Raw genomic sequence first — 72089 nt, forward strand, 5'->3', positions numbered from 1 at the left:
TCGGTTACTGAAGCTTGTGGATTTGTCACGTATTTCTCGTGTCATGGTTTTCATCTCTGTCATTTCATTTATGACCTTCTCTGCATTAATCATTCTAGCTATCAATTCTTCCACTCTTTTTTCTAGATTTTTAGTTTCTTTGCACTGGGTACGTAATTCCTCCTTTAGCTCTGAGAAGTTTGATGGACTGAAGCCTTCTTCTCTCATTTCGTCAAAGTCATTCTCTGACCAGCTTCGATCCATTGCTGGCGATGAGCTGCGCTCCTTTGCAGGGGGAGATGTGCTCTTATTTCTTGAATTTCCAGCTTTTCTGCCCTGCTTTTTCCCCATCTTCATGGTTTTATCTGCCTCTGGTCTTTGATGATGGTGACGTACTGATGGGGTTTTGGTATAGGTGTTTTTCCTGTTTGATAGTTTTCCTTCTAATAGTCAGGACCCTCAGCTGTAGGTCTGTTGGAGATTGCTTGAGGTCCACTCCAGACCCTGTTTGCCTGGGTATCAGCAGCAGAGGTTGCAGAAGATAGAATATTGCTGAACAGCGAGTGTACCTGTCTGATTCTTACTTTGGAAGCTTCCTCTCAGGGGTGTATTCCACCCTGTGAGGTGTGGGGTGTCAGACTGCCCCTAGTGGGGGATGTCTCCCAGTTAGGCTACTCAGGGGTCAGGGACCCACTTGAGCAGGCAGTCTGGCCGTTCTCAGATCTCAGCCTCCGTGTTGGGAGATCCAGTGCTCTCTTCAAAGCTGTCAGACAGAGTCGTTGGCATCTGCACAGGCCTCTGCTGCTTCCCCTTTTGTTGTTTAGCTGTGCCCTGTCCCCAGAGGTGGAGTCTACAGAGACAGGCAGGTTTCCTTGAGCTGCTGTGAGCTCCACCCAGTTCGAGCTTCCCAGTGGCTTTGTTTACCTACTTAAGTCTCAGCAATGGCGGGCACCCCTCTCCCAGCCTCGCTGCTGCCGTTCGGTTAGATCGCAGACTGCTGTGCTAGCAACGAGGGAGGCTCCGTGGCCGTGGGACCCTCCCGGCCAGGTGTCGGTATAATCTCCTGGTGTGCCCATTTGCTTAAAGTGCAGTATTGGGGTGGGAATTACCCGATTTTCCAGGTGTTGTGTGTCTCAGTTCCCCTGGCTAGGAAAAGGGATTCCCTTCCCCCTTGCGCTTCCCAGGTGAGGCGATGCCTCGCCCTGCTTCAGCTCTCGCTGGTCGGGCTGCAGCAGCTGACCAGCACCAATTGTCCGGCACTCCCCAGTGAGATGACCCCAGTACCTCAGTTGAAAATGCAGAAATCACCGGTCTTCTGTGTCGCTCGCGCTGGGAGTTGGAGACTGGAGCTGTTCCTATTCAGCCATCTTGCTCCGCCCTTGAGACTGATCCCGTGTTTGCTTTTTTTTAAAGCATGAGGTAGCGTTCTTATTTCATTTTTGCCCATGTGGATAACCACTTTTCCAAGAACCATTCATTGAATAATTTCCCTTTTCCCCACTGATCTCCCATGCCACCTCAGTAATGTATTGAAATTCCATGTCTATAAGGATTTAATTCTGAGCTTGGTTCCTGTAATGGACTGAATGTTTGTGCTCCCCCCAAATTCAGATGTTGAAATCCTAACCCCCAGTGTAATGGTATTAGGAGGTGGGGCCTTTGGGAGTTAGGTTGAGAGTGGCATCTTCATTAATGGTATTAGTTCCCTTATAAAAGGGGCCCCTGAGTACAATTTTTTTTTTTTAGAGTTTCACTCTTGTTGCCCAGGTTGGAGTGTAATGGTATGATCTCGGCTCACCACAACCTCCGCCTCCTAGGTTCAAGCGATTCTCCTGCTTTGGCCTCCTGAGTAGCTGAGATTATAGGCATGAGCCACCATGCCCAGCTAATATTTTGTATCTTTAGTAGAGACAGGGTTTCTCCATACTGGTCAGGCTGGTCTTGAACTCCCGAACTCAGGTGATCCGCCTGCCTTGGCCTCCCAAAGTGCTGGGATTACAGGCATGAGCCACCGCACCCGGCCCCTGAATACTCTTTTATTCTCCTTTTACTATGTGAAGTCACGGTGAGAAAATGGCAGTCTTCACCTCAGAAGAGAGCTCTCATCAGAACCTAACCATACTGGCACCCTGATCCCAGGCTTCCAGCCTCCAGAACTGTGAGAAATAAATGTCTGTTGTCTGTAAACCATCCAGTTTATGGTATTTTGTTATAGCAGCCTGACTGACTAAGACAATTGCATTCTCAGTCAATATTTTTTTGTCTCTGCATATGCACCACTGAGGTTTTAATTACTGTAGCATCATAATAGGATTTAGTATCTTATAGGGAAATTTTGTCTGCCTTATTCTTCTTGAACCATTACTCTTCCACATTAATTATAACTTTTAAAATAAATTTTTAGTGTGCATTTAAAAGCTATGTTGGGCAAAGAAATAGTAACAATAAAAATCAAATAAAAACCCTAGAGATAAAGAATATAATAACTGAACTAAAATGTTTGACAGAAAGCTACAACAGTAGACTTGATCAAGTAGAAGAAAGAATCAGTGAACTCAAAGATAGGAATTTTGAAATTATCCAGTCAGACGAGCAAAAGGAAAAGAAAAATAAAGGTCTATGGGAATTAGGGGACAACATCAAGAGACTAACCTATGCAAAATAGGAGTCCTTGAAGGAGAGACAAAAAGGCTCAGAAAGTACATTTAATGAACTAATGGCTGAAAAGTTTTCAAATCTGAGGAAAGATGACAACATCCAGGTACTGAAAGCTAAGAGGCTGTCAACTAAATCCAATCCAACAGTTCACCAAAATACATCATAATCAAATTATCAAAAATCAAAAACAGAGAAAGAATACTGAAAGCAGTAAGAGCTAAAAAATACATCACAGTCAAGAGAGTCCCAGTACAGCTGTCAGTGGATTTCTTGGCAGAAACCCTGCAGGCCAGGAGAGGGTAGAATGATATATTCAAAGTGCTAAAGGGAAAAAGACCCTGCTATCCAAGAATATTTTCCTTCAGAAGTAAGACAGAAATAAATTTCCCAGACAAACAAAGCTAAGGGATTTGATCACTACTAAGCTTGCACTAGGCTTGGAATTGCTAAAGGAAGTTATTTAACCTACAATGAAAGGCTACTACCTAATAACATAAAACATATGAAAGTAAAAACTCAATGGTATAAATAATACATAGTTATACTCAAAATACTGTAAGTGTGGTGTGAAAAGCAATTGTACCTCTATTATGAAGATTAAAAGACAGAACTATTGAAAACAACTGTAGCTGTAATAAATTGCTAAGCGACACAAATTAGAAAAAAAGGTAAATTTTAACATAAAAAATCATAAAAAGGTGTTGGGGGGAGTGAGAATGTAGAGTTTTCGTTTGCAATCAAAGTTGTTATCAGTGTAAAATAGCCTATTTTAATTATAAGATTTTTATGTAAATGCTAGGATTTGAATGTGCCACCCAAAAGTTCATGTGTTGGAAATGTAATCCCTCTGCCCTCATGAACGGAGTGATGTCACTATCATGAGACTGGCTTTATTACAAAAGCAGCTCTCTCTGGCTTTCTTGATTTTGGTGTCTTGCCATGCAATGCCCTCCATTATGTCATGACTCAGCAAGAAGGCTCTCATCAGATGCCAATACCATGCTCTTGGACTTCTTTTTTTTTTTTTTTTTTTTGAGACGGAGTCTCGCTCTGTCACCCAGGCTGGAGTGCTGTGGCCAGATCTCAGCTCACTGCAAGCTCCGCCTCCTGGGTTCATGCCATTCTCCTGCCTCAGCCTCCCAGGTAGCTGGGACTACAGGCGCCGCCACCTTGCCCAGCTAGTTTTTGTTGTAGTTTTTAGTAGAGACGGGGTTTCACCGTGTTAGCCAGGATGGTCTCGATCTCCTGACCTTGTGATCCACCTGGCTCGGCCTCCCAAAGTGCTGGGATTACAGGCTTGAGCCATCGCGCCCGGCGCTCTTGGACTTCTTAGCCACCAGAACTGTGAGATAAATAAACTTTTATTGTTTATAAATTACCCAGTTTGTGGTATTCTGGTATAAAAACAGAAAAGGGACTAAGCCAATAGGTCTCATGGTAACCACAAAGCATGAACCTACAGTAGATGCAAAAAAATATAAAAAGAAGGGATTAAAAGCAGACCAACACAGGAAACCACCATATCACAAAAGAAGACACCAAGAGAGGAAGAAACAAATAATCTATGAAACAACCAGAAAACAAATTACAAAATGGCAGCAGTAAGTCCTTATCTATAATATTTGACTGGAATGTAAATGAATCAAGTTATTCAATCAAAAGACATTGTGTGGGTGAATGGATTTTTTTAAAAAAACAAGAAACAGCTATATACTGCCTACAAGAGACTCACTTTACTAGTAAGGACACATAGAGTGAAAGTGAAGGGATGGAAAAAAATATTCAACACAGATGGAAACTAAAAGAGAGCAGGGGTAGTTATACTAATATAAGATAAAATCAACTTTAAGTCAAAAGCTATAAAAAGAGACAAAGAAGGTCATTATATAACAGTAAAGGGCTCAATTCATTAAGAGGAAATAATAATGGTAAATATACACACACCCGACATTGGGGCATCTAAATACACAACGTGATTATTAAGTGATCTGAAAGGAAAGATAGACTTGATACAATAATAGTATTTTACAATAATACACTACCCCACTTTCAACAATGAACAGATCATATAGATGGAACATTAATAAGGAAACAGAAACACTGGACTTGAATTACACTTTAGACCACTTGGACCTAGCAGACTCATGCAGTACATTTCACTCAACAGCAACAGAATACACTTTCTTCTCAAGTGCACACAAAACATTCTTCTGGATAGATCCTATGTTAGGTCTAGGCCACACAACAAGTCTTAACAAACTTAAGAACTGAAATTATATCAAGTATCTTTTTGGATCACAAAGGCATGAAACTAGAAATCATGAGAAATCTTGGAAAATTCACAAATATGTGGAAATTAAACATGTTCCTAAACAACCAATAAATCACAGAAGAAATTACAAAGGAAATAAAAGAGACATTGAGACAAAAAATGAAAACACAGCGTGCCAAAACTTATGGGATGTACCAAAAGCAGTCCTAAAAGGGAAATTTATAGCAAGAAATGCTTATGGCAAAAAAGAGAAAAGACCTTAAATAAATATTCTAATTGAAATGGTTTGCATATCTGTCCCTTCCAAATCTCATGTTGAAATGTGATCCTCAGTGTTGGAGGTGGGGATTGGTGGGAGGTGATTGGATCATGTGGGCAGATCCCTTATGAATGGTTTAGCAACATTCCCTTGATAATAAGTGAGTTGGTGCTCAGTTAGTTCACATGAGATCTGGTTTTTCAAAAGCCTGGGATTCCTTCTTCTCTCCCCTGCTCTCTCATGTGACATGCTTGGTCCCCTTCACCTTCCACCATGACTGGAAACTTCCTGAGGCCCTCACTAAAAGCAGATGCTGGTGCTATGCTTCCTATACAGCCTGAATAATAGTAAGCCAATTCAAAAAAACTTCTTTTCCTTATAAATTACCCAGCCTCCAGTATTTCTTTATAGTGATGCAAAAATGGCCTAACAAACTAATGCTACACATCAAGGAACTAGAAAAAGAACAAACTAAGCCCAAAGCTAGCAGAAGGAAGGATATAACAAATATTAGAGCAGAATAAATAAAATTGTGACTAGAAAAACAATAGAAAAAACAAATAAAACTAATAGCTAGTTTTTTGAAAAGATGAACAAAATTGACAAACCCTTACTAGACTAGAAAAAAAAGAAAAGACTCAACTATCAGCAAGGAAAGTGGTGGCATAACAACTGGTATTACAGAAGTAAAAGAGATCACAAGAAGCTACTATAAACAATTGTACACCAAAAATTGGATATCTAGAAGGAATGAATACATTCTCAGACACATAAAACCTTCCAAGACTGAATCATGAAGAAACAGAAAACCTGAACAAGCCAATAACAACTAAAGTTATTGAATCAATAATAAAAGTTCTTCCATCAAAGAACAGCCCAGGATTTAATGACTTCATGGCTAAGTTTTATCAAAAATTTAAAGAAAAACCAACATCAATCCCTGAAACTCTTCCAAAAAACTGAAGAAGAGGCAACACTTCCAAACTCATTTTATGAGGCCAGTATTACTATATTACTAAAGCCAGACAAAGGTATTACAAGAAAAGGAAATTACAGTTGAACAGATATAAATACAAATATCCCTGATGAACATAGATACAAAAGTCCTTAAAATTCTAGCAAACCAAATTCAACAGCACATTAAAAAGATCATTCACTATGATCAAGTAGGATTTATCTCTGGAATGCAAGGATGGTTCAATATATGCAAATCAATAAATGTGATTCATCACAGTAACAAAATGAAGGATAAAACCATATGATTATCTCAATAGATGCAGAAAAAGCATTTCAAAAAATTCAATACCTTTTTTATTTTTGAGATGGAGTTTCCCAGGCTGGAGTGCAGTGGTGTGACCTTGGCTCACTGTATCCTCTGCCTCCTGGACTCAAGAGGTTCTCCTGCCTCAGCCTCCCGAGTAGCTGGGATTACAGGAATGTTCCACCACACCTGGCTAATTTTTTGTATTTTTAGTAGAGATGGGGTTTCACCATGTTGGCCAGGCTGGTCTTGAACTCCTGACCTCAGGTGATCCACCCACCTCAGCCTCCCAAAGTGCTGGGATTACAGGTGTAAGCCACCATGCCCAGCCTAAAATTAAATACCTTTTATGATAAACATTCTTAACATAATAGGTATACATGCAATATACCTGAACACAATAAAAGTCATATACGACAAATGCATAGCTAACATTATACTCAACAGTGAAAGTTGAAAGCTTTTCCTGTAAAATCAGGGACAAGACAAGGATGCCCACTTCAATTATTTTTTTTCAACATAGTTCTGGAAATCCTAGCCAGAGCAATTAGGCAAGACAAGAAAATAAAATATATCCTAACTGGAAAGGAAAGTGAAATTGTCTCTGTTGATGACATGATATTATACAAAGAAAATCCTAAAGAATCCACCAAAAAGCTGTTAGAACTGATAAATTCAGTAAAGTTGTAGGAAACAAAATCAATAATAAAAATTAGTGGCATTTTTATACACTAATAGCAAGCTATCTGAAAAAGAAATTAAGAACACAATTCCATTGACAATAGCAACAACAATAACAAAATACTTATTTTATTGTCATTTATATTCATATTTTATTATCAAATACATCTTTATAAGACTTGTATACTAAAAACTATAAAACCCTTGTGAAAGAAATAGAAGAAAATACAAATAAATGTAAAGATACTCCATGTTAATGGAGTAAAATAATTAACATTGTTAAAATGTCTGTACTACCCAAAGCAATCTACAGATTCAATGCAATTCATATCAACATTCCAATGTCATTTTTCATAGAAAATGTCATAGAAAAAATAATCCTTAAATTCATATGGAACCACAGAAGACCTCAAATTGTCAAAGCAATCTTGAGCAAAAAGAACAAAGCTAGAGGCATCACACTACCTAACTTCAAAATATATTATGAAGCAATCAAAATAGAATGATCCTGGCCAAAACAAAACAAAATCAACCAAACAAACAAAAACAGACTCACTGACCAATGGAATCTCATAGAAAGCCAAGAAATAAACCTATACATTTATAGTCAATTGATTTTTGACAAAGACGCTTAGAACATACATTGGAGAAAGGACAGACTATTCAATAAATGATGCTGGGAAAACTGGTTATCCTCATGCAGAAGAATAAAATTAGACCCTCATCTTACACCCTGCACAAAACTCAACTAAAAATGGGTTAAAGACTTAGACCTGAAACTATAAAACTACCAGAAGAAAACACAGGGAAAAACTTCACAACATTGGCTTAGGCAAGGAAACTTTGGATATGACCCCAAAGGCTCAGGCAACAAAAGAAAAATAGACAAATGGAATTGCATTGTATTAGTCCATTTTTACGCTGCTGATAAAGACATACCTGGCCGGGCGCGGTGGCTCAAGCCTGTAATCCCAGCACTTTGGGAGGCCGAGATGGGCAGATCACGAGGTCAGGAGATCGAGATCATCCTGGCTAACATGGTGAAACCCCATCTCTACTAAAAAAATACAAAAAAACTAGCCGGACGATGTGGCAGGCGCCTGTAGTCCCAGCCACTTGGGAGGCTGAGGCAGGAGAATGGCGTAAACCCAGAAGTGGAGCTTGCAGTGAGCCGAGATCGCGCCACTGTACTCCAGCCTGGGCGACAGAGCAAGACTCCGTCTCAAAAAAAAAAAAAAAGACATACCTGAGACTGGGTAATTTATAAAGAAAAAGAGGTTTAATGGTCTCACAGTTCATGTGGCTGGGGAGGCCTCACAATCACAGAGAAAAGAAAGGGGGAGCAAGTCATATCTTACATGGTGTCAAGCAAGAGAGAATGAGAACCAAGTGAAAGGGGTTTCCCTTTATAAAACCATCAGATTTCATGAGACGTATTCACTACAATGAGAACAGTATGGGGGAAACTGCCCCCATGACTCAATTATCTCTCACTGGGGTCCCTCCCACAACATGTGGGAATTATAGGAGCTACAATTCGAGATGAAATTTGAGTGGGGACACAGCCAAACCATATCATTCCACCCCGGCCCCTCCCAAATCTCATGTTCTCACATTTCAAAGCCAATCATGCCTTCCCAACAGTCCCCTAAAGTCTCAACTCATTTCAGCATTAACTAAAAACTCCACAGCCCAAAATCTCATCCAAGACAAGGCAAGTCCCTTCTGCCTATGAATCTGTAAAATCAAAAGCAAGTTAGTTACTTCCTAGATACAATGGGGGTAGAGGCACTGAATAAACACACCCATTCCAAATGGGAGAAATGGGCCAAAACGAAGGGACTAAAGGCCCCATGCAAGTCAGAAATTCAGTGGGGCAGTCAAATCTTAAAACTCCAAAATAATCTCCTTTGACTCCATGTCTCATATTTAGGTCATGCTGATGCAAGAGGTAGGTTCCCATGGTCTTGGGCAGCTCTGCCCTGTGGATTTGCAGGGTACAGCCTCCCTCCTGGCTGCTTTCACAGGCTGAACTGGAGTGTCTGCAGCTTTTCCAGGTGAACAGTGCAAGGTGTCGGTGGATCTACCATTCTGGGGTCTGGAGGACAGTGGCCCTCTTCTCACAGCTCCACTAGGCAGTGCCCCAGTGGGGACTCTGTGTGGGGGTTTCAACCCCACATTTCCCTTCTGCACTGCCCTAGCAGAGGCTCTCAGTGAGGGCCCCACCCCTGCAGCAAACTTTGCCTGAACATCCAAGCATTTCCATACGTACTGTGAAATCTAGGCAGAAGTCCCCAAACCTCAATTCTTGACTTGTGTGCACCCACAGGCTCAACATCATGTAGAAGCTGCCAAGGCTTGGGGCTTGCACCCTCTGAAGCCATGGCCTGAGCTGTACATTGGTCCCTTTTAGCCATGACTAGAGCAGGTGGATGCAGGGCACCAAGTCTCTAGGCTGCACACAACATGGGGACCCTAGGACTGGCCCATGAAACCATTTTTTCCTCCTAGGCCTCCAGGCCTGTGATAAGAGGGGCTGTGAGAAAGCTCTTTGACATGCCCTGGAGAGACATTTTCCCTGTTGTCTTGGCCATTAAAATTTGGTTGCTCATTACTTATGCAAATTTCTGCAGCCGGCTTGAATTTCTCCTCAGAAAATGGGGTTTTCTTTTTCTATCACATCATCAGGCTACAAATTTTCCAAACTTTTATGCTCTGTTTCCCTTTTAAAACTGAATGCTTTTAACAGCACTCAAGTCACCTCTTGAATGCTTTGCTGCTTAGAAATTTTTTCCACCAGATACCCTAAATCATCTCCCTCAAGTTCAAAGTTCCACAAATCTCTAGGGCAAGGGCAAAATGCTGCCAGTCCCTTTGATAAAATACGGCAAGCATTACCTTTACTCCAATCCTCATCTCCACCTGAGACCACCTCAGCCTGGATTTCATTGTCCAAATCATTATCAGCATTTTGGTCAAAGCCATTCAACAAGTCTCTAGGAAGTTCCAGACTTTCCCACATTTTCCTCTCTTCTTCTGAGCCCTCCAAACTGTTGCAACCTCTGCCTGTTACCCAGTTCCAAAGTTGCCTCCTGGCAGAGAAATTGTTTTGAGATGATTCAAGCACATTACATTTATTGTCCACTTTATTTCTATTATTATTACATTGTAATATATCATGAAATAATTATACAACTCACCATAATGTAGAATCAATGGGATAAATTTTAGCAAGTATAAATGAAGGCTTAATGAATTTTTTTTTTTTGTTTTTTTTGAGATGGAGTCTTGCTCTGTCACCCAGGCTGGAGTGCAGAGGTGTGATCTTGGCTCACTGCAATCTCTGCCTCCCAGGTTCAAGCTATTCTCCTGTCTCAGCCTCCCAAGGAACCAGGATTTCAGTTGTGTGCCACCATGCCTAGCCAATTTTTGTATTTTTAGTAGAGACAGGGTTTTGCCATGTTGGCCAGGCTAGTCTCAAACTCCTGACCTCAAGTGATCCACCTGCCTCACCCTCCCAAAGTGCTGGCATTACAGGCGTGAGCCACCATGCCTGGCCTATTTCTTTTTCTTTTCTTTCCTTCCTTTTTTTTTTTCTCTCTCTCTTTTTTTTTTTTTTTTTGATAGCTGGGTGGCAGATGTATAAATTGTCATTGACCTAACAGAATTAAGTCGGGCCACAGAGAAAACTGAGAGCATCACGATTTAAAACACAGAATTCTCAAATGGACCACTGTGTTTAGACCTGATTGTGGAATGGAATGCCACACCTAGGCATATGAGGTATGGTTGGGGGCACTGTCACATGTCCAGCTTGGGAGCCATCATGTGTCCAGGTCGGGAGAGGTAAATGGACGAGACACAGACATGTGATGGGGGTGCAGTCACATGTCCAGATCAGGTGCCCTCACTTGCTGGAGTGCCATCTCCTGGTGGGAGCCAGTCACATGTTGGGGTGGAGCCACCTGGTGGGGGCGCAATCCTGTGCTGGAGACACAGTCACCTGTCGGGAGCTAGTCACCTGCTGGGGGCGCTGCCTCGAGCCTCATGGCGGCCTCTGTTTCCGGCATGGGCCCACTCGGGCCCTGTGCTCTGGGCCTTCTGCTGCTGTTCCTGGTGGTGCCACCTCCCCGGGTCGCAGCCTCGGTCCACAGACACCCAGAGAACCAGGGAATCTCCCTGACTGGCAGCGTGGGTAGGCCCTGCCCCAGGGGCGGGTGGGCGGCTGGAGACATTGTCCTTGGGGCCTCTCTCGGTGCCGGGCCTCCTCCTCTATGTCGCCTGCCCGCCCCTGCCCCTCTCCCATGTCCCCTGCCTTCCCTTCCTCCTGTGTCCCCTGCCCCTCCCCCGCATCCCCTGCCTGCCCTACCTCTCCTGTGGCTCCAGCGTGGCTCCACCGTGAGCTCCGTTCTCCCTGCAGCCTGTGGTCGGCCCAGCATGGAGGGGAAGATCCTGGGCGGTGTCCCTGCGCCGGAGAGGAAGTGGCCGTGGCAGGTCAGCGTGCACTACGCGGGCCTGCACATCTGCGGCGGCTCCATCCTCAATGAGTACTGGGTGCTGTCGGCTGCCCACTGCTTTCGCCGGTGAGGGGGCGCGGGCCTGGGATGGTGTGGGTAGGTGGGCCTGCATGGCGTGCCCACAGCAGCTTGGATGGACCCCACGCAAGCCTCCCCCTTCACCACTGTCGGCCCTCTTCACCACTGTCCGCCTGCGCAAAGCCAGGTCCCCACCAGTGAGGCTGGTCCCCAAACACACAGCTGGGTCCCCATCCGTGAGACGGGTCTCCCAAGTTCACGACCAGGTCCTCAAGAGTGACGCCGGTCCCGAAGATCACGGCCAGGTCCCCACATGCAAGGCTGATCCCATAAGTGTATGGTTAGGTTCCCATGAGCTAGGTTGGTCCTCAAATGCACAGCCTGGTCCATACGTGCAAGGCTGGTCCCCTAAGTGCACGACCAGGTCCCCACGAGTGAGGCTGGTTCTCAAGGGCACAGCCAGATTCCCACAAGTGAGGCTGGTCCTCAAGTGAACAGCCAGGTCCCCATGAGCAAGGCTGGTCTCTAAGCACCTGGCCTTCCCAATTGCTCCTCCAACAGCCCCATTCACCACAGCTGCCCCGCACAGCAGGCATGCCTCTCCTGTGGCCATCTGGCCTCCAGAAGGATGTGTGCAGCCAGGTTATCTAAGAGTGAGAGCAGGTCTCACATGCATGGGCTGCTGGCCTGTATAGCTGGTGGCTGTGTACAGACTTGGGTCCCCAGAGCCTCCATGGGCCAAGTCGACTCCTTAGGGGGCAACTCTGCCAGACAGCCAGATAGGTCCCTACTATGCTGCAGGAAGAAGCTGGCTTTTCAATCCCACTGAGTGAGCACAAGCCCCCTGTGCTTGGCATGCCCAGGCTTGTGGGCTGACCACACAGGAAGCTGCGGGCATTGTGCCTCTGTTCTCACCCCCACAGGGACAAGAATATCAAAATTTATGACATGTATGTAGGCCTTGTAAACCTCAGGGTGGCCGGCAACCATACCCAGTGGTATGAGGTGAACAGGGTGATCCTGCACCCCACATATGAGGTGTACCACCCCGTCGGAGGTGACGTGGCCCTGGTGCAGCTGAAGACCCGCATTGTGTTTTCTGACTCCGTGCTCCCGGTCTGCCTTGCAACTCCAGAAGTCAACCTTACCAGTGCCAATTGCTGGGCTACAGGATGGGGACTAGTCTCACAACAAGGTAGGAATACAGTGCAGGGCTTTGTGGGCAGGATGAAGGCTTCTATTCCACCACAGGGAAGAAAATGCTCTGCCAGCTAAGGGTGCCAGGTGTTTGGGGACAGGAATCCCCATCCATCAATCAACATTTATTTGTTTGTCAGTGTGGATATTTTGTTGTTTTGTTTTATTTCTGACTGGCTTTGTTGTGTGCAGAAAAATACAGCTACTTTGATGTGAAGTTGGTATGCAGTATATCAAGAACACAAATTTAAAAGCATAGTTTTCCTTAGGATTGTAAATGGAACTTAGAAATCTCTTTTAGCTTATCTAAAAACCATTTGTTATTAAACTTTTCTCCAGAAAGCCCTGTGCATTCTTTGTAGATTTATACCTGGGCACTTTTCCATATTTAGGTCTATTCAAAAGAGATTTTTAAAATTGCATTTGCTAATTAGTCACAGCTATTGATTTTTGCACATTGATCTTATATCCAGTCATCTTATAAAATTTATTTTTAGTAGTTTATCAACTATTTTGACAGTTCTAGATAAAAGATAATATTTCCTTCTAGTAAAGACTATTTTATCTCTCTCTTTCCATATTTTATCTTTTATTTATTTTTCTTGTCTTCTTACAATGGTTGGAATCTCCAGTAGAAACGATGCCAGATCTTTTCTTGGTTTTGGTTTGGTTGGAAATGCTTATAATGGTTCACTATAGCATTTGTGGCCTGGCCTGGAGATTTCAGGTTTATGAAAAATTATTTTTCATAATTTTTAAAAATTAAAATAATTTTTAAAAAAAATTATAGATAATTATTGATTTTATTAAAATGCTTGCAGCAACTCTTGATAGGATCATATAGTTTTGCTCTTTTAATCTATTGATGCCAAGAATAGGCATTTAAGCTGGGTGCAGTGGCTCACACCTGTAAATCCCAGCACTTTGGGAGGCTAAGGTGGGAGGATTGCTTGAGCCCAGGAGTTTGAGACCAGCCTGGGCAACATGGTGAGATCCTGTCTCTACAAAAAATGCTGACTTAGCTGGGCTTGATGGCATATGCCTGTAGTCCCAGCTACTCAGGAGGCTAACGTGGAAAGATCTCTTGATCCCAGAAGGTCAAGGCTTCAATGAGCCAAAACTGCATATCTGCACCAAAGCCTGGGCAACAGTGAGACCTTCTCCCAAAAAAAAAAAAAAAAAAAAAAAAAAAAAAAAAAAAAGATATTTAATGTGAGATGGGTCTAGAATTTTTTTCTTAGCTAATTTTAATCTTTGGCATCAGTGTACTGCTGACTTTGTAGAATGAAACTTTACCATTTATTTGTACTCTCTGCAATAGTTTCTATTAAAGTAAAGATTAGCTACTTCTTGAAGGTTTGATGTGGCTATAAAACACTCTGATCCTAGTACCTTTTGCGGGTATAAATGATTACTCTATCTTACTTTCTGTTATGGCTACTGGTTCATTCCAATTTTTAAATTTATTCTTAGGCCAATTTTGATGGATTATATTTTTCTAGAAAGTTGTTCATTTTATTCCAGATATTGAATATAATGATATTGTGTAAGATTGTAATTCATGTGCTATTATTTTTCTGACCTCTCTTCATTCCTTATCAGAGTTGCCGAAATTGTCTATTCTATTGCCTTTTTTATATAAAACTACCTGCTACAGATTTTGCATTGGTGTGCGTGGGGAGATGGGGGCGCATGGGGCTTTATATGTTGGGTGCTTTGCTATTCGTTCCTATAGCCATCTATTCATTCATTAAACTTTTTATATTCTTTAGGTTTGCTTAACCAAACTTTTCTAATTTTTTGAGCTGAAAATATAAAAGATATTCAACATTTCATACTTTTTCTATGAATAAATTAAAGATTATAACTAGTCCTTTAAAGTCTTCTTTGGTCATGTTACAGGTTTTGAATTCTTATATATTTGTAATTCATTTCTCAAAACTATGTGCACCCTATTTTGATTTTTTCTATATCCAATAGTATAGGACAAAATTTTTCATATCTACAAAAAAGGCCATTGGAATTTTATAGGAATTGCACTGAATGTTCAGACCATGTTGACTAATGTTGACATTTTAACAATATTAAATCTGCCTATCCATGAATATGGAATGTATTTCCATTTATTTGAGTCTTTAATTTCTTTCAGCAATGATTTGTAGATTCGAGTATACTAGTTTTTCACCACCTTTATTAAATTTATTATTTTAGAAGGCATGTTATTATTTTAGATGCTATTGTAAATGAAATTGCTTTTGTAACTATCTTTTTTGGATTGTTCATTGGGGGTGTATAGAAACACAACTGATTTTTGGCCATGTGCAGTGGCTCATGCCTGTACAATCCCAGCACTTTGGGAGGCCGAGGCAGAAGGTTCACAAGGTCAAGAGATTGAGACCATCCTGGCCAACATGGTGAAACCACATCTCTAAAAATATAAAAATTAGCTGGGTGTGGTGGCACATGCCTATAATCCCAGCTACTCAGGAGGCTGAGGTAAGAGAATCACTTCAACCCGGGAGGTGGAGGTTGCAGTGAACCGAGATCACGCCATTGCACTCCAGTCTGGGCGATAAGCGTGAAATTCCATCTCAAAAAAAAAGAAACTGATTTTTTTATGTGTTGACTTTATACCCTGCAACTTTGCTGAATTTGTTTATTATATGTAGTAGTTTTTTCTTTTTTTAAAGGATTAATTAGGATTTTCTATGTATAGGATCATATCATCTATGAATAGAGATTGTTTTACTTCTTTGTTTCCAATTTGAATGGCTGTCATTTCCTTTTCTTGTCTAAATTATCTGTCTAGAATTTCTAGTACAAAATAAATACCAGTGACCAAAGTGGAAATCCTTGTTTTGTTTCTGATCTTATGGGAAATGCTTTCAGTCTTTAACCATTGAATATGATGCTAGTTGTCAGTTTTTAAATAAATGCCCTTAATGTTGATGAAGTTTTTCTACATCAATTGAGATGATCCTATGTTGTCTTTTTTCTTTTATTCTATTAATGTATATTATATTGATTGATGTTCTTATGTTGAATTACACTTGTATTCCTTGGATAAATCTCCCTTTGTCATGATTTTATATGCTGTTGGATATAGTTTGCTAATATTTTGCTGAGGGTTTTCACATCACATTCTTAAAGGTATGATCTGTAGTTTTATTTTCTTATGGTGTCTTTGGCTTTGGCATCAGGATAATTCTGGTCTCATAGAATGAATTATGAAGTGTTGCTTCCTCTTCTGTTTTTTGGTGGAGTGTGATAAAGATTGATTAATTCTTCTTTAAATATTTGGTAGAATTTACCAGTGAAGTCATCTGGTCCTGTACTTTTCTTTTTTGGGAGATTCTTATTGTTGAATCAATCTCTTTACTTGCTATAGATCTATTCAGATTTCCTATTTCTTCTATGGGAGTTTAGATAATTTGTACGTTTGTAGAAACGTGTCTATTTCATCCAAGTTATCTCATTTGTGAGATATTATTTCACAAATTTATAATCATTTTTATGCATTTGTCTTTTGAATCCTGTAGCAAATAAAAAGTGGAATTAAAAAACAAATAAAAAGTGGAATTCAAAATCAAACTCACTTATGAGTGAGAACATGTGGTGTTTGGTTTTCTGTTCCTATGTTAGTTTGCTGAGGATAATGGCTTCCAACTCTATCCATGTCCCTGAAAAGGACATGATCTCATTTTTTTTTTTTTTTTGCACAGTATTTCATGGTATACATGTATCACATTTTTTAATCCAGTCTATCATTGATGGGCATTTAGGTTGATTCCATGTCTTTGCCATTGTGAATAGTGCTGCAATAAATATATGCATGCATGTATCTTTATAATAGAATGATTTATATCATGGTTTAATGGTTTCTATATTTGCCCATGCATTTACCGTTACCAAAGTCCTTTAATTTGTCATACGGCTTTGACTCACTGTTTTATGTCCTTTTGTTTCAATGTGAAGCACTCTGGTTAGCATTTCCTCTTAGGAAGATCTAGTGGTGCAGACTTCCATGGCTCTTGTTTATCTGTGAACGTCTTAATTTCTCCCTCATTTCTGAAGGATGATGTCTGATATAGGATTCTTGGTTGAAAGGTTATTTTTTTTTCCTTTTAGCACTTTAAGTACATCATAACACTGTCTTCTGATCTCCTTAGTTTTTTATGAGAAATTGGCTATTAATCTGATTGAGGATCCTTGTACATGACTAGATACTTCTCTCTTGCTCATTTCAAGATTGTCTCATTGCCTTTAGTTTTTGACAGTTTGATTATAATGTGTCTTGTTGGGGGTTATTTGAGTTTATAATACTTGGAGTTTGTTCAATCTGAATTTGTAGATTTAAATATTTCAGCAGATTGCAAAATTTTGAACTATTATTTCTTCAAATATTCTTTCTACCTCATTCTGTCTATCTTCTCCTTCTGAAAATACCATAACACATATCTGGTTCATTTGGTGGTGTCCCAGGAGTCTCTTAGGCTCTCTTTACTTTCCTTCTTCTTTTTTCCTTTCTAATCCTTAGATTTTATCATTTGAATTGTCCTGTCTTCAAGTTCACCTATGCTCTCTTGTGCTTGCTCAAATTGTCTGCTTTGCCCCTCTAGTGAAGTTTTCATTTCAATTATTTGGCATTTTAATGCCAAATATTCTGTTTGGTTCCTTTGATAATTTCTACTTACTAATAGTATCATTTTGTTCATATATCATTTTCCTGATTTTCTTTAATTCTTTATGCATTCCCTTAGCTCTTTGAGCATATTTAATATACTTGTTTAAAGTCTTTGTCTAGACTTCTTTAGGGACAGTTTCTGTCCATTTATTTTGTTTTCTTGAGTGTGCCATAGTTTTTTTCTGATTTTTGTTGTTATTATTACTATTATTGAAAACAGGAGTATTGAGTTTTATACTTATAATGAATGTTATATGTGGCTGAGTATTGATAATAATAATATATTAACTCTGGAAATAAGATGCTCTCCAACCCCAGGGTTTTCTGTGCTTTTTTTGGTTGTTGAAAGCTATAGTAGTCTGTTTAATGATTTTCCCAAACTATTTTTCAAAGACTGTATTCTTTCTCATGTGTGGTCACTGAAGTCTCTATTCCCTAGCTTCTGTTAGCTACTGTTTTGACAGTATTTTCTTGAATGCCAGGAACTAAAAACCAACAAAACCAAAAAACTCTTCTTATGATCTTTGCAGATTGACTCTGTGCCAAGACACTTTTTCAATACTTAGCCATGCGTGCACCAAGCCTAGGGATCAGCCTGAGATGAAAGTTTTGGTCTTCTCAGGTTCACTTATGAGCATGTGTCTACCCTGGGCATGTTCATGGCCTTCTAAATTCCCGCAAGTACAGGGGTGCTTTTTCTAAAAATCTTTTCTGATTTATTTACTTTTTAAATTATATATTTTTATTTTGATAGATTTAGGAGGTACAAGTGCAGGTTTGTTACATGAATATATTGCATAGGGGTGAAGTCTGGGCTTTTAGAGTAACCATCACCCAAATAGTGAACATTTTTTCCAATAGGTAATTTCTCATCCCTCATCACCTTCCCTTCCTCCTACCTTGCTGAGTCTCCAATGCATATTATTCCACTCTCTGTGTTGTGAACTTTATTTAGCTCCCACTCATAAGTGAGAAGAAGCATTATTTGACTTTCTGAATTATTTCACTTAAGATAATGGCCTCCAGTTCCAACCACATTACTGCAAAAGACATGATTTTATTCCTTTTTATGGTTGATTAGCATTCCATGGTGTGTGTGTATGATATATGTTATTTATTTATACATATAATATAAAATAATATATATACACAAACACACCACATTTTCTTTATCCAATCATTTGTTGATGGGCACTTAGTTTTGGTTCTATTTTTTTTTCTTTTTTGTTCATGCTGTCCCTGGGCTCGAAGGTTGGTTCTATATTGACATAGTTTGGATGTTTGTTTCCTCCAAATCTCACGTTAAAATGTGCACACCAGTGTTTGAAGTGGGGCCAGTAGGAGGTGTTTGAATCATAGGGGTGGATCCCTCATGAATGGCTTGGTGCCATCTTTGCAGTAATGAGTGAATTCTTGCTCCATTTGGTTTGTGCAAAAGCTGGACTAATGTTTAAGAGCCTACCATCTCTCTTGCTTCCTCTTGCATCATATGACATGCCTGCTTCCCTTTCACCTTCTACCCTGATTGTAAGCTTCCTGAGGTCCTCACCAGAGGCAGATGCTGACACTATACTTCTTGTACAGTCTGCAGAACAAATAAACCTCTTTTCCTTATAATTTCTCCAGCCTCAGTTATCCTTTATAGCTATGCAAAACAGACTAATAGCCATATTTTTGCTATTTCAAATAGTGCTGCAGTAAACATACGAGTGCAGGTATTTTTTTGTATAGTGACTGATTTTCTTTTGGATAAATACCCAGTGGTGGAACTGCTGGATTGAATGGTAGCTCTATTTTTAGTTCTTTGAGAGATCTCTATAAAGTTTTCAATAGAGGTTGTACTAATTTTCTTTTTTTTCCTTCAACTTTTAAGTTCAGGGGTACATATGCAAGAGGTGCAGGTTTGTTATGTAGGTAAATATGTGCCATGGTGGTTTACTGCACAAATTATCCCATCACCTAGGTATTAAGCCCAGCATCCATTAGCTATTCTTCCTAATGCTCTCCCTCCCTCCATTCCCCTAAACAGGCCCCAGTGTGTGTTGTTTCCCCACTCCCTGTGTCCATGTGTTCTCATAATTCAGCTCCCACTTACGAGTTAGAACATGTGATGTTTGCTTTTCTGTTCCTGCATTAGTTTGCTGAGGATAATGGCTTCCAACTCCATCCATGTCCCTGCAAAGGACATGATCTCATCTTTTTTCCATGGCTGCATAGTATTCCATGGTATACACGTACCACATTTTTTAAATCCAGTCTATCATTGATGGGTATTTAGGTTGATTCCATGTCTTTGCTATTGTGAATAGTGCTGCAATGGACATTTGCATGCATATATCTTTATAATAGGATGATTTATGTTACTTTGGAAATATACCCAGTAATGGGATTGCTGGGTCAGATGGTATTTCTGCCTCTAGGTTTTTGAGGAATCGCCACACTGTCTTCCACAATGGTTGAACTAATTTACAGTCCCAGCAACAGTGTAAAAAATGTTCCTTTGTTCCTACAACCTCACCAGCATCTGTTGTTTCTTGACTTTTTAGTAATAGCCATTCTGACTGGCATGAGATGGTATCTCATTGTGGTTTTGACTTGCATTTCTCTAATGATCAGTGATGTTGAGCTTTTTTCATGTTTGTTGGCTGCCTGTATGTCTTCTTTTGAGAAGTGTCTGTTTATGTCCTTTGCTACTTTTTGATGGTTTTTTTTTTTCTTGTAAATTTGCTTAAGTTCCTTGTAGACTCTGGATATTAGACCTTTGTCAGATGGATAGATTGAAAAATTTTCTCCCATTCTGTAGGTTGTCTGTTCACTCTGATGATAGTTTATTTTGCTGTGCAGAAGCTCTTTAGTTTACTTAGATCCCATTTGTCAATTTTCGCTTTTGTTGCAATTGCTTTTGGCATGTTTGTCATGAAATCTTTGCCTGTGCCTATGTCCTGAATGGTGGTATTGCCTCGATTTTCTTCTAGGTTTTTAAGTTTTTTTGTTTTTTTGATATGGAGTCTTGGTCTGTCACCAGGCTGGAGTGCAGTAGAGTGATCTCAGCTCACTGCAACCTCCAACTCCCTAGTTCAAGCAATTGTCCTGCCTCAGCCTCTTCAGTAGCTGGGATTACAGACACACGCCACCACACCCAGCTAATTTTTGTAGTTTTAGTAGAGACGGGGTTTCACCATGTTGGCTGGAATGGTCTCGATCTCCTGACCTCGTGATCCACCCACCTCGGCCTCCCAAAGTGCTGTGATTAGAGGCGTAAGCCACCATGTCTGACCTCCAGGTTTTTTTATAGTTGTGGGTTTTACGTTTAAGACTTTAATCCATCTTGAGTTAATTTTTGTACATGGTGTAAGGAAGGGGTCTAGTTTCAACTTTCAGAATATGGCTAGCCAATTCTCCCAGCACCATTTATTAAATAGGGAATCCTTTCCCCATTGCTTGTTTTTGTCAGGTTTGTTGAAGATCAGATGATTGTAGGTGTACAGCCTTATTTCTGAGTTTTCTATCCTGTTCCATTGGTCTATGTGTCTGTTCTTATTCCAGCACCATGCTGTTTTGGTTACTGTAGCCTTATAGTATGTTTGAAAGTGGGTAGCATGGTGCCTCCAACTTCGTTCCTCTTGCTTAGGATTGTCTTGGCTATTCAGGCTTTATTTTTTGTGCCATATGAATTTTAAAATAGTTTTCTTCTAATTCTGTGAAGAATGTCAATGGTAGTTTAATGGGAATAGTATTGAATCTATAAATTACTTTGGGCAATATGATCATTTTCACAATATTGATTCTTCCTGTCTATGAGCATGGAATGTTTCTCCGCTCGTTTGTGTCCCCTCTGATTTCTTTGAGCAGCAGTTTGTAGTTCCTTTTGAAGAGGTCCTTCACTTCCCTTGTTAGCTGTATTCCTAGGTATTTTATTCTTTTTGTAGCAATTACGAATGGGAATTCATTCATGATTTGGCTCTCTGCTTGCCTATTGTCAGTGTATAGGAATGCTAGCAAGTTTTGCATATTGATTTTGTATCCTGAGACTTTGCTGAAGTTGCTTACCAGCTTAAGAAGCTTTTGGGCTGAGACAATGGGGTTTTCTAGATATAGGATCGTGTCATCTGCAAGATAATTTGATTTCCTCTCTTCCTATTTGAACACCATTGGTTTCTTTCTCTTGCCTAATTGCCCTGGACAGAACGTCCAATATTATGTTTAATAGAAGTGGTAAGGCTGGGTACGGTTGCTCACGCCTGTAATCCCAACACTTTGGGAGGTCGAGGCGGGTGGATCACCTGAGGTCAGGAGTTTGAGACCAGCCTGGCCAACATGGCGAAACCCCGTCTCTATTGAAAATGCAAAAAAGTAGCTGCACGTGGTGGCACACATCTGTAGTCCCAGCTACTCAGCATGCTAAGGCAGGAGAATCACTTGAATCCGGGAGGCGGAGGTTGCAGTGAGCCGAGATAGCGCCTGAGTGACAGAGTGAAACTCTGTCTCAGAAAGAAAGAAAAAAAAAAAAAAGGTGGTGAAAAAGGGCATTCTCTTGTACCGGTTTTCAAGGGCAATGACTGCCTCCAGCTTTTGCCCATTCAGTATAATATTGGCTGTGAGTTTGTCATATATGGCTCTTATTATTTTGAGGTCTGTTCCTTCAACACCTCGTTTAGAGTTTTTAACATGAAAGGATGTTTAATTGTATCAAAGGCCTTTGATTATTGAGATTGTCACGTGGTTTGTGTCACTGGTTCTGTTTATGTGACGGATTACGTTTATTGACTTGCGTGTGTCGAATCACCCTTGCATCCCAGGGATGAAGCCAACCTGATTGTGATGGATAAGCTTTTTGATGTGCTGCTGGATTCAGTTTGCCAGTATATTGTTGAGGATTTCTGCATTGATATTCATCAAGTATATTGACCTGAAGTTTTGTTGTGGTCATTGTAGTATCTCTACCAGGTTTTGGTATCAGGATGATGCTGGCCTCATAGAACAAATTAGGGAGAAGTTCCTCCTTTTCAATTTTTTTGTAATGGTTTCAGTAGAAATGGAATCGGCTCTTCTTTGTACCTCTGGTAGAATTCAACTGCAAATCCATCAGGTTCTGGGCTTTTCTTGGTCGGTAGGCTATTTATTACTGCTTCAATTTCAGAACTTGTTATTGGTCTGTTCAGGGTTTCAATTTCTTCTTGGTTCAGTCTTGGGAGCATGTATGTGTCCAGGAATTTATTTTCTAGTTTTCTAGTTTCTTTTCTAGATTTTTTTAGTTTATGTGCATAGAAGTGTTTATAGTATTCTCTGATGGTTGTTTGTATTTCTGTGGGGTCAGTGGTGGTATCCGTCTCATCATTTCTGATTGTGTTTATTTGATTCTTCTCTCTTTTCTTCTTTATTAGCCTAGTTAGTGATCTATTTTATTAATTCTTTTTTTTTAGAAAACAGCTCCTGGGTTCATTGATTTTTTGAAGGATTTTTCATGTCTCTATCTCATTCAGTTCAGCTCTGATCTTGGTTATTTCTTGTCTTCTGCTAGCTTTGGGGTTTGTTTGCTCTTGGTTCTCTAGTTGTTTTAGTTGAGGTGTTAGGTTCTTCAGATCTTTCTAGCTTTTTGATGTGGGCATTTAGTGCTATAAATTTCTCTGTTAGCACTGCTTTAGCTGTATCCCAGAGATTCTGACATGTTGTCTCTTTGTTCTCATTAGTTTCAAAGAACTTCTTGATTTCTGCCTTAATTTCGTTATTTACCTAAGAGTCATTCAAGAGACGGTTATTCAATTTCCATGTAGTTGTGTGATTTTCAGTGAGTTTCTTAATCTTGACATCTAATTTGATTCCACTGTGGTCTAAGGGACTGTTTATTATGTTTTCAGTTATTTTGCATTCGCTCAGGAGTCTTTTACTTTTGCTATATGATCAATTCTAGAGTAAGTGCCATGTGGTGATGAGAAGAATGTATATTCTGTTGTTTTGGAGTGGAGAGTTCTGTAATTATCTATTAGGTCCACTTGATCCAGAACTGAGTTCAGATCCTGAATATCTTTGTTAATTTTCTGTCTCGATGATCTGTCTAATATTGTCAGTGGAGTGTTAAAGTATCCCACTATTACTGTGTGAGAGTCTGAGTCTCTTTGTAGGTCTCTAATAACTTGCTTTATGAATCTGGGTGCTCCTGTATTGGGTGCATATATATTTGGGATAGTCAGCTCTTCTTGTTGAACCCTTTACCATTACTTGGGTCCAGGGAGCTAAGCAGCATCATTCTGCGAGCCCGACTTCCATGGCACCCCACAAGTTAAGACCACTGACTTTGAATTCCAGCCTGCCGGTCACAATAGGTTGGAATCTGCTTAAGAAGGACCAGTTCCCCAGGAAGAGGAGCAGTGCCATCTCTGCAGTTCAGTCAACTCATCTCTTCCAGCCTGCTGGCTCTGGAGAGTCCAGACAATCTGGATGAAAAAGGGTCCTTGACAATGCAGCACAGCTGCACTACCAAGAAGCAGCCAGACTGCTTCTATAAGTGGGTCCCTGATTCTGTTCCTTCACACAAGGGACAACCCTCCCCAGGGTTATGTAGGGACAGATTTCCCACCTTGCTGGGAATCCTGGGGCCAGAGTATACAAAACTCCTGGGTCTCCGTATGTGCCTGAGTGGCTGCTCTGTGGAGACTCCACACAGCTCTGTGTAGAGACCCAAGGACCTGGTGACATTGGCTTATGAGAGGATCGCCTGATCTGGTTGCAAAGATTCATGGTAGAAGTGTGGTATCGCACAATCACTTCACCACTTCCTTTGGCTTGAGGGCGGGAATTCCTTTGGGTCATCACCCCACCCTGCTTTTCTTCATTCTCCGTGGGGGGAGCTGTCTGTCTAGTCAGTCCCAGTGTGAGAACCTGGATATTTCAGTTGAAATATCACCCCACCCTGCCTTTCTTCATCTCCCCACCCTGCCTTTCTTCATTCTCCGTGGGGGAGCTGTTTGTCTAGTCAGTCCCAGTGTGAGAACCTGGATATTTCAGTTGAAAATGCTGAATTCACTTGCCACTTTCACTTCTCTCTGTGAGTGCCACAGACCACAGCTGCTTCTAATTGGCCATTTTAGTCTTGTACTAATTTTCATTTCCACCAGGAGTGTATAAGCCTTCCCTTTTCTCTTCATCCTCACCAATTTCTGTTGTTTTTTGACTTTTTAATAATAACCATTCTGACTAGTGTGAGATGGCATCTCACTGTGGTTTTGAATTTCTCTGATGATTAGTGATAATAGCATTTGTTCATATGCTTATTGGCCATTTGTATGTCTTCTTTTCAAAAATGTCTATTCCTTTGTCCTAGAAGTGCTTTTGAGCATTCCCAAAGAAATTCTCACTAGCTCTTGCTCATGGGCCTTAGGCAGTATATTGTATATACTTATACTTTTATTGCACATACGTTTACTATATATAGTATATTGTATATAGTTTATGATTTTTGAATCTATTGTGAATGCAATTTTCTCAAATTTCATTTTAATTGTTCATTGTTAGCATATTGAAGCATACTTGATTTTTATTTATTTCATATTGAGAAACCTAGTTTAAATTTTTTGTAATTCACTGTGAGTTTTTTCATATATTATGTTGTTTGTGAGCAAAGACAGCTTCTTACTTTCCAGTATGGGTAGCATTTCTCTCTCTTGCCTCATTACACTGGCTACAGCCTCTAATCTAATGTTCAATACAACTGGGAATAGTGGGTATCCTTGCCTTGTTCTTCATCTTAGTGGGGGAAATGTTTAGTCTTTCAGCATCAAGAATGATGTGAGCTGTGGGGTTTTTTGTAGATATCTTTTAACAGATTGAGGAGGACTTCTTTTGTTCCTAGTTTGTTGAGTATCTTTGTTATGAATAGGAGTAAGAAATGCTTTTTCTGTATCTATCGATGTGTTCCTGTGGCTCCTGATTTTTATGTTATTGATATATTATATTCAATTTTGGATATTAAACCCACCTTGCATTCCTATGATTAATCCCTCTTGGTCATTGTGTATAATATACTTTCTAGGTTGCTGGAATCAATTTGTTAATACTTTGTTAAAGATTTTTGCAACTATATTTATGAGACATATTGGCTGAATTTTTCTTGTGATGTTTTTGTCTGGTTTTGGTATCAGAATAATATTCGTGTTTATAGTATTGGTATTGTTTTCTTCTTAAAGATTTGATAGAATTCATGAGCAAAGCCACCTGGGCCTGGGCTTTTCTTTACAGAAAGATATTTTATTTAATTTGTTATTTACTTTATGTATTTATTATTGTCCTATTATTTTTACATTTTCTTGTACAGGTGCATTCAGATTCCCATTTCTTCTTGAATTAGTTTAAGGTGTCTACTTTTTTTTTTTTTTTTTTTTGAGATAGAGTTTTGCTCTTGTCACCCAGGCAAGTGCAATAGTGTGATCTCAGCTAACTGCAACTCCCGCCTCCCAGGTTCAAGTGATTCTCCTGCCTGAGTAGCTGGGATTACAGGCACCCACCACCAAGCCCTGCTAATTTTTTTTTTTTTTTAAGTAGGGACAGGGTTTCACCGTGTTGGCCAGGCTGGTCTCGAACTCCTGACCTCAGGTGATCTGCCCACCTCAACCTCCTAAAGTGCTGGGATTACAGGCGTGAGCCACCACGCCCGGCCTTAAGGTGTCTAATTTGATAGCACACAGTTGTTTATAATAGTCTCATCATTTATTTTAATTTCTAAAGGGATAGTAGTAATATTTCATCTTTCCTGATTTTGGTAATTGGCATCTTTTCTATTTTTATCTTGGTCATTATAGCTAAAGGTTTATCAATTCTGGTTGTCTTCTTGAAGAACTGATTTTTGGTCACTGATTTTCCGTATTACTTTTCTGTTTTCTTTTTCATTGATTTCCATTCTCATCTTTCTTATTTTCTTTCTTCTGATTGCTTTGAATTTAATTGTTCTTTTTCTAGTTTCATAAGGTGGAAGCTTAGAGTGGTTTGTGACCTTTCTTCTTCTAATATAAGCATTTAAAGTTATAAATTTCCTTCTATGCACTGTTTTAAACGCTTCCCACAAATTTTGGTATACCATATTTTTGTTTTCATTTAGTTAAGGATATTATCTAATTTCCCTCATAATTTTTTCTTCAAAATTTCTTAATTATAAGTATTTGGTGAATTCCAAATAAAATTTCTATTTTAATTTTAACTTTAATTTCCTTGTGCTTAGAAAAAATACTTGCTATAATTTTATACTTTTTGAACTTACAGAGACATGTACTATGGCCTAGAGTATGGTCCGTCCTGGTAAATGATCCATGTGTGTTTGGAAAGAATATGTGTCTTGCTGTCATTGGTGTGGAAATTTTTATAAGTCACAGGTCCAGTTGGCTGATAACATTTTTAAGTCTGCCATATCCTTATTGGTGTTCTGTCTTTTAAAAGCAGTTATTGGGCCGGGCACAGTGGCTCACACCTGTAATCCCAGCACTCCACCAGGTCAGGAGATTGAGACCATTCTGGCTAACACAGTGAAACCCCATCTCTACTAAAAATATAAAAAATTAGCTAGGTGTGGTGGCATGCACCTGTAGTCCCAGCTACTTGGGAGGCTGAGACAGGAGAATCACTTGAAGCCAAGAGACAGAGGTTGCAGTGAGCCAAGATTACACCACTGCACTCCAGCCAGAGTGACAGAGCAAGACTCCGTCTAAAAAAAAAAAAAAAAAAAAAAAAAAAGCAGTTATTTAGAGTAGAGTATTAAAATCTCGATGACTGCTGAATTGTTTATTTCTCCTTTCAATTATGTCAGGTTTTGCTTCATATATTTTCAGGCTCTGATTGATTGGGTGCATATATATTTATAATTATGTCTACTTGGTGTGTTGATTCTGTTATCATTTAATCAACTGTCTTTCTTTGTCCCTAGTTACATTTGTTTTAAAGTTTGTTTTGTCTGATATTGATCTAGCCACTTAGGCTCTCTTACAATTACTGTTTGCATGGATATCTTTTTTCATCTTTTCACTTTCAATCTATATATGCCTCCGAATCCAAAGTGTATCTTTTGGTAGAAAGCATACAGTTGGGTCTTCCTTTTTTATGTAGCCTGGAAATCTCTGCCTTTTGGTTGAAGTATTTAGTCCTTCTTCACATATAATGTAATTATTGATTTTGTGGATTTAAATTTGCCATTTTGCTAAATGTTTTCTATGTATCTATATAATCTCTTTCCTCTATTCATTTTTCCATGCCTTTTTTTATGTTAACAAAGTGACTTTTGGTATGCCATTTTCATTCTTTCCTTGATTTTTTAGACTATATTTCAAAAGATGTTTTCTAAACAGTGGTTGTAGGGCTTGCTTTGTTTATCACAATCCAGTCAGATTCATACTGATTTAATTCTGGTGAAATATAACAATGGTTAAAGACCGAAAGCTTTCCCTCCAAGATCAGGAACAAAATTAAGATGCCTGCTTTCACCACTGGTATTCCATATTATACCAGAAGCTCTAGACAGACAAATTAGGTGAGAAAAATAAATAAAAGAAATCCAAATTGGAAATGCAGAAGTAAAACTATCTCTGTTTGCAGATGACATGATCCTGTATATAATCCCAATGAAAATCCCAATGAATCCTAAAAACAAACAGTAACAACAAAATAAAACTACAGATAATTTGTAAAATCCAGCCAAGTGACACGGTGCAAAATCAACACACAAAAAAATAAGTCGTGCTTCTATACAACCTCAATGAACAATTCAAAAAGGAAAATAAGAAAATTGTTCCATCTGCAGTGGCACCCAAACCAAAACATATCTATGATAAAAATGTATCTAAGAAAATGGAAACTACAAAATGACATTGAAAACTACAGAACGTTGCAGAAAGAAATTTTTGAAAACATAAATAAATGCAAAGACAGCTGATGTTCATGGATTGGGAGACTTAATATTGTTAAGATGACAATATTACCCAAAGTGATCTACAAACACCGTCCTTATCAAGATACCAATGCCCCTTTTTGCAGAAATAAGAAAGTCAATCTTCAAATTTATATGTAATTAGAAGAGGCCACAAATAGCTAAAACAATCTTAAAAAAGAACAACCTGGCCGAGTGCAGTAGCTCATGCCTGTAATCCCAGCACTTTGGGAGGCCGAGATGGGCAGATCACCTGAGGTCAGGAGTTCGAAACCAGCCTGGCCAACATGGTGAAACCCCATCTCTACTAAAAATACAAAATTAGCTGGGTGTGGTCGTGGGCGCCTGTAATCCCAGCTACTTGGGAGGTTGAGGCAGGAGAATCACTTGAACCAAGGAGGCAGAGGTTGCAGTGAGCCGAGATCGTGCCACTGCACTCTAGCCTGGGCAACAAGAGCGAGACTCCATCTTAGGGAAAAAAGAAAAAAAAAAGCAACGTTGGACGACTCATACTTCCTGATTTCAAAATATACCATGAAGCTGCAAGAGTCAAAATCATGGGTTATGGCATAAGGAAAGATATAGAGACCAATGGAATAGAATTGAGAGTCCAGAATAACTGGCCCATTCATTTTCAATGAAGGTGCCAAGTCCATTCCATGGAGAAGGAACCGTCTGTTCAACAAGTTGTACTAGACATTCACATACAAAAGAATGAAGTTGGACCCTTACTTCATACCATATACAAAATTTACCACAGAAGTTATTGAAGACTAAGTATATCAACTCAAAGTATAAAATTTTAGAATAAAACTGTCATTGGTTGAATTATCTCCCCCAAAAGACATATTGAAGTTAACACCCCCAGTAGTCATAAATGGAACATTTTAGAAATAGGCTATTTGCAAATGTAATCAAGTTAAGATGAGGATGTTAGGGTGGGGCCTTATCCAATATGACTGATGTACATATAGGAAGAGGAGAAGGGACACAGGCATGGAGCGTGCATGTGATGACAGAGGCAGAGACTGGAGCCATGCACCTGCCAGCCATGGAATGCCAAGGATTTCTGGCAACCATAAGAAGCTAGGAAAAGGAAAAGAGGGATCCTCCCTGAGACCCCTGAGAGGGAGCCTGGCCCTTCTGACACCTTAACATCAGACTTCTGGTCTGCAGAGCTGTGAGACAAAACTTTTTGTCGTTTGAAACTGCCCAGTTTGGGGTACTTCGTGACAGCAGCCCTAGGAAACAAATACAGAAACATAGGTCAAGAAATCACGACCTTGGACTGGTTTCTTAGAGAAACCAGTGGTTAGCAATGGTTTCTTAGAGACAACAAAAACATGAGCATCAAAATACATTGGCCAGGTGTAGTGGCTCATGTGTATAATCCCAACAGTTTGGGAGGCCAAGGTGGGTGGATTAGTTGAGCCCAGGAGTTCGAGACCAGCCAGGGCAACATGGTGAAACTCAGTCTCTACAAGAAATACAAAAATTAGCCGGGCATGGTGGTGTGCACCTGTAATCCCAGGTACTCAGGTGGCTGAGGCAGGAGAATCGTTTGAACCCGGGAGGCAGAGGTTGCAGTGAGCCAAAGTTGCACCACTGCACTCCAGCCTGGGCAACAGAGCAAGACTTTGTCTCAAAAAAAAAAAAAGGGTCGGGCGCGGTGGCTCAAGCCTGTAATCCCAGCACTTTGGGAAGCCGAGGTGGGCAGATCACGAGATCAGGAGATCGAGACCATCCTGGCTAACATGGTGAAACCCTGTCTCTACTAAAAATAAAAAAAAAATTAGCCAGGCGTGGTGGTGGGCGCCTGTAGTCCCAGCCACTCGGGAGGCTGAGGCAGGAGAATGGCGTGAACCCGGGAAGCGGAGTTTGCAGTGAGCCGAGAACGCACCACTGCACTCCAGCGTGGGCGACAGAGCAAAACTCCATCTCAGAAAAAAAAAAAAAAAAAAATTAGCTGGGTGTGGTGGTGAGTGCCTGTAGTGCCAGCTACTCAGAGGCTATGGCGGGAGGATTACCTGAGCTCAGTGGGTCAAGGCTACAATGAGCCAAAATTGCACCACTGCACTCCAACCTAGGTGGCAGATCTAAATTGTCTCAAAAAAAAATTGATAAATTGGGCTTCATTGAAATTAAAAACTTTTGTATGTCAAAGACAATACCAAGAAAGTGATAAGAATGGAAGAAAATATTTTCAAATTATGAATTGATAAAAGCCTAGTATCCGGAATATATAAAGAACTCCTATAACTCAACAAAAAGACAAGCAACCCAATTTAAAAATGGGCAGAAGACTTGAACTGACATTTCTCCAAAGATAATATGTAAATGGTCCACAAGCACATGCAAGGATGCTCCACGTCATTAGTCATTAGGAAACACAAGTCAGAACCCCAGCGTCCATTCATCACTTGCTAAAATGGCTGTAATCAAACAAATGGAAAATAGGTTCTAGCAAGGGTGTGGAGAAAGCAGAGCCCTTGTTCATTGCTGGTGGGAATTAAAAATGACATACTCCCTGCAGAAACAATTTAGAAGTTCCTTAAAAAGTTAAACAGGGCCGGGCACGGTGGCTCAAGCCTGTAATCCCAGCACTTTGGGAGGCCGAGACGGGCGGATCATGAGGTCAGGAGATCGAGACCATCCTGGCTAACACGGTGAAACCCCATCTCTACTAAAAAAATACAAAAACTAGCCAGGCGAGGTGGCGGGCGCCTGTAGTCCCAGCTACTCGGGAGGCTGAGGCAGGAGAATGGCATAAACCCGAGAGGCGGAGCTTGCAGTGAGCTGAGATCCAGCCACTGCACTCCAGCCTGGATGACAGAGCGAGACTCCGTCTCAAAAAAAAAAAAAAAAAAAAAAAAGTTAAACAGGCCGAGTGCAATGCTCATCTTTAATCCCAGCACTTTGGGAGGCCAAGGCAGGAGGATTGCTTGAACCCAGGAGTTTGAGATCAGCCTGGGCAGCATAGCAAGACCCCAACTCTAAAAAAAAAATGTTAAACATAGAATTACCCTATGGCCCAATTACCATGCATAACAACTCCACTCCTAGGTATGTACTCAAAGGACTGAAAGCTAGTGTTCAAACAAGTACATGTACATGTGTGTTCTTAGTAGCGCTATTCACAGTAGCCAAAAGGTGGAAACAGCCCACATGTCCCACAGTGGGAAAATGAAACAAACTGGGGCATAGACATAGGATGGAAAATTATTTCAAGCATAAAATGGAATACATGCTACAACGCTGTCGGGCCTCACAAACACAATGCTAAGTGAAAAAGCCAGACACTGAAAGTCCTATATTGTGCGATTCAATGTATAGGAAATATCTGGAACAGGCAAATAATACAGATGGAATACAGATTGGTGGCTACCAAGGACAGGGTCTGGGGATGACTTTTGGCTTGATGAAAATGTTTTGGAATTAGATGGTGGTAATGGTTATATGGCATTGTGAATGTACTAAATGCCACTGAATTGTCTGCTTTAAAATGCTTAATTTTATGTAATGTAAATTTTGCCTTGATTTTTAAAAAGTGCTGTCCAGGTGTGGTGGCTCATGCCTGCAATCCCAGCACTTTGGGAGTCCGTGGCAGGAGGACAGCTTAAGGCCAGGAGTTTGAGACAAGCCTGGGAAACATAGCAAGACTCTGGTTATAAAAGAGGGGTTTGTTTGTTTTTTACCTTTTTTTTTTGAGACAAGGTCTTGCTCTGTTGCCTAGACTGGAGTGCAGTAATATGAACACAGCTTATTGCAGCCTCAACATCCTGGGCTCCAGCGATCCTTCTTCCTCAGACTCCTGAGTAGCTGGGACCACAGGCATGCACCACCACACCAGGTAATTTTCTTTATTAGAGATGAGGGTCTCATTTTACTGCCCAGGCTGGCCTCAAGGGATCCTCCCTTCTCAAAGTGCTGGGGTTACAGGTGTGAGCCACCAGACCAAGCCAAAAAAGTTTTTATTAAAGCTTCAATAACAGAATTTTCATTGGAAACTCTCATCTTTCATGTGAGAATGCCTTTATTTTATACTCTACATTTTTATTTGAGACATCGTTTACAAACTGTAAAATCCGCAAATATTAAGTTTACAGCTCAATTATTTTAACATATTCTTTTTTCATTTTTTAAAATTTTATTTCCTGTAACATTGGAGGTTACAATGACTTTTTAAAGCAAATTCCAGACACTATATTTCATCCATAAATATTTCAGTGTAGACAAACATTTTATTTATATATTTATTTAATCTTATTTTATTCTTTTAGTGGCAGGGTCTTCCTCTGTCACCCAGGCTGGAGTGCAGTGGCACAGTCATAGCTCACTGCCGCCTCTAACTCTTGGGCTCAAATGATCCTCCTGCTTCAGCCTTCAGAGGAGCTGGGACTACAGGTGTGCGCCACCATGCCTGGATACTTTTTACACACGAATAGTCCTGTTGCATCACCATTACCACCCTCCAAGATAAAGGACATTTCCTCACTAGAGGAAACCTCCAGTCTCCCCAGGTGACAAATCCCCCTTGCCAAGGTAACCATATTCTGAATTTTGTCATCATTTAATAGTTTTTCCTGTTCTTAAACTTCGTTAATGAAATCACACAGCATGGATTCCTCTATGCCCAGCTTTTTTCGATGACTACTGTTTTTGAGATTCATTCATGTTGTTTCCACATCAGCAACTCACCCTTCTTTTTCTGTTGTGTCTTCTTTCAGTGTTTGCATGCAGCAAAGTTTCTTCTCTCCGTAGTCCTACTAATAGACATCTGGGTTGCCATCAGTGTTTAGGTCATGTGACTAAGTCTGCAACAGATATTACTGTGCAAGTCATTTGGGGAATATACGTACTTATTTATCTTGGGTCTATGCTTGGTAGAAGCTGTTGGCTGTGGTGTAGGGATAAATTCAACTTTATTAGAAACTGCCAAACATGTTGCTAAAGTGGTCATGCCATTTTTCAATCCTGTGAGCAATGTAGGAGAGTGCTAGTTGCTGCACCTCTTTGCCAATACTTGGTAGTGCCATCTTTTTCATTTCGGTTATGCTATTCATGTGTCATGACCCCTTCTTGAGGTTTGCTGACTTGTAGGAGTTCTTTATATACTCTGGATACATGTATTTTGATGTGTATTGCAAATATTTTCTACCAGACTGTGACTTGGTTTGTAATTTTCTTTTTTTGTTTTATTTTTCTTTTTTAGAGATGGGGTCTTGCTCTGTTCCCCAGGCTGGTTTCAAACTTCTGACTTCAAACGTTCCTCCCACCTCAGCCTCCCAAAGTGTTGGGATGACAGTCGTGAGCCATTGCACCTGGCCAGCTTTTAATTTTCTTGGCAATGTCTTCTGATGGGAAAAAGTTTTTAATTTTGATGAAGTCCAATTTATTTTTATATTAATATTTTGGTTTCACACATGGGGGGTCTTTTATATTCTGTTTATAAAGATTTGCCTATTGTAAGTTTACAAAGACAATTTTCAACATTTATTCTAGAACCGTTTTGAATTTAATTTTTATATTTAGGCATAAGATCCATCTGAAATTAATTTTTGTATATGGTGTGAGGAAAAGGCCAAGTTTGAGCCAGCTGGTGGCGGTGTCATGTTTGCTGTGACTTCGTGTGTGACCCTCAGTGGGCTTTCAGTGCTGTCCACAGCCCTCTCCTGAGCACTGCCGCTGCAGATGAGCATTGCAGTCTAGTAGTCAGAGCCAGCACGGGCACTCTGGAGCCTTTGCATTTCCACTTGTGTTTGGAGTCAGCCCCCTCATTTCTGCAAAATGCCTGCTAAGGTTTCGAATGATCCATTGTTTTCCATGGCTCTTGGTCCTGTTCCCTGAGACATCCTTTCTTTTGCATTCATCTCCTTGGCTACTCCTTAAGTAGGCTTTGAAAAGTGTTCATTCTGTCTATTTGTCATGATGTCAGGATGTCTTAAGCTATAGGACTTACATACTCAGGTTTAAGTTTTGTTTGCTTTGAGCAAGTTAGATGGATGTTTTGGTCATTATAATGTGAAAACTCTTATTTCTTTGTAGTATTTCACCAATTTGTGTGTCTATGATAATTGTAAATACATGCAATGACTGTATTTCTTTTTCCAAATATAATTCTTTATTTTATTTTATTTTTAAAAATTGAGTTAGGGCCTTACTATGTTGCCCAGGCCCAGGTCTCAAACTCCTGGGCTCAAGTGATCCACCTGCCTTGGCCTCCCAAAGTGCTGGGATTACAGGCATGAGCCACCACACCCAGCTCTACTGCTCCATTTTAATGCCAAGGAATAAGTGTTCTGGCAGCACAAACTGGTCCATGTGAGGTAACGCGGATACATTCAGGTTCAGCCAACAACGTTTTGCATTTTTATGCTTCTTTTCCTGCCAGCCCTAAGGAAGTCAGTGTTGCCTGAATGCTTTAATAAAACATATCCCTGTTTAGATGTATGCAACTGAGCCAGGTGCAGTGGTTCAAGCCTGTAATCCCAGCACTTTGTGAGGCTGAGGTAGGAGGATTGCTTGAGGCCAGGAGTTTGAGACCAGTCTGGACAACATAGTAAGATCCCATCCCTACAAAAAAGGAAATAAAATAAAATAATTAGGCAGGCATTGAGGTGCATACCTGTAGTCCCAGCTACTTGGGAGGCTGAGGCAGGAGGATGGTTTGCGCTCAGGAGGTCCAGGCTGCAGTGAGCCATAATCATACCACTGCATTCCAGCCTGTAACATAGCAAGACCCTGTCTCAAAGAAAAAAAGGTATGTAACCACAGCAGGACCCTGTCTCAAGGAAAAAAGAAAAAAAAGGTATATAACTGAAAAATAAGTTTTTAAAAGGTCTTTTATATATATTGCATTTGAGCAACTTTCTCAGACTTTCTTGGCTTAGTGGCCTTTTGACATTGTGAACATCCTGTTCTCCAGTTCAGACTGGTGACAGTTTTACAAGTACAGATCTTAGATTCTTATATCTTCTCCTGACATCCTCAATGTGCCACCACTCTTTCTGAGGTAACACTTCCTAAATGTCATCGCCGCCTTTTGGGGTGTGTTAGACTGTTGAGGGACAGCACCCCGAGGGTACTTAGAGTCACTGTCATCCAGCAGAGGATGTTTACTGGGAACTTTCTTAATTCTTCCCAGGACTTAGCACGGAATGCCTTAGCACAGGTGCCAACAGCCACACCCTGAGCCGCTCTTTATTCCAAGCCATGTCTTGCTTGATTTTCTCTTTGTCCCTAGGCTTTATTTTATTTTCAGAATATTTTGCTAGCTAGAAAGACTTGAGAACAGACTCAGTTTAATTTTCCAACCCAGAAAACTGCAGCCCCTGTCTTACAGGGGTCAGTAAACTACAGACGAGGAGTCAGATCCACTCCATTGCTTGGTTCTGTGTTGTCTGTGAGCTTAGGATGGTTTTTACACTTTTGTTTTTAAAATATTATTTTATATTTTGAGACACAGTCTCAGGCTAGAGTGCAGTGCATTGACCATAGCTCACTGCAGCCTCAAACTCCCAGGCTCAGGCAATCCTCCCACTTCAGCCTCCTGAGCAGCTGGGACTATAGGCGTGTGTCACGATACTCAGCTAATTTTTGTATTTTTTGTAGAGACGGGGGTCTCACTATGCTGCCCAGGCTGGTCTCAAACTCCTGGGCTCAAGTGATCCTCCTGCTTCAGTCTCCCAAAGTGCTGGGGTTACAGGTGAGCCAGTGCACCCAGCCTACACTTTTAAATAGTTGGGGGAAAAAAAAACCCAAAAGAGGAATATTTCATAAAACATAAAAATTATTTAAAACTCAAAATTCAGTGTCCCTATATTTTTCTTCAAGCACATACATGCCCGTTTATTTACATATTGTCTCTGGCTGTTTCCATTCCACAACAGCAGAGTGGAGCAGTGGCTGCAGAGCTGAGACGGCCTGCAGAGCCTACAGTGTCTACTTTTTGGTCCCTTATGGAGTTTGTTCACCCCTTCTTCACTGTGTGTCCTCTACGGTTGTTTGAAAATTGGCGTCTTCTCTTTCGTGTTCCTCTCTTTTCTGTAATGCCTTTTCCTCAGCCAGAACCGCCACTTGGCTTTCGTCATTCAGCCTGGAAGTCATCTTGTGAAATCTCTCAAGTTCATTAAACATATTTTGTACTTTCCATGTCTCCGTCAGCAACAGTTTATGCCACTTCATCCCCCAAGCCACCATCTTCCCAACCTTCTATATCAGTTTTCCCTTCATTTTTCCAGATCCTACTGTGAGTGCTGCTAGCCACCAGCTTCCAAAACCAAGGCCACGTTTTTGATATTTTAGAGAAGCCTCTAATTCCTAGATGCCATTTCTGTATCATTTATCTATTGCCACAAGAATGCTGCATTATAAAGAGTGAGCAGCCCTGATTCACCCTGCAATGGGCCTTTACTGAGCTCAGGCAGCTGTGGGTTGGTGATGTAACCTGTGGGTTCTTCTGGTTGGGCTGAGCTTCTCCCATCGGGCTGCTGGCTGGCCTGGGATAGCCTGAGCTGAGGGGCTGGACTCTGCCCCATGCAACTGTCTCCATCCAGCAGGCTGGCCTGGCTGTGCCCCTCGGCAATGGTGAAAATTCAAGAGAGTGAGAAACAAGCACTTTTCCAAGCCCCTGCTTAAATCCCGTTGACCAAACCATGTCTATGGCAAAATTCAGATCCAAGGATTGGTGAAATGCAACACCACACCTAGAGGAACCACAAGACATATGGCAGAGGGCACCCATGTGGGAAAGGCGGAGAAGGGGACCCACTAGTGCAGTTCATTTCCCCTGCACTCCTATTTTACTACTCAGCGTACAAACATTTTAAATAGCGTAACTCCATTTTCTTCTTTAACCCCTTATACTTTTGTTCTGTATTTTTCTTCTATACATTATATTGGCATGAATGCTGCTTTAAATCCAGTAATCCTTGACCACATTTTTCACTAGTCTTTCATTTTTAACCACAACCAGGAAAGGGTTAACCCAAGGCCCAAATTCAGTTCACCCAAAACCAGGACCACCCACCCACCTCCCAGGAACAGCCCTCGTTCTCCAGCTCTGTCTCACAAATGTCTGCATCCTCCTCATCTCCGCCAGGGCATGTGAGCAGGCAGGTGTCTTAGTCCATTTGTGTTGCTGTAAAGGAATACCTGAGGCTGGGTAGTTTCTAGAAAAGAGGTTTTTTTTGTCGCAGGGTTCTGTAGGCTGTACAGGAAGCATGGTGCTGGCGTCTGCTTCAGGGCCTCAGGCTGCTTCCACTCATGCAGAAGGGGAAGGGACCACATGTCTAGAGGGGAGGAGAGTTCCCAGGCTCCTTTTAACAACAGCTTTGTCTGTTGGAAGCTAATAGAATGAGAACTCACTCCCCCCACCTCCACAGCACTAATCTATTCATGAGGGATGCACTCCCCAGGACCCAAATGCCTCCCATTAGGCCCACCTCCAACATTTGGAGTTGAATTTTAACATGGAATTTGGAGGGGACAAACATCCCAACTATAGCAGCAGGGCAGGCAAATGGTGCCTGCATGTCGACCTATGATCTGTAGGCCCAGGTCATATCCATGCTTCAAGGTACCCTCATTCCAGGAAAGCTTTCTCAAATTCAGCTCTGCCCTCTCTCCCTTCTGAGACACTGAATGCCATTTTATATGTCTGGTGTCTGTCCATCTCTCTTTGTTTGGGGCACAGAATTGGATTCATTCTAATTCTCAGATCAAAAAAAATTTACTCTTCGTTGGTTCCTGCATGGTGCTCTTTTAGTGTTTGCTTGCTTATAATAATATAGACACCAATCCAACAGGGAAACTAGAGCACTGACAACATATCTGCTTCTGTGACCCTGCCCCATCTGGCCTTCCACCTCTCCTCCTCTGAGGGAACTTCTTTTTTTTTTTTTTTTTTTTTTTTTTTTGAGATAGAGTTTCGCTCTTGTTGCCCAGGCTGGAGTGCAATGGCATGATCTCCAGCTCACCACAACCTCCGCCTCCCGGGTTCTAGTGATTCTCCTGCCTCAGCCTCCCAAGTAGCTGGGATGACAGGCATGTGTCACCACACCTGGCTAATTTTGTATTTTAGTAGAGACGGGGTTTCTCCATGTTGGTCAGGGTGGTCTCGAACTCCCAGCCTCAGGTGATCCACCTCCTTGGCCTCCCAAAGTGCTGAGATTTCAGGTGTGAGCCACCGCGCCGTCCGGCCTCTGAGGGAGCTTCTTACCATGCATCTTTGACAGACAAGTCATGGTAAGTATATCCATGGATTCCCAGGCCTTTGCAGAGAATCTGTTGCCCTCAGGAACAACAGCCCACAGATTGGAAAGCTCCAACCTTGATCACAGGAGCAGTAGACTTCACCCTCTCTAATGAGGACCAGCTTTTATATTTTCCTAACACCCTGAGACGGACACTAGGAATAGCCATGCCCTTTCTATGAGACATGTGTAGCCTTGTCTTGGCTGAATTAGTAAAAAAAGCCATCCATACATAATGCAGCACAGGGTTCCAGGATGCATACGTGAACCACAGGCCACAAGACTTGGTTTACAGTGCCCCAGTCAAGGCCAGGAAACCAAACGTAACTGAAAAGTAGCCCTCATATTTATTCGGATCACTTGGATGATATTACATGATATGCAATTCCACAACAACACATATTCCCTCTTCTCCCATTCTCCCACACCCAACAAATCTTTGAACACATACATACAAAAACAAAAAACAAAAACCAGCTGGGCGCTGTGGCTCACGCCTGTAATCCCAACATTTTGGGAGGCTGAGATGGGCGGATCACCTGAGGTCGGGAGTTTGAGGCCACCCTGACCAACATGGAGAAACCCCGTCTCTACCAAAAATACAAAATTAGCCAGGTGTGGTGGCACACGCCTGTAATCCCAGCTACTTGGGAGGCTGAGGCAGGAGAATCATTTGAATCTGGGAGGCAGAGGTTGCGGTGAGCCAAGATAGCACCACTGCATTGCACTCCAGCCTGGGCAATAAGAGTGAAACTCCATCTAAAAAAATAATAAAAAACAAACAAAAAACCGACCAAGCACAGTGGCTCATGCCTGTAATCCCACCACTTTAAGAGGCCAAGGCAGGTGGATCACCTGAGGTCAGGAGTTCAAGACCAGCCTGGCCAACATGGTGAAACCCCATCTCTACTAAAAATATAAAAATTAGCCAGGCATGGTGGCACACACCTGTAGTCTCTGCTACTTGGGAGGTGGAGGTTACAGTGAGCCAAAATTGCACCACTGCACTCCAGCCTGGGCGACAGAGTGAGACCCTGTCTCAAAACAACAATAACAACAACAAAACAAACAAACAAAGCCTCTATGTGACTTTCAACTCCCTAGACTGTTCTGTCCTGATTTGACTCTTCATGGAACACTCTCTTACTTTGACATCTTTTATTTGTTTTAACTTTTATACTTGTTTCTTTTTGATATAAATATTCAGGAAACCAAACATAGGGTTGGGGTTAGGGCTAGGGGTTAGGCTTAGGGTTAGTGTTCCTTCAATATGTGGTGGGGATCCTCCCCAGTGAGACCTGGGCTCCTCCCCATCTGTGGTTGGGACTTCATTCATGGGTCATTGGAGTTACTCCCTGTCTGTGGTCAAGGATTCCTCCCCTACCCTCCACAAGTGGTGAGGTTTTCTCCCTGAGTGGGCAAAGCTTCTCCCTACGTGTGGTGGGGCTCCTTCCTCTGAGTGGTCAGGGTTCCTCTCTATGTGTGGTGAGACTCCTCCCTATGTGTGGTCAGGACTCCTACCTGTGTGGTGGGATTCCTCCCTATGTGTGGTCAGTGCTCCTTCCGGTTTGTGGTGGAGCTCCTCCCTATGTGTGGTGGGGCTCCTCCCTATGTGTGGTTAGGGCTCCTCCTCATTTGGTAGGGCTCCTCCCTCTGAGTGTTCAGGGCTCTTTCCTGTGTGTGGTGGGACTCTTCACCATGTGCAGTGGGGCTCCTCCCTATGTGTGGTCAGGACTCCTCCCTATGTATGGTGGGACTCATCCCTATGTGTTGTCAGGGCTCCTCCCTACGTGTGGTGGGGCTCCTCTCCATGGGCTGTCCCCTTGGTGTCCATTGTGGGGCAGGGATCCCCCCACCCGACCCGAGGCAGGCGCTGCCCCCTCACGGGAGCCCTCCTCCCACAGGTGAGACCTCAGACGAGCTGCAGGAGGTGCAGCTTCCGCTGATCCCGGAGCCCTGGTGCCGCCTGCTCTACGGACACCTGTCCTACATCATGCCCGACATGCTGTGTGCTGGGGACATCCTGAACGTTAAGACCGTGTGTGAGGTGTGCCCCTCCTGGTCCGTAAAACAGAGGTCACGGGTGCCCTGTGCCTGTGGACCCCAGGGGACCCCGCTCTGGCCTCTCACTGACTAGCAGGAGCCCTGCAGCCGTGCCCTGAGCTGAGCAGGGCGATGCATGACAATGTATGAATGCCACATGCCTGCAGCAGGCCTCCCTGCAGCTCTGGGCTGTGTTGCAGCCAGTAGGGGGGCTGGGTGAGAGGGGGACACTGGCCCCTTCCAGCAGGGCCTGCACGGCCACCCCCTTGCACCGAGAGACAGGTGTAGGAGGCAGCAGACCTGGGACTCCCAGTTCACAATAACTCCCTCTTCCTTTCTAGGGCGACTCCGGGGGCCCACTTGTGTGTGAATTCAACCGCAGCTGGTTGCAGATTGGAATTGTGAGCTGGGGCCGAGGCTGCACCAACCCTCTGTACCCTGGAGTGTATACCAGTGTTTCCTATTTCTCAGAATGGATATGTTATAATATAGAAATCACACCCACTCCTCCTCAGCCAGCCCCTGCTCTCTCTCCAGCTCTGGGGGCCACTCTCAGTGTCCTTGTGGCCATGATGGCTGGCTGGTCAGTGCTGTGAGGTCAGGATACCCACTCTAGTGTTCTCACGGCTGCCCCGGCCCAGCTGCCTCCAGAGCCCTAAGCATCTCCTGTCCTGGTCTCTCTGAAGCAAGCAAGGGCCACCTATCCCAGGGGTGGATGCTGAGTCCAGGAGGTGATGAGCAAGTGTACAAAGAAGAAAGGGAAAGGGGAGAGTGGCTGGCGAGGGAGAACCCAGCTTGGGCAGAGTGCACCTGAGATTTGATAAGATTATTAAATATTTACAAAGCAAGCCTCTGAGATCACCTGTGTGGCTCCTTCTGCCCCTGCCAGAGTCGTTGTCCTCTTCCACGCACAGAAAGGAGAGACTATCACCCCTCCTGAGGCTCTCAGGAACGGAGAAGCACAGACCGAATCAGCTCTTTCCAGAAACAGAGGGGCGATGACACAGACACACTCCTCTGAATCTGTGGGATGTGGTCAAAGCCCAGGCCCGAGGAAAGGTCATTGCTTACATGCCTACACCTGTACATATAAAACAGCTGCAGACATTTAAACATCCAATTGCAAAAAAAAAAAAAAAAAAAAGTGTTGGGGCGGTAACCTGAGCTGAAAGTAGACACCAGGAAAGAACAAACACGATGAAGCATGAAGGAGCCCCAAGTCAGAAAAGCACCAAAAACTTGTATTTCAAAAGTCTGCTCCTTGGAAAAAATCAAACAGTGGACAGGGGTTGGGGGAGATCACTAACCTACTCAAGATAGGAGATGAGAACAAAAATACACAAAATGAGAAATGACAAGTGAAAATGATCCACCAACAGTGAAAAGGTAAGAAACCACATGAGAGAGTGTACAACTCTATATAAATAAATTTAAATGAAAAAAAGCAGCACTTTTTAGGAAAAAAATTTGCTAAAACTAACCCCAGTAGAGAGAGAGGTTTTAGGCTGGGCACTGTGGCTTATGCCTGTAATCCCAGCACTTTGGGAGGTCAAGGCAGGAGGATCACTTGAGCTCAGGAGTTCAAGGCCAGCCTGGGCAACATAGCAAGACCCCTGTCTAAAAAAATCAGCCAGGCATGGTGGTGCACACTTGTAATCCCAGTTACTCTGGAGGCTGAGGTGGGAGGATTGCTTGAACCCTTGAGGTTGAGGCTGCAGTGAGATATGATCGTGCCACTTCACTCCAGGCTGGACCACACAGTGAGACACAGTCTCAAAAAAAAAAAAAAAAAAGAGAGAGAGAGAGAAAGACAGAGAAGTTTTATTAAATAGACCGAATTTTTGTAGAGGAAATTGAGACATTTAAGAAAGAACATCCCCCCACAGTAAAAGTTTTTGGGGAGTCAAAAGCTATATATGGATTTTTTACTGCATGGGGGGGTACCAGTAACCCCAAAATTGTTCAAGGGTCAACTGGACTTCCTTTTACAATTTTAAATAGTTGCCCTAGAGTTCACAATAAAGAATTACAACTAATCTATGTCCACTTTCAAAAAAACACTACCATTTCACATTTCACAGGTAGTAGCTCATCTAGTGATGAGACATCAGTAGCATTCTTCATTTCTGTTACAGTGGTTTTGATTTCTAGCATTTCTTTTTGTTTGATTGGTTTTCATCTTCACATTTTATTTTTATTTTCGTAGATTTAGGGGTGCAAGTGCAGTTTTGTTACATGGATATATTGCATAGTACTGAAGTCTAGGCTTTTAGTGTAACCATTACCCAAATAGTGAACATTATGCCCATTAGGTAATTTCTCCTTCCTCATCCCCGTCACACCCTCCCACCTCTCTGAGTCTCCAATATCTATTATCTGCTCTCTATATCCATGTGTACACATTATTTAGCTCCCACATAAGTGAGAACATATGCTAATTGACTGTTTCTGAGTTGTTTCATGTAGGATAATGGCCTCCAGTTCTATCCACATAGCTGCAAAAGACATGATTTCATTCTTTTTTATGGGTGAGTAGTATTCCATGATATATATGTACATTGTCTCTATCCAACCATCTGTTGATGGACACTCAGGTTGCTTTCCTGTCTTTAGCATTTCTTTTTATTCTTTGAGTTTCATGGCTCTGCTTTCAGTGCCCCTCTCTTCTTCTATGTGGCCCACTTTTCCCATTACAGCCCTTAGTGTATTAATCCTAATACTTCAAATTCCCAGTCCAATAATTCCAAAATATCTGCCATATCTGAGTTTTGTTCTGATGCTTGGTCTCTTCAGGTTGTGTGGGGTTTTTGTTTTGCTTATTTTGCCTTTTAGCATGGCTTGTAACTTTTTGTTGAAAGCTAGACATGATATATTAAGTAAGAGGATCTGAGGTAAACTGATCATTGGTGTGAGGTTTATCTGACTAGCAATTAGGCTGTGTTTACCACCTCCTGAAGCTGTGGTGTTTGAATCCGAACTTTCCCCTGATGATCTCGTCTTTGTCTCCTCTGTTGTCTTTGGGTCTCCCTGGAGACTCCTTCTTAAATAAACAAGTAGTTATTTCAGCTGTAATCCTCTGATATTACATAGGAACCCCACGGATGTAATGATAAGGTGTGGGGATGAGGAAGCATTCTTTAGTTCTGTGGTTAGGTCTCAGTCTGTTAGTGAGAAGGTCACTAGCCAAGTGTTTTTCTCACCTTCACTTTCCCCCCTTAAGTGTGATGGGAAAATAATGGGCTGAAGTTGGGTATTTCCCAACATTCAAGGCTAGGACAGGCTGGATTCCAGTATTTCCCTTCTCACACGTCAGACTGATAGAACCCAAGTTGGTTAGGCTCTGGTTAAATAGTTTCCCTTGAGGGCAGGCTTTGGTTAATGAGAACAGATAGTGCTGGGCATATTGGCTACTTTTCTCCTTGCTATGCCACAAACACTGGGGGATTCTTCTCTGCTCTTCACCTGAGAGCCTGGTGTAGCTTCCAGAACTAAAACTCATAAAAGTGTGAGGACCCCTAAAAGTGGGCCCTGAGGAGTTTTAAGCTCTCAAGTTAGTCCTTGCTTAGTCTCTAGCAGTTCATCAATTACCCTTTAAGTATTTCCACTGGTGCTGACTCTGCTGGGGCCTCTCCTCCCCAGCAAGTTGTGATTGTCTCTGTCCACCTGTCTGTCTCTCCAGTGTTCAGGGAGGTAGTTTGTTCTGTGGCCTCACTTCTCTTATGAATCTAAAAAGAGTTGTTGATTTTTAGTTTGTTCACCTTTTTTCTTGTTGTAAGGATGGGAGTGATAAGTTCCAACCTGTTTACATGCCAAACCGGAAACTAGATGTCACTCAAATACTTCTATAAAGAGACATCTTGTCATCTACTATTTGGTTGCCTAGTGACAAATTTATATAGAAAAGACAATGTCTTATTCTTTTCTTTAGAAGCTCTTGAGATCATGTGATTGTTCTTTTTCACCATCTAAAGCGGGCCAATTAGCTTTTAAATGTTATTTTTAGGTCATAGATTTAAATATATTTGATGGGTTCCAATTCATTGCAATTATTATTCCTATGAAAGCTCAAATTGCCCCATATTCGTACAACAGGAGCTTTGCCAGCTTGGTTCCTGACTCCTTTTAACAGTGCTGGGCATAATAGTACTAATGGTATCTGCTAGTTTTCTTTTATATGGTTTGACAAGATGTTCAGGCTCATCTGGTCTATTTCCTGCCTAAGACCTAGAGCCAGTCATTCCCCCAAGAAGCCTTGTTTTTTTGTAGTCAAACACAGTATTTCAAGAGCACGATCTGTGTGCTCAGAAGATCATTGCTACTGAAGGTGGGATGTAAATTCCAATTTAAGTCCAGAGATAGAGTTTTTACTTATATTCTTTTTTAAAAAAGCAATCTGTAGTTTGTATTCTGTATTGAGAATACTTTCATCAGTTCTAACAGTTTTAGTGTTTCCTTGGGGTTTTTTGGGTGGAGTCTTTAGGGTTTTCTATATATAAGAAATGAAATGTCATCTGAAAACAGAGACCATTTCATTTCTTCCATTCGTATTTGGATGTATTTATTTCTTTTTCTTGCCTAGTTTCTGTGGCAAAGACTTTCAGTACCACATTAAATAGAAGTGGTGAGAGTGGGCATCCTTGCCACGTTCTTGATCTTAGAGGGAAATCTCAATTTTCGCCATTGAGCATAATGTGTTTCTCAAGGAGGTGATAACCCATAATTATTAATTTGTTTTGTCACACATTCACACACAACAATCTCATACACATCATTAATGTGAACACTAACAATATGGTGACTGAAAACAGCTTAAATGTTTTGGTATGGCCTTCATTTCCTCACAGTCTTTGATATTTGTAACTACAGTTTCATCGCTGGAGCACATGCCAATTATGTTCTCTTCCCTTTAACTCTCTTTTAGTGTTAGTGCAACAAGTGATTGTCTATTTAATTCTGGTCATTGAATAAATGTCTCTTATGGATGTTTCAGGAAGGGTTCATGGAAGCAACCTTCCCTGATTTCCTACAAGTATATCTCTGTTCATTTTATTCAAAGGGCAGTCTTCCTGGATTTAAGTACTTAGCTCCCTTTTTCTTTGAATAAGTATATTACATGTGGAACTCCATTTTATTAGAACATTGAGGCTTGTTGTCAAAAATATCTGATATTAATAATTCATTGTCCTCTCAGCACTTTGGGGGCCGAGGTGGGAGGATCACCTGAGGCTGGGAGTTCGAGACCACCCTGACCAATATGGAGAAACCCTGTCTCTACTAAAAATACAAAATCAGCTGGGTGTGGTGGTGCATGTCTGTAATCCCAGCTACTCGGGAGGCTGAGACAAGAGAATCACTTGAACCCAGGAGTGGAGGTTGCAGTGAGCCGAGATCACACCATTGCATTCCAGCCTGGGCGACAAGAGTGAAACTGCGTCTCAAAAAAAGAAAAAAAATTTCATTGTCTTTCTGCTATAAGTCATTGGTCTTAGTGTTCATCTTTCCGAATTGATTCCCAAGTAGATAATGTCCTATTTTAATATTAACATAACATTTCAAAATTTTTTCTTTTTTTCTCCAAAGTTTACTGACTCCAGGTTACCACCCTTGTTAAAGTTATAAGACTTGGGTTTCTTGTTTGTTTGTTTTTAGTGGCTTATTTATTCATTTATTTTTGCAGAGACGGGTCTCACTTATGTTGCCGAGGCTGGTCTCAAAGTCCTGAGCTCAAGCAATCCTCCTGCCTCAGCCTCCCCAAATGCTGGGATTACAGGTGTGAGTCATCATCACACCTGGCTTCAAAACTTTTCTTAATTTAGGAAAAGTTTTAATTATATTTTATTATTTGTTCTAGTATCTGAATCTTCCTTTCTTCTTAGGAATTCTATTAGTTTTTATTTTAAACTCCTCTGCCTACTTTATTTTTAAATCAATTTTATCAAACTTTACTTATCAATTTTCTTGGGTCTTTCTTATCCTTTTCTTAATTCATCTTTCGTTTTTAAAACTGCCTTCCTGTCTGCTAGCTTAATTTTCATTTATGAGATGATTTTTCTTTAATTTTAATATTTTCTCAAGTACTATCACCTCATTTCTATGTTTTTCTAATTCTGACTTAGGCTGTTTTTCATGTCTTGTATCCTTTTTTTTTTTTTTTTCCTGAGACAGGGTCTCACTCTGTTGCCAAGCCTGGAGTATAGTGGTGCAGTCATGGCTCACTGCAGCCTCAAACTCCCAGGCTCAGGTGATTCTCCCACCTCGGCCTCTTGATTAGCTGGGACCACAGGTTTGTGCTACCATGCCTGGCTAATTTTCTTTTTTGTAGAGACAAGTTCTCATCATGTTGCCCAGGCTGGCCTCAAATTCCTGGGCTCAAGTGATACTCCTGCCTCAGACTCCCAAAGTGCTGGGATTACAAGTGTGAGTCACCACACCCAACCATTTTCTTTTTTTCTTGTCTGAGATGGAGTTTCGCTCTTGTTGCCCAGGCTGGAGTGCAATGGCATGATCTCGGCTCACTGCAACCTCCACCTCCTGGGTTCAAGCGATTCTCCTCCCTCAGCCTCCCAAGTAGCTGTGATTACAGGCATGTGCCACCACACTTGGCTAGTTTTTGTATTTTTAGTAGAGACAGGGTTTTGCTATGTCAGCCAGGCTGGTCTCAAACTCCTGACCTCATGTGATCTGCCCGCCTTGGCTTCCCAAAGTGCTGGGATTACAGGTGTGAGCTACTGCACCTAGCCCAGCCATTTTTTAAAAATCTGTTTTGAAATAATAGATTACAGTTTTCACCTGAGTGCTTCTCTTTCTGGCATGCTTTCATTGTCTATAGAGGTATTATTATTCTCTTTTCTCTTGCAATAACCTTGCAGAGGATTTGATCTCAATACTTTTGCATTGCTTGTGTTTGTGAGAAATTAAGTCTTTCCAAGCTTTTATAAAGAAGTGTTGGGAGCAAGTCCCCCAAAATCTGGCCATAAACTGGCCTCAAGATTGGCCATAAGCAAAATCTCTGCAGCACTGTCATATGTCCATAATGGCCCCAATGCCCAAGCTGGAAGGTTTGGGTTTATGGGAATGAGGGCAAGGAACACCTGGCCCGCCCAGGCCAGAAAACCACTTAAAGGCATTCTTAAACCACAAACAAAAGCATGAGCGATCTGTGTCTTTAAGGGTGTGTTTCTGCTGCAGTTAACTAGCCCAACCTATTCATCTAATTTGGCCCATCCCTTCATTTCCCATAAGAAATACTTTTAGTTAATTTAATATCTATAGAAACAATGCTAGTGACTGGTTTGCTGTTAATAAATATGTGGGTAAATCTCTGTTCGGGGCTCTCAGCTCTGAAGGCTGTGAGACCCCTGATTACTTACTTCACACCTCTATATTTCTGTGTGTGTGTCTTTAATTCCTCTAGCACTGCTGGAATTAGGGTCTCCCCAACCGAGCTGGTCTCAGCAAAGAAGCATACTTTAGGATAATATCTTTCACTGTTTTCCTGTAGCATGCGTAACTGTGGCAGCTTGTTTTCCAAAATTCCCTGTCTCCATTTCCTGCTTTGACTTTTTTTCCCGCCCTTCTTTTCATTTTGTCATTATTGTCCATAACCTGCCCAATTTTGCCTCCACTGCCAGTGGGGTCTCCTCAATGGGACCTGGTTCCAGAAGGGAGGCTTGGGGGGCCCTCCAGCACTGCCGACTCCCTACCCAAGCTGTGCCTTCTGTAGTGTGGGCTACTTGTCTTAAGCTAGTCCACGTGTAAGCTGCTGCTGGCTCTCTAGGGCTCTCCTATCTCCAGGCCCTCGATGCCACTTCCACCGAGCAACACTGGTAAACATGTGGGACTTGTGGCTGTTGGTGGTTTGTGGGAAGTAGGACAAGCCTTGTCACCTAATTTTATTGTGAAAGTTGTCTGTTTCTTTTACTCTCCAGTTACTCTTTAAAAAAAAAAAAATTGAGACAGGGTCTTGCTCTGTCACCCAGGCTGGAGTGCAGTGATGTGATCACAGCTCACTGTAGCTTTGACCTCCTGGGCTCAAGCAATACTCCCACCACAGCCTCCAGAATAGCTGGGACTACAGACATGCACCACTATGTCCAGCTAGTTTTTTAGATTTTTTAGTAGAGACAGGGTCTTGCTATGTTGTTCAGGCTGGTCTCAAACTCCTGGCCTCAAGCCATCCTCCCACCTTGGCCTCCCAAAGTGCTGGGATTACAGGTGTGAGCCATCACACCTGGCCTGCTCTGTCTATTTTATGTGGAGATTTAGAGAGACCTCAATTCTATGTCGTTGCCACTGCCACTTCCAGAATTCCTCATTTGTTTTCAACAACCATTGTTATTTTCTACTCACACATATGTTTACTCTTTAGGGTCCTCTCTATAGAAGGCATTTATCCAAGGAAGAGTTGTGACTCACATATATTTACTCTCTAGGGTCCTCTCCACACAAGGCATTTATCCAAGGAATAGTCATGAACATTAAATACAGACACTTGTTGTACTAATAGCAAATGAGAATGAGAGGGGAGAGGCAGTAGTGTATAACAGGATGTGCTCCAGTGGTGTAATGATAGTTACAAATATGAAAGACTGCAGGGAAACCAGAAGACCTCTTCTCCATTCCTTCTTGCAGTTCAATGCTTAAATCTGGGATCACTGCCTTTACATGAACTTCTACCATGGAGAGGTATGAAAAGGGAATGGGGTTGTAGCTACCGTGGGGGACATGAAAAGGGAAGAAGGTTGGAGGGGACTCCCTGGAGCTCAGAATGTCCTCGATCTGACTCCAGATAGTTGTTACAAATGGGCTCACATGCACACAGATTCATTGAGCTGTTCCCTTAGGAGGGTCCTCTTTACAAGCATAAATGAACACTGATCATAGAAAAATGGTATTAATAATATTTAACGAGGTTTGGGAAAAATAGAATTAGAATACTGGATATCAAAATGTAAAATTGGAGTGGAGGGAGTAGGGCTAAGGTGTTCTAAGGTCTTGTATTATCCAGGTTGAGAGTAAAGATTTTGATTAACTTTAGATTTTAAAGATTATAAGCTGTAATTTTAAGACTAATCACTGAAAGAATAGAAACAGAGTGTGTCATTGTAATTAATAATGGAGGAAATGGAGAACTAAAATTTTTTTAAAAATCAGCCAGTCCACAAGGCGGGGAAAAAGAGAAAATGTAGAAAAGGAAGAAAAAAATAGAAAGCACAAAATAAGGAGGTATACACAAAAACCAAAACATCAGCAATTACATTAAACTTAAAAGATAATCCAGTTAAAATCAAAGAATGTCAGATGGTTACAAAAAAAAAAAAAGAAAAGAAATGCTATTACAAGAGATATACCTAAAACAAAAATTAATTAATTAGAAATTTATTAAATAGAAATTTAATGTGTGATAGAGAGGGCCAATAAGGTTAAAATTTGGTACTTTGAAAGAACTGTTGATTTTTCTACGTCTTCAGATAGTTGTGTTTTATATTTTTATTTTTATTTTTTTACATATTTTTTGAGACAGGGTCTTGCTCTGTCGCCCAGGCTGGAGTGCAGTACTGCAATCTTGGCTCACTGCAACTTCCACTTCCTGGGTACAAGTGATTCTCCTACCTCAGCCTCCTGAGTAGCTGGGACTACAGGCGTGCACCACCTTGCCTGGTTAATTTTTATGGTTTTATAGAGATGGGGTTTCACCATGTTGCCCAGGCTGGTCTTGAACTCCTGGGCTCAAGCGATCTATCCACCTTGGCCTCCCAAAGTGCTGGGACTGCAGGCTGTGTTTTTAATATTTTATCCAGTTCGTAGTTATTTATGGGAAGGTTGAACTGATAGCAACTACATAGCTATTAACAGAAACAGAAAGTACATCAGTTAACTCACAGAGAAAAAAAATCATATGATTATCCCAATTAATGCAAAAAATTTTATAAGGTTCAATATCTATTTATGATTAAAATATATATAGGGCAAACTTGAAATATCAGGAAAATTTTCTACTTTGACAAAGGCTACATTAAATATCTAAGAGCAAGCATTATAGTTTTTCTTGAAAAAGCAAGGTGTAAAAATTTTAAAAATAAAATAAATAAAAGTAAAGCATTATACTTTTGTAGAAAGTTTCAATTCTCCTAAAGACTGGGAACCATATAAGAATGTGTTAGATATCATATTGGGCATGTTGACCAAATAGAGGATAAGGGCTGGAAGAGAAGAAATAAAACTAATGTTATAATAGATGATGGGATGATCTATCCTCCTAGAAAAATCTGCAGAATCAACAAACTCTTCAAACATTTTTAAATTCCGCAAGTTTGCCAGATACACAATCAACCTACAAAAGTCAATTACATTTATTGCCATAGCTAGAAAATATAATCACAGAGAAAGAAAACAAAACCATGAAGTATACATAAAACTCCTATGGAGAAAGCACTCCCATTCTAAGGAAAGGCAAAGAAGAGGAAACGAGACATCCCATGCTCTTGCATGAGACAATGTAATATTAATACATATCCAGTTTCCCTCCAGTAAATCCATATATTCAAAACAATTTTAATCAAAATTTCAATTGGATATTTTTGAAAGAACTCCATAAATTTAATCTGGAAATGTATGTGGTGGAACAAAAGGTCTGTAAATAGGTAAGTCAACCTGAACGATAAGTATAAAGTTATAAACACCTACTTCAAAGCTATGGTGGTCTTAGTAATAAAGGTACTGCTTTGATGAAGGACAAAAGAGCCCATGAGACAGAACAGAGCTCAAACAGATGCACACATGAATGTATTCCCCAGGCAAGGAACGGCCAGGCTGCTTAGTGTAGATCATATCAGGAAACAGGGCTTGCTGTAGGGAGGAAAATAAAACTGGGTTTTATGTAACATCGCCCGTGAAAACAGCCACAGGGCCAATTAAAGACCTAGATACAAAACTTAAAATAAAATGGGAATAAAAAATGCAGAACATCTTTGTGACCAAGGAGTGGAGAAGAGCCTCTTACATAGAGGCTCAAAAGCACAAACCATCTGAGGGAAAAAGGTTATTTAATTCCAGCAAGTGAAAAAACTTTTTTTTGAGACAGGGTCTCACTGTGTTGCCCAGACTGGAGTGCAGTGGTACGGTCATGGCTCACTGCAGCCTCGAACTCCTGAGCTCAAACAATCCTACTGGCTCAGCCTCTTGAATAGCTGGGATGACGGGCACACACCACTACACCTGGCTAATTGTTTTTAAATTTTTTGTAGAGATGGGATCTTGCTATGTGGCCCAGGCTGGTCTCAAACTCCTGGGTACAAATGATCCTCCCACCTTGGCCTCCCAGAGAACTTTGGAAAGGCCAGGCCACTGGCTCGTGCCTACGGTCCCAGTGCTTTGGGGGACCAAGTCAGGAGGATTGCTTGAGCCCAGAAGGTTAAGACAGCAGTGATCTGTGATTATGCCACTGCACTCTAGCCTGGGCGATAGAGCAAAGACCCTGTCTCAAAAATAAAAAAATAAACAAAATTTTAAAAGAGAGCCAAAGGTGGAAACAGCCTAACTGTCCATCACCTGATGAATGGATAAAGCAAACATGGACCATCCACACAGTGGAATAACATTCGGCCATGAAAAGGGATAAATGACTCAGGCCACAATGTGGATGAGCCTTGAAAGTCTGATGGCCAAATGAAAGAAGCAAGACTCAAAGGGCCGCAGAGTGTGTGATTCCACTTTGGACAATGTCAGGAATAGGCAAAGCCCGAGAGACAGAAAGCTAGCTGGTGGTTGCATAACTGTGGAACCAGGCCAATCTGGCTCAACTTTTATAAAACAAAATTGTGAATTGTTTTTCAGTTGCATGGACCCCAGATTGCAAGTTACCTGAACACATCCAGATGAACCAAGCTTGCAATCACAGGCAGAACCTAAGTGCTAGACCAAGGAACAGAGTAGTGAATTAAGAAACTGACACCGCAGGCCGGGCGCAGTGGCTCACGCCTGTAATCCTGTACTTTGGGAGACCGAGGCGGGCGGATCACAAGGTCAGGAGCTTGAGACCAGCCTGGCCAATATGGTGAAACCCCATCTCTACTAAAAATACAAAAATTAGCCAGGCATGGTGGTGCGTGCCTGTAGCCCCAGATAATCGAGAGGCTAGGGCAGAAGAATCACTTGGAACTCGGGAGGCGGAGGTTGCAGTGAGTCGAGATCACTCCACTGCACTCCAGCCTGGGTAACAGAGCGAGACTCCATCTCAAAAAAAAAAAGAAAAGAAAAAAGAAAAGAAAAAGAAAAAGAAACTGACATCGCATAACGGGATCCATGCTCCAATTAGATTAAGCCCTGGTGTCACCCCATGGTGGGATCCAATCAAATCACACCTCTCAGCATCACCTCATTGCAAGATCCAATCAGATCATGCCTCATTACCCTCTTTATAAAACCTGCCTCAGATCCCAGCTCTAGGAGACAGATTTGAGCACTTCCCCCTGACTGCTTGCCAGTCAACACACAGTAAAAGCCTTTCTTTTCTCAAAAGCTGGTGCCATAGTATTGGCTTCCATGCATGTCAGGCAGCAAGCCCATTACTCAATGACAGTTGTTAGGGGATAAGGGGAAGGGAATGCAGTGTGATTGCTAATGGGTACAGGTTTCTTTTTTTTTTTTTTTGGTGGGGAAAACAATAGTATTTATTGTACAATGTAGGCTGTGTTAGATACATTGATTTATTTTCCCACAGTCTCCTGTTTTCACAACAAATGTTCTCTCATCCCCGTGGCTACTATGGGAGCAGCCATTATTAGAGCTGCCTCATATTATTACATCTTATGAAGACGATTGTTAGTATCTCTTTCAACTCCACATTCAGTGATATCACATTGGTAGCTTGAAACTAACCATAGTGAGAATATTTACACTTCATATTGGCAAGGGGCAAGAGGGAAATTGACACCTCCTCCCTCCCCACTCCAACAGCCAACTGTTACACATTGTCAGCACATCATTGCATTTAGTATTCAATAACTGCCCCTTTGGCTATAGACACTTACACAGAGATGGGCACCTGACTCCAGCTGAACCAACCAGACCTTTTCCTGCAATTCATGAAACTAGAACTGAGAATAAAAGCCAAATACTCTCCAGTGGCAGACACAGTAATAAGTAAATAGGAGATGTTGGAGAGAAAAGGGGGAATGTATACGTCAATTAGGTCAGAGAGTTAAAAACAACAGGCCTACAAAGAGAGAAATAAAAATGAAATAGAAGTACAAAGGTATGCCGGGAGCAGTGGCTCATGCCTGTAATCCCAGAACTTTGGGAGGCTGAGGTGGGCAGATCACCTGAGGTCAGGAGTTCAAGACCAGCCTGACCAACATGGTGAAACCTTGTCTCCACTAAAAATGCAAAGATTAGCTGGGTGTGGCGGCAGGTGCCTGTAATCCCAGCTACCTGGCAAGGTGAAGCAGGAGAATCACTTGAACCCAGGAGGTGGAGGTTGTAGTGAGCCAAAACGGCACCATTGTACTCCAGCCTGGGCCACAGAGCGAGACTCCATATTGAAAAAAAAAAAAAAAAAAAAAAAAAAGTAAGCAGAGATGAGAGATGGTGAGATAATTTAGGAATATTTAAGCTCCTCTTCTATTCCTAAAAAGCACCTGCATTTCTATCCATGGGTTCCACTAGACACTTCATTTTCATTATAACAAATTCTTCTTTGCGCTAATTTAATTCAAGTAAGATTTCTGAACTTTATAAGCCAAAAGAGTTTTTTTTTTTTTTTTATACTTTAAGTTCTAGGGTACATGTGCATAACGTGCAGGTTTGTTACATATGTATACTTGTGCCATGTTGGTGTGCTGCACGCATCAACTCGTCAGCACCCATCAATTCATCATTTATATCATGTATAACTCCCAATGCAATCCCTCCCCCCTCCCCCCTCCCCATGGTAGGCCCCAGTGTGTGATGTTCCCCTTCCCGAGTCCAAGTGATCTCATTGTTCAGTTCCTACCTATGAGTGAGAACATGCGGTGTTTGGTTTTCTGTTCTTGTGATAGTTTGCTAAGAATGATGGTTTCCAGCTGCATCCATGTCCCTACAAAGGATGCAAATTCATCCTTTTTTATGGCTGCATAGTATTCCATGGTGTATATGTGCCACATTTTCTTAATCGAGTCTGTCACAGATGGACATTTGGGTTGATTCCAAGTCTTTGCTATTGTGAATAGTGCCGCAATAAACATACGTGTGCATGTGTCTTTGTAGCAGAATAATTTATAATCCTTTGGGTATATACCCAGTAGTGGGATGGCTGGGTCATATGGTACATCTAGTTCTAGATCCTTGAGGAATTGCCATACTGTTTTCCATAATGGTTGAACTAGTTTACAATCCCACCAACAGTGTAAAAGTGTTCCTATTTCTCCACATTCTCTCCAACACCTGTTGTTTCCTGACTTTTTAATGATTGCCATTCTAACTGGTGTGAGATGGTATCTCATTGTACTTTTGATTTGCATCTCTCTGATGGCCGGTGATGATGAGCATTTTTTCATGTGTCTGTTGGCTGTATGAATGTCTTCTTTTGAGAAATGTCTGTTCATATCCTTTGCCCACTTTTTGATGGGGTTGTTTGTTTTTTTCTTGTATATTTGTTTGAGTTCTTTGTGGATTCTGGATATTAGCCCTTTGTCAGATGAGTAGATTGCAAAAATGTTCTCCCATTCTGTAGGTTGCCTGTTCACTCTGGTGGTAGTTTCTTTTGCTGTGCAGAAGCTCTTTAGTTTAATTAGATTCCATTTCTCAATTTTGGCTTTTGTTGCCATTGCTTTTGGTGTTTTAGACATGAAGTCCTTGCCCATGCCTATGTCCTGAATGGTACTACCTAGATTTTCTTCTAGGGTTTTTATGGTATTAGGTCTAACATTTAAGTCTCTAATCCATCTTGAATTAATCTTCATATAAGGAGTAAGGAAAGGATCCAGTTTCAGCTTTCTACTTACGGCTAGCCAATTTTCCCAGCACCATTTATTAAATAGGGAATCCTTTCCCCATTTCTTGTTTCTCTCAGGTTTGTCAAAGATCAGATGGCTGTAGATGTGTGGTATTATTTCTGAGGACTCTGTTCTGTTCCATTGGTCTATAGCTCTGTTTTGGTACCAGTACCATGCTGATTTGGTTACTGTAGCCTTGCAGTATAGTTTGAAGTCAGGTAGCGTGACACCTCCAACTTTGTCCTTTTGACTTAGGATTGTCTTGGCAATGCGGGCTCTTTTTTGGTTCCATATGAACTTTAAAGCAGTTTTTTCCAATTCTGTGAAGAAACTCATTGGTAGCTTGATGGGGATGGCATTGAATCTATAAATAACCTTGGGCACTATGGCCATTTTCATGATATTGATTCTTCCTATCCATGAGCATGGTATGTTCTTCCATTTGTTTGTGTCCTCTTTTATTTCACTGAGCAGTGGTTTGTAGTTCTCCTTGAAGAGATCCTTGACATCCCTTGTAAGTTGGATTCCTAGGTATTTTATTCTCTTTGAAGCAATTGTGAATGGAAGTTCATTCCTGATTTGGCTCTCTGTTTGTCTGTTACTGGTGTATAAGAATGCTTGTGATTTTTGCACATTAATTTTGTATCCTGAGACTTTGCTGAAGTTGCTTATCAGCTTAAGTAGATTTTGGGCTGAGACAATGGGGTTTTCTAGATATACAATCATGTCATCTGCAAACAGGGACAATTTGACTTCTTCTTTTCCTAACTGAATACCCTTGATTTCTTTCTCTTGCCTGATTGCCCTAGCCAGAACTTCCAACACTATGTTGAGTAGGAGCGGTGAGAGAGGGCATCCCTGTCTTGTGCCAGTTTTCAAAGGGAATTTTTCCAGTTTTTGCCCATTCAGTATGATATTAGCTGTGGGTTTGTCATAAATAGCTCTTATTATTTTGAGGTACGTTCCATCAATACCGAATTTATTGAGCGTTTTTAGCATGAAGGGCTGTTGAATTTTGTCAAAAGCCTTTTCTGCATCTATTGAGATAATCACGTGGTTCTTGTCTTTGGTTCTGTTTATATGCTGGATTATGTTTATTGATTTGCGAATGTTGAACCAGCCTTGCATCCCAGGGATGAAGCCCACTTGATCATGGTGGATAAGCTTTTTGATGTGCTGCTGAATCCGGTTTGCCAGTATTTTATTGAGGATTTTTGCATCGATGTTCATCACGGATATTGGTCTAAAATTCTCTTTTTTTGTTGTGTCTCTGCCAGGCTTTGGTATCAGGATGATGTTGGCCTCATAAAATGAGTTAGGGAAGATTCCCTCTTTTTCAATTGATTGGAATAGTTTCAGAAGGAATGGTACCAGCTCCTCCTTGTACCTCTGGTAGAATTCAGCTGTGAATCCATCTGGTCCTGGACTTTTTTAGTGGGTAGGCTATTAATTATTGCCTCAATTTCAGAGCCTGCTATTGGTCTATTCAGGGATTCAACTTCTTCCTGGTTTAGTCTTGGAAGAGTGTAAGTGTCCAGGAAATTATCCATTTCCTCCAAATTTTCTAGTTGATTTGCGTAGAGGTGTTTATAGTATTCTCTGATGGTAGTTTGTATTTCTGTGGAGTCGGTGGTGATATCCCCTTTATCATTTTTTATTGCGTCTATTTGATTCCTCTCTCTTTTCTTCTTTATTAGTCTTGCTAGCGGCCTGTCAATTTTGTTGATTTTTTCAAAAAACCAACTCCTGGATTCATTGATTTTTTGGAGGGTTTTTTGTGTCTCTATCTCCTTCAGTTCTGCTCTGATCTTAGTTATTTCTTGCCTTCTGCTAGCTTTTGAATGTGTTTGCTCTTGCCTCTCTAGTTCTTTTAATTGTGATGTTAGAGTGTCAATTTTAGATCTTTCCTGCTTTCTCTTCTGGGCTATAAATTTCCCTCTACACACTGCTTTAAATGTGTCCCAGAGATTCTGGTATGTTGTATCTTTGTTCTCATTGGTTTCAAAGAACATCTTTATTTCTGCTTTCATTTCGTTATGTACCCAGTAGTCATTCAGGAGCAGGTTGTTCAGTTTCCATGTAGTTAAGCGGTTTTCATTGAGTTTCTTAGTCCTGAGTTCTAGTTTGATTGCACTGTGGTCTGAGAGACAGTTGGTTATAATTTCTGTTCTTTTACATTTGCTGAGGAGTGCTTTACTTCCAATTATGTGGTCAATTTTGGAATAAGTGTGATGTGGTGCTGAGAAGAATGTATATTCTGTTGATTTGGGGTGGAGAGTTCTATAGATGTCTATTAGGCCCGCTTGGTGCAGAGATGAGTTCAATTCCTGGATATCCTTGTTAACTTTCTGTCTCGTTGATCTGTCTAATGTTGACAGTGGAGTGTTGAAGTCTCCCATTATTATTGTATGGGAGTCTAAGTGTCCTTGTAAGTCTCTAAGGACTTGCTTTATGAATCTGGGTGCTCCTGTATTGGGTGCATATATATTTAGGATAGTTAGCTCTTCCTGTTGAATTGATCCCTTTACCATTATGTAATGGCCTTCTTTGTCTCTTTTGATCTTTGATGGTTTAAAGTCTGTTTTATCAGAGACTAGGATTGCAACCCCTGCTTTTTTTTTGTTCTCCATTTGCTTGGTAGATCTTCCTCCATCCCTTTATTTTGAGCCTATGTATGTCTCTGCATGTGAGATGGGTCTCCTGAATACAGCAGACTGATGGGTCTTGACTCTTTATCCAGTTTGCCAGTCTGTGTCTCTTAATTGGAGCATTTAGTCCATTTACATTTAAGGTTAATATTGTTATGTGTGAACTTGATCCTGCCATTATGATATTAACTGGTTATTTTGCTCATTAGTTGATGCAGTTTCTTCCTAGCCTCGATGGTCTTTACATTTTGGCATGTTTTTGCAATGGCTGGTACCAGTTGTTCCTTTCCATGTTTAGGGCTTCCTTCAGGGTCTCTTGTAAGGCAGGCCTGGTGGTGACAAAATCTCTAAGCATTTGCTTATCTGTAAAGGATTTTATTTCTCCTTCACTTATGAAACTTAGTTTGGCTGGATATGAAATTCTGGGTTGAAAATTCTTTTCTTTAAGAACGTTGAATATTGGCCCCCACTCTCTTCTGGCTTGTAGAGTTTCTGCCGAGAGATCTGCTGTTAGTCTGATGGGCTTCCCTTTGTGGGTAACCCGACCTTTCTCTCTGGCTGCCCTTAAGATTTTTTCCTTCATTTCAACTTTGGTGAATCTGGCAATTATGTGTCTTGGAGTTGCTCTTCTGGAGGAGTATCTTTGTGGCGTTCTCTGTATTTCCTGAATTTGAATGTTGGCCTGCCCTACTAGGTTGGGGAAGTTCTCCTGGATGATATCCTGAAGAGTGTTTTCCAACTTGGTTCCATTTTCCCCCTCACTTTCAGGCACCCCAATCAGACGTAGATTTGGTCTTTTTACATAATCCCATACTTCTTGCAGGCTTTGTTCATTTCTTTTTCTTCTTTTTTCTTTTGGTTTCTCTTCTCGCTTCATTTCATTCATTTAATCCTCAATCACTGATACTCTTTCTTCCAGTTGATCGAGTCGGTTACTGAAGCTTGTGCATTTGTCATGTATTTCTCGTGTCATGGTTTTCATCTCTGTCATTTCGTTTATGACCTTCTCTGCATTAATTAGTCTAGCTGTCAATTCTTCCACTCTTTTTTCAAGATTTTTAGTTTCTTTGCCCTGGGTGCGTAATTCCTCCTTTAGCTCTGATAAGTTTGATGGACTGAAGACTTCTTCTCTCATCTCGTCAAAGTCATTCTCTGACCAGCTTCGATCCATTGCTGGCGATGGGCTGCGCTCCTTTGCAGGGGTAGATGCGCTCTTATTTTTTTGAATTTCCAGCTTTTCTGCCCTGCTTTTTCCCCATCTTTGTGGTTTTATCTGTCTCTGGTCTTTGATGATGGTGACGTACTGATGGGGTTTTGGTATAGGTGTTCTTCCTGTTTGATAGTTTTCCTTCTGACAGTCAGGACCCTCAGGTGTAGGTCTGTTGGAGATTGCTTGAGGTCCACTCCAGACCCTGTTTGCCTGGATATCAGCAGCAGAGGTTGCAGAAGATAGAATATTGTTGAACAGTGAGTGTACCTGTCTGATTCTTACTTTGGAAGCTTCCTCTCAGGGGTGTACTCCACCCTGCGAGGTGTGGGGTGTCAGACTGCCCCTAGTGGGGGATGTCTCCCAGTTAGGCTACTCAGGGGTCAGGGACCCACTTGAGCAGGCAGTCTGTCCGTTCTCAGATCTCAGCCTCCGTGTTGGGAGATCCACTGCTCTCTTCAAAGCTGTCAGACAGAGTCGTTTGCGTCTGCAGAGGTTCTGCTGCCTTTTTGTTGTCTTTTTTTTTTTTTTTTTAGCTGTGCCCTGTCCCCAGAGGTGGAGTCTACAGAGACAGGCAGGTTTCCTTGAGCTGCTGTGAGCTCCACCCAGTTCGAGCTTCCCAGCGGCTTTGTTTACCTACTTAAGCCTCAGCAATGGCGGGCGCCCCTCCCCCAGCCTTGCTGCTGCCTTGCGGTTAGATCGCAGACTGCTGTGTTAGCAATGAGGGAGGCTCTGTGGGCGTGGGACCCTCCCGGCCAGGTGTGGGATATATTCTCCTGGTGTGCCCGTTTGCTTAAAGCGCAATATTGGGGTGGGAGTTACCCGATTTTCCAGGTGTTGTGTGTCTCAGTTCCCCTGGCTAGGAAAAGGGATTCCCTTCCCCTTTGTGCTTCCCAGGTGAGGCGATGCCTCGCCCTGCTTCAGCTCTCGCTGGTCGGGCTGCAGCAGCTGACCAACACCGATTGTCTGGCACTCCCTAGTGAGATGACCCCAGTACCTCAGTTGAAAATGCAGAAATCACCGGTCTTCTGTGTCGCTCGCGCTGGGAGTTGGAGACTGGAGCTGTTCCTATTCGGCCATCTTGCTCCACCCCCGGGTACAGGGTTCTTTTGGGGGTGACGAGAAGATTTTGGAACTAGACAGAGGTGGTGGTTGCACAATGTTGTGAATGCACCTAGGGCCACCATACTGTTCACTTTGAAATGGTTAATTTTATACACAAAGCTCACCTAACAAAAAGAAATGCAGTCACACAAAATGATTAAGCACACATTGCAAGAATGTATTCCAGTAAAAGTGCACCTTAAAAATATGTAAATGATTACCTCAGGTAGAGAGGGAAAGGAGAATGAATGTGGCAAAAGATGGCCATAAAGAAATGCACAGATGCTGGAAAAAATAAAAAAAGAAACGCACAGATGAGTATCTGAAAAGAGGTGTGGCCTGCCCAGATCAGCAAGACCAGAGGGAAAAGGAAAAGAAAGAATGCCGATGTCCCTGTCCCTCTGCTGGTCAAGTAGCATGGCTTGTGAGGCTCCTGTGCTGGTGAGACCTGGGCCAGGCTGGGGTGGGGAGACCCCAGACCCAGGATGGGAGTTGGGGAAGGCATGGGTGGGGTCCATCAGCAGAGGTATCTCCTCAACCCTCCAAGGGACTTTACAAAGGCAGGTGCCATCCCACTCTGTTTTTCCTCTCAGACTTGAGATTGTGCAGGCCTGTCCCTTGGCATGCCTAGTAAGTTGCACATGCACTCCAGACCCTTTTGTATAAAAATTGTACAGGAACTGTATAGTGGCTCATGCCTGTAATCCCAGCACTTTGGAAAGCCAAGGTGAGAGGCAGAGTTTGCTTGAGCCTAGGAGTTCAAGAGCAGCCTGGCAACATAGCAAGACCTCGCCTCTAAAAAATTTTTGTATTAAAAAAATTAACTGGGCATGGTGGCATGCACCTGTGGTCTCAGCTACTTGGGAGCCTGACAGGGGAGAATGGCCTGGGCCCAGGAGTTTGAAGGTGCAGTGAGCTATGCTTGAGCCACTGCACTCCAGCCTGTGTGACAAAGCGAGACCTTGCCTCTAAAAAAGCAAAAGAAGAAAAAGTTGGACAAGATGCGGATGACATTGCTTATGGGATGTGCCAGAGCTGGCAAGTGCCTGGGAAAGGCCTCTATAGGTCCACAGCTCACCATGCCACCCGGCTTTCCACTGAGGCCAGGCTGTTCCCCAGTGCCCCTCCCCACTGTGGTCTTTGTCCTCCAATACTACAGGACCATGCAAATGCTCATTTCAATGAGCACCCACAGGTGCCTTCAGAGTGCTACTGATGCCTGCCCCTTTTTGGGCAGGGACTGTCAGCTCCAAAAACCTCTTTCAGAAAGTGATCTGCAACCCTGATCCTCCAAACACACTGTCTAGGCAAGTTCCATGACCACACCTTGCTTTGGAAGAGGATGGGTCAGATCCAGGGGAGGAGCCCACCTGTAGGCAGATGAGGGTTAGAGAGGATGGGACTGTCTACACCTGCTGTTTGAGGTACCTGAAGATTCCAGGGTTCACGATCTGGCTTTCTCTTCTGTGGATTCCAGGATCCACCTCTCCACCCACCCCTGCGGGCGTGGTGGGCATCCTCAGCCTGGTGTGTTTATGCAGAAAGGTGTTCCTGGGACCCTAAGGCCAGCAATCCCATGCAGTTTCCAAGCGTGGCTTTCTCATCTGTAACTCACAAGCTTACAAAGTTACATCTGCAACTCTCAAATGATTTTCCTTCAAGGACAGACCAAGGGGCAGCCTTTTTCTGGCGGTGGCATCCTGAACTCTCCTACCACCAGGGGGCATTTCTCTGACGTCCAGGAAACTGAACTTCCCAGGACCCCAGTAAATTCGCATGGACTTCCAAGTAGATCCCTTCACTGCCCAGTAGGGCATCCAGTGCCCAGAGACCCACCGGTGTGAAGCACAGTCATGGCATGAGTGACACGGGGTTTAGGGGTACTGAGATTGGTAGTGACAAAAGGCAAGTTGAATCTAGGGGTTCCCCAATCTTTCATTTGTCTTGAGCATTGGAATGCCCCCACTAATAGAAGCTACCAGAAAGGCCATGTCTGTGCACAGATCACAGGTTGCAGAAAGCCCGGCCCATGGGGCTCCCTCTCACACTCTAGCCAGGCCCTGCAGGGTCGCATGGGGGACAAGGCCCAGCAGGCTGCAAGGGCAGAGGCTTCACCAGGGTGCCCAGCAGCCTGTGCACTCCAGCATTGGGCCGAGCCACCCAGCACTCAACTCTGGCCGGGCAGTAGGGCCTGCTGCTTGTGGGCCCCTTGGGGGAAGTCCTGCAGAGTGGGCACATCTACTCCTGCAGGGCTGCCTCCAGGGGAAACCTCCTGAGCGGCCTCTGCTTTGCCACCCAGTGCTGGGGATGCCACCCATACTGTGCAGAGGAACCTCAATCTGCCCTTCTGCAGCCTATGTCTATTCCTGAGATAGTGGCAAAGAAACATGCTTCCTACAACAGCATGACCTCCCCAGATCCAGCCCCTGGTCAGCTTCCGGTGAACAACTGGCCATGAAATCCAGACAGACAGTAGTGTCTGGTGCTTGGGGTGAGGGTTTAGGAGACAGGCAGGTGCACCTGCTCCTAACCCAGAGCAAACTCTTCTCTCTTTTTCCAGGTGAACTCTGGGACACCTGAGTCTGTAAACTGAACCACATCTGGAGATGTGGTTCACAACTTGGAGATGTGAACTGGGATGACATAGCTGCAATCCCCCTGGGGTCTCCGGCACTCATGCCAGTGTCTCTTACTGCATAGAATCAATCCATTTTTATTGCTGTGTCCCACCACCTCTCCAGGAAGGCTCCAGCAGGCCACATCCACTCTCCTGACTTTCTCAGTGCCTCAGTGCCTCAAGGTCCCCTGTGTCTGTCATGATCCGAGAGCCTCTCCCTGTCAAGAGGGCTCCCTGGAAGCTGCCCATCTCATGCCCTCCCCTGGCAGTGCATGCTCTCACTCAAATCACTTTATCTTCTACCCATCCCTGCATCCACCATGGTGGTCAGGAGCCTCCCCTGAAGTGTGAAATATCCCCTCTGAAATGTGCAGGGCAGTACAAAGGCCACGACATTCTTCTAATAGCAACTGTGGAAGGACAGGATACATAGATATAATTATGGGACATAACACCTGCAGATATAATGGCCAATAATCTTCCATTAATGAAAAAAGTAAGTTTTCCACTTGCTAAATCCCACTAAAGATGTAGATGCATATTTTTAAGTTCATATTTTATATATCTTAGTAAAACTTTGGAAAACCAAAAATAGAAAAATCTTAAATGCTGAAAATAAACAGAAGGAGATTCAAAGTGAAATCAAGCTAATAAGGGACATACTGAATACCAAAAGAATGTAGGGTCATATCTTCAAAGACAAAGGGAAAATAATTGTGAGCCTAAGTTTCTACACCCAGTCAAGCCAACACACCTGAGTGAGAATGAAAAGAAAGTGTTTTGTCAGATATAAAAGGACTTAGAATGGACACTACAAACTGAAGGCTACTAAAAGTCACTACAGAATGTACACAGAGAGGAGAAAACTGATCTCACACATATGTTCTCTGATTACAGTGAAGCTGACTGGAAATTAGTAACAGAAGGGTATCTAGGAAATCTCTGTGTTTACAAATTGAGAAATGCACTTCCAAATAACCTATGAGTCAAAGAGGATAATAGAAAATAGTTCAAACTGAATTTTTTTTAATGCAAACTGAATTTTTAAAAAGGAAATTTAAAAAATTAAAAATAGGGAACATCAAAACCTGCCCTACAAGAACTACCCTACAAGAAATGCCAAGAGGTCCCTTCAGGCTGAAATGAAAGAACACTGACAATAATTCACAGCCACACGGAGAAATACAGGTCACTGGGTTAGGTGCTGACAATGGTAATATGAAGGCCAGTAGAACTGTGAAGTTTTTTTTGTAATTCCTCTTCTTTCCCTATATGATTTAAAGGACAAATACATGAAACAACAATTATAAAGATATGCTAATGGGCATACAATATATAAAGATGCAATTTGTTACAATAACAAGGAAGGAGGAATAGAACTGTGTAAGTCCAGGGTTTGTGTATACTATTGAAGTTAAGTTAGTATTAATGAAAACTAGAACAGTATATTAATAAGTTTAAGGTGTTAATTGTAATCCCCAAGGAAATCACTAAGAAATAACTACAACATATACAAAAATGTAAATGAGAAGGGAACCAAAATGATATACAAAAAAAAAAAAAAAAACCTCAAAGTAAGCAGAAGGCATTAATGGAAGGATTGAGGAACAAAAAAAATGAAACATTTCTAAAAATAACAAAATGGCAGTAGTCTTTTCTTATCAGTAATTATTTTAAAGGTAAATTGCTTAAGTTATCCAATTGAATAGCAGAGATTGGCAGAATGGATACCAACAGCAACAAAACCCAAACAAAACAAAGCTTATGGTTCATCTATACGCTTAGAAGAGACTCCTTCAGACCCAAAGACACACATAGGTTGAAAGTGAAAGAACAGAAAAAGATAACCCATGAAAATCATCCAAAAGAGAGCTAGGGTGCCTATACAGACAAATTAGGCCTTAAGTAAAAAATAGTTACGAGAGACAAAAAGGGACATTATATTCAAAGGTTCAATCCATCAAGAAGAGACATATATACACCTAAATATAAACATATATATAAACATATATATAAACACATATATAAACATATATATAAACATATATACACCTAACAAGAGAGCTCTAAAAACATGAAGCAAAGATGGACAGAATTGAAAGGATAAAGTTTCACAAAAATAAAGACTTCAATACTCCACTTTCAATAATGGATAAAATAACCAGACAGAAGATCAATAAGAAAATGGAGGACTTGAACAATACTATAGACCAGCTAGACCTAGTAGATATATACAGAACACTCCATCCCCACACAGCAGAATATATATTTTCCCCAAGCACACATAGAACATTCTCTAAGATATACCATATGTTAGACCACAAAACACGTCTTCATAAATTTCTAAAAGTTAAAATTATCCAACTTATCTTCTCCAACCACAATGGAATGAAACTAGAGATTAATAACAGAAGGAAAACTAGAAATTCGCAAATATGTGAAAATTAAATGACATATTTTAAAACAATCAATGGGTCAAAGAAGAAATCACAAGGGAAATTAGAAAACATTTTGAAGTGAATAAAATCAAAAACACAAAATATCAAAAGTTGGTTATGCAGCAAAATCGGCACTCAGAGAGAAATTTATAGCTGTAAACATCTACATTAAGAAAGAAGATCAGTTCAGTGATCTGGTGGAGTTGCACAAAAAAAGAAAGAGAGAGAGAGAGAGAGAATCAGTTAATACAGTTGAAAAAAAGAGAAATATAACAGTAATCTAGCTTTTCACCTTAAGAAACTAAAGAAAGAAGAACAAACTCAAGCTAGCAGAAAGAAGAAAATAATAAAAAGTAGAGCAGAAATAAAAATAGAAAAATAGATAAAATAAATGAAACAAAAGTTGGTTATTTGAAAAGATTAACAAATTTGCCAAACCTAGACTTTCTGAGAAAAAAAGAGAGAAAATTCAAATTGCTAAAATCAGAAAGTAGTAACATTACTATTGACCTTAGAGAAATAAGAAGGATTGTAGCAGAATGCTACGAAGAATTGTATACTGACAAATTAGATAATCTCGGTGAAATGGACACATTTCTAGAAACACAAAAACTACCATAACAGCCTCAGGAAGAAATAGGAAATCTGCACCGACTTATAATGGGTGAAGAGCTTGAGCCCATAAGAAAACCTTTCTAACAAAGAAAAGCTTAGGACTAAGTGGCTTCACTGGTCCTAAGGGAAGTGCTGGGTGCAGTGGCTCAAACCTGTAATGCCAGTGCTTTGGGAGGCTGAGGTGGGAGGATTGCTTGAGGCCAGGAGTTTGAGACCAGCCTGGGCAACATAATGAAACCCCATCTCTACAAAAATAATTAAAAATTAGCTGGGCATAGTGGCGTGCATCTGTAGTCCTAGCTATTCAGAAGGCTGAGGTGGGAGGATCATTTGAGCCCAGAAGGTCAAGGCTGAAGTGAGCTATGATTCTACCATTGCACTCCAACCTGGGTGGCAGAGCAAGACCCTATTTCTAAAAAACAAATAAAGATTAAAAATAGCATCAACTCCTCTTGAACTCTTTAAAAATTGGAAGAGGGAAGAACACTTCAAAACATCCTATAAAGCCAGTGTTATCCTGATACCAAAGTCAGACAAAGACATCATTAGAAAAGAAAATTAAAGAGCAATATTCCTTATGACTTATATATGAAAATTCTCAACAAAGTACTAGTAAAATGGAATTGGAATATTAAAAGTATCATACACCATGATGAAGTGGGATTTATTATAGGACCTCCAGGGTGGTTCAAGATACAAAAAATAATCAATGTGAAACACCATATTTATAGATAAAAACACCATATTTATAGATAAAAACCATAAGCATCTCAATTGATGACAATAAAAATTTTTAAATCACTTGACAAGAGCCAATATCTTTTCATGATTAAAAAGAAAAACTCAATATATTAGTATATATATGAGCATGGTGGCTCATGTCCGTAATCTCAAGGAGGCCAAGGTGGGTGGATTGCTTGAGCTCAGGAGTTTGAGACCTGCCTGGGCAACATGGTGAAACCCCATCTTTATCAAAAATACAAAAAAATTAGTTGGGCATGGTGGCACATGCCTGTGGTCCCAGCTACTTGGGAGGCTGAGGTGATAGGATCTCTTGAGCTGAGAAGGCAGAGGTTGCAGTAAGCCAAGATCACACCATTATACTCCAGCCAGGGTGACAGAATGAGAATCTATCTTTAAAAATGATACCACTTAAGAAACTAGGAATAGAAGGAAACACCCTCAACACAAAAAGGTCATATTTGAAAAATCTGCGGCTAAGAGCATAATCAATGTAAAAAAACTGGTAACATTCCCCCTGAGATCAGGACAAGACAAAGATGCCTGATTTCCCCACTGTCATTCAACATTGTACTGGAAGTTCTAGCCAAAGCAATTAGATAAGAAAAAGAAAAATCATTAAAATTGAAAAGAAAGAAATAAAACTATCTCTAATTTCACATGGCATTGTCTTACATATAGACAACAAAGGGTTTTTTTTAAAAAAAAAAAAACTATCACAGCTTATAAATAACTTTGGCAAAGCTACAGGATAAAAATCAGGGTGAAAAAAGTTGTGTTTGTATACACTAGCAATGAACAATCTAGAAAGGAACTTAAGAACACAATTCTGTTTTCAATAGCCTCTAAACAACAAAATGCTTAGAGAAATACATTTTATCAAAGAGGCACAAGACTTGCACACCATAAACTACAAAACATGACTGAAAGAAATTAAAGAAGACCTAATATATGGAAAGACATCCCACGTTCATGAATTGGAAGGCTTAATATTGCTAAGATGCCATTAGTCCCCAAAGCAATCTACAAATTCAATGCAATCACTATCAAAATTTCCATACTGTTTTTGCAGAAGTGGGCATGCTAGAATATGAGATCAGAAAACCACCGGCTGGCACATTCCACAGGAGGGCCTGAAAAACACTGCATTTATCAAGAGCATACAGTATGTCCCAAATGGCTGTCCTCCATGGGAGATGCTTTTCCCAAATGGGTGGGAATGTTGGGACTCTGGAAGAGTAGTAGCCAGAGCAACACAACTATCAGAAGCAGCATGGGCATAAGTACCATTATAGTCAGCAAAGTCAGAACAGCAGCTATCGGAATCTGACCTTTGAGGGTCCATGGAAATAAACTGAGTGAGAACTTGGTGTTCCTGGAGCAAGTTTGACAGGCAGCCAACAAGAGTATCACTAATCTATAAAATGGGAGGTGGTCACTGATGAACAGAAGGCTGGGGTCAACCATCCCAGTGGAGACTCACAATCTCTTTCCTTGCTTCCAGTTCTGAAACAATTTTCAGATCCAGAACTTGGGTCCCTATGAGGAGAGACCCTACAGACCCTAGAAAGACTGTCCAGTATTGATCCCACATCCCTTCCCAATGGGATCTATGGCCACTTGCACAGTAATCCTATCTCAGGTAAAGGGAAACCCCTAGATACTTCAAGGGCTATTGAACACAGGGTCCAAATGGAAACTGACCACTGTGGATCAAATGGCCCATGCTACTACATTACAGAGGGGCCCAGAGCAAGAAAGGACTCCAGCTGCAGTAAGAGCAGACACACCTCCAGGTGAAAGTTCCAGCTACAGTGCAAGCAGACCCACCACTTGGATTGCATGTCTCAGCAGATTCCATGGTACTAGATAGGTTTATGGTAGAAACAAACCCTGTGTGGGGCATCTGACCAGCCCCAATAGAAGGTGGGCAGGGCAGCCACTCCCCTTGAGCCACTGTTAAAATGCTGTCCTGGGCATGCCACCAGAGCTTAGTAGAAATCAGGCATTCAGCCAACTGACCAAGTGACCATGTGGCTGAAGCTTCCCCAGACGAAGTGAGTACTGACAGATTCACTAAGTCATAAACTTAGGTGGGCCCAACTGCTAACCATTGTGATACATAGGGATTGTGTCCAGACAGGTTGAGAGGGCACAGTAACCTACACAAACAGGCGGTCCTATCCTCTGTGTCACCTGCTAGTATTGTATGGATGCCTTTCCTCAGTTCACCCCGACCCCATAGGGGTCCTTAAAACCGGCTGACAGAGAAGGAGGAAGCCTTGAAGTCAGTGGTGAGGGGAGATTCCTAGTGGTGGAGCTCCCAGCAGGGCATTTAGGCATCCACCTTGTGCAAGATATAAGTGGTCCAAGATAAGGCTGTAGGGAATACATCTAGTGAAAGATGAGCTGCAAATTGCTTAAATGGTTGGTCAGGCTGGTGACACGCCATGGGGGAAGGGGCGCTGATGAACGTACTTGGTGCCTGATGTTCCTTGCTGTCCCTGTGCCATAGCTCATGACGGGTCACAGACTCCTCAGGGATGAGGACCTGGGCTGCTGCACTGGGTCATCTCCATCAGCAAAGGGAAGTGGGCTGTGGTGGTGGAGGAGGGAGATGAACATCTGTTATGGCCTCAGGACGACCTGCAGCAGCCCAGCTGTCTTTTATTATCCCGCTGACTCTCCATTTGAACATATTCTCAGGAATTGGGACCCACCAGAACCCTGAGGAAGCTGGGCCAGATGGAGTGCATTTGGTCAGGGAAGCAAGGATGTGGTGGATGCTGTTGGTTTCCCACCCAGATCCTCTCCAGCAAGCAGTGCTCCCTGTGCCAGCTGTGGTGAGTGTTGACTGCCAGCCCCTCACAGCTGTCCTCAGGAGTGTCAGCCTGAACCAGGTGGAGCGCCTGGCCTGGGAGGCCCCATGCCACTGCCCACTGCAGTCCAGACCATGGTCATGAATGGCCTGGCAGGAGGAGCACAGGGCAGCTGCTTTGCCTGAAGGTGGCAACAACTCTGCCAGCTGCTCTTGGGCACGAGGTTTCCTGTAGGCTCCAGCCAAGACCACATCCTGCTTAGTTTTCCTCCCCTGTCCTGCCCGCCACTTTGCTGCTGTTCTCCTGAGAACACACCCTTGCTCAATAAATCTGCTTTAACAAAATCAATGAACTTAACCTAAAACAGGTTACTATTTCAATAAGTTTTTAAAAATCATGATTGATAATAGACAATGTCATCATCTACTTAGGAATACATCTAGTAAAATGTGTGCAAGATCTCTACCCCAAAAGGCTACAAATGATTTGGAGAAAAATTAAAGAATCCTTCAATGAACAGAGCTGTGTTATGATGCCCCTCCAAAATTCATGTGTTGGATACTTAATCTCATTGCAGCAATGTTGGGAGGTGGGGCCCAAGGGGAGGTATTTAGGACGTGGGGGCTATGGCCTCATGAATGGATTGATGCCTCTATAAAAAAGGATTTTGGGAGTGAGTTTTCTCTCTTCCACTCTTCTGCCATGTGAGGGCATAGTAAAAAGTCCCACACTGGATGCTGGTGCCTTGATCTTGGACTTCCCAGCCCTCAAAGCTGTAAGAGAGTACATTTCTGTTCTTTATGTATTGCCCAGTGTGTGGTGTTCTTTTATAGCAGCACAAACAGGCTAAGGCACATAGTCATGAGTTGGAACACTCAGTATTGTAAGGTGCCAACGCTTTTCAAACTGGCCTATAAATTAAATGCTATTGCAATAAAAACTTCATTGTGTTGTGTAAATTGATTCTGATGCTAAAACTTATATAGGAAAAAGTAGTTGAGATACACTTTAGGCAGAGAAAGGAGTCACAATGACAGCAGGGCTGATGGCCGTGGCACCATGAGGAGTGGGGGCTGGTGACACACTATGGGAGAAGAGGCGCTGATGAATGTACTTGGTGCCCATGTCTCCTAACACAAGAAGTCAAGACATACTTGAAGAAGCAGAACAAGGTGGGGTGACTTCCTCTGTGTGGTATTAGCAAAGCTATGGTAATTAAGACAGAGGATATTGGTGTGTGGATAAACAAATAAGCCCATGGAGTGGAATAGAGAGCTGAGAAATAGTCATATCTTCATATGGACACAATGCAAAACTGAAATGATTCTGCATGGTAGTGGAGAAAGAAGTGTTTTCAACATTTATTTGACCTCTATCTCCCAACTTGTCAGTTCCAGGTACATTTAGGTTCAACTGTGAAGACAAAACAAAACTTGTAGAAGAGAATATAAAGTATTTTCACAACCTCATCATAGACAAGTATTTCTTTAAAAGGATGCACAAGTTAGCCAGGCATGTTGGCAGACACCTGTGGTCCCAGGTACTCAGAAGGCTGAGGTGGGCAGATGACTTAAGCCCAGGAGGTTGAGGCTGAAGTGAGCAATGATTGTGCTACTGCACCCCAGCCTGGGTGATAAAGCAAGACCCTGTCTCTAAACAAAAAATATTTAAAATTTAAAAATTGGCCGGGCGCGGTGGCTCAAGCCTGTAATCCCAGCACTTTGGGAGACCGAGAAGGGTGGATCACGAGGTCAGGAGATCGAGACCATCCCTGGCTAACACGGTGAAACCCCGTCTCTACTAAAAAAAAAAAAAAAATACAAAAAAATAAAATTAAATTAAAAAATTAAGGGGACCTGGGCAAGATGGCCAAATAGGAACAGCTCCAGTCTGCAGTTCCCAGTGAGATCAACACAGAAAGTGGGTGATTTCTGCATTTCCAACTGAAGTACCTGGTTCATCTCATTGGGACTGGTTATACAGTAGGTGCAGCCCACAGAGGGTGTGCAGAAGCAGGGTGGGGTGTCGCCTCACCCAGGAAGCACAAGGGGTTGGGGAACTCCCTCCTCCAGCCAAGGGAAACCGTGAGGGACCCTGCCATGAGGAACGTTGCACTCCGGGCCAGATACTATGTTTTTGCCATGGTGTTTGCAACCCACAGGCCAGGTGATTCCTTTGGGTGCCTATACCACTAGGG

General features: G+C 41.8%; 1 protein-coding gene across 1 annotated transcript; it reads left to right on the top strand.

The window, feature by feature from the left end:
* The first annotated feature begins 11157 nt into the window (after positions 1-11157).
* PRSS38 (serine protease 38) lies at positions 11158-41324 on the top strand. The gene is made up of 5 exons (XM_010375706.2): positions 11158-11305; positions 11531-11693; positions 12569-12840; positions 40590-40732; positions 41070-41324. The coding sequence occupies exons 1-5, from the start codon at positions 11158-11160 to the stop codon at positions 41322-41324; spliced, it is 981 nt and encodes a 326-aa protein (XP_010374008.1).
* Positions 41325-72089: the final 30765 nt, after the last annotated feature.

Source organism: Rhinopithecus roxellana, chromosome 8, assembly GCF_007565055.1.
Source record: "Rhinopithecus roxellana isolate Shanxi Qingling chromosome 8, ASM756505v1, whole genome shotgun sequence".
Taxonomy (NCBI): domain Eukaryota; kingdom Metazoa; phylum Chordata; class Mammalia; order Primates; family Cercopithecidae; genus Rhinopithecus; species Rhinopithecus roxellana.

What these genes read in the sequence shown, in the direction of transcription:
- PRSS38 (XM_010375706.2), top strand. Translation starts at nt 11,158, where the DNA reads ATGGCGGCCTCTGTTTCCGGCATGGGCCCACTCGGGCCCTGTGCTCTG. An exon ending in GGGACTAGTCTCACAACAAG is followed by an intron (nt 12,841 to 40,589) that starts GTAGGAATACAG and finishes CTCCTCCCACAG; the next exon opens with GTGAGACCTCAGACGAGCTG. An exon ending in ACGTTAAGACCGTGTGTGAG is followed by an intron (nt 40,733 to 41,069) that starts GTGTGCCCCTCC and finishes CTTCCTTTCTAG; the next exon opens with GGCGACTCCGGGGGCCCACT.